Below are 72,089 nucleotides of genomic sequence, written 5' to 3' on the forward strand. Positions count from 1 at the left end.
GGTTCCTTGAGAATTTGGAATTAGCCTAGTAACCTATATACACAACACCAATCAGCTGTAGTTTAATGGCTTTATAAATTGAGATGAAGTGATGATATCAATCTATTGAGTACCCCACCACTAGAATTTGGGGCTTTACATTAAGCCCTTGATTCTTGTATCTGATGAGTCATTCCTCTTCCAGTGCTCTAACTTAATATAAACCACCAGCAACAGCATAATAATATGATCACATTTCATGTACTTCGTCTTCTTTTGCAGGCTGTTATAACCCAAACATATACCTTTCCCCTAGTAACTGGCAAGCCAAGAACATTTGCTTAGCCAAAGTAACTGTTTACAGATAATATCACAAAACTCAAGATCGTTGGAAGCGTGCCAAAGAATTTCTCCACGCTTACTGGGTCTGGTGCTTGGAGCACCTCAGATAGAGAACTTCTCAAAAGTGCCTTGAGATCATGCAGATGTTTCACAAAGTTTTCCCGTTTCAATGTGTGGGATAGCAATCAAACATTGGATTCGTAGTTAGAAGATAAAAAAACCGGTTTCTAAATGCTTTACTTAATATAGTAACTGTTGTTTTTAGGATTAAGTGATCAATATGACACGAACCATAGCTATGGTGATCGAGCAGCACCAACTAGAGTGGGTATAGAGGGAAACATAAACATTTTAGTGTTGGTCGCTTGGTGCACCCAATGACATTATTAAAAGTTTTTATCATTTCTTCACTTGTTCAGCCACTTTCAAAACCCTCCCATCTACTTTCTACTCTTCACCTAGGCTAATCATTTGCCTAAAATTAGAAAAGTTCACCATAACTTGTCAGAATTTTATTCATATGTCATTGGCTGCACAACCTATACACCCACATTTGTTGGTGTTGCTCCCTGCACTAAATCCATAGTTGTTCTATCGACAAATTTTTCCTTATAATGTAGATGCTTCAATTCAATTCATATCGTGACTGAAGATGCATCTTCATCACCACCAAGGGGTGAGGGATATAAGTGATAATGAGATTCATTGGCCAAACACATAAATTTGTTAGTGAAAATACATGACTGAGGAACTTAATTCACATGGACCATTTCATGTAATATTACAAACTTATTGTTGTCGCTTGATTTATAATCTAGTGCCAAGAAAGCATTAGGCATTATATGAACCTTTGATCTTGCACATGTTATTACAATCTGGAACAACCATACAACTGATCTAGGACCTTTTTGAGCTTTTGCACCAACTCCTGATGGAAGTCTAACACTTGCCCACTGATGGCACTTATGTAAGCAAAGAACAGGGTATTTTTGGACTTCTGTAGTAGTAAAGCTGCTTTTTCTTATATGATATTTTACGAATACATTTTGATATACGTAGCTCCAAGTGGGCAAGCACCGTGTTGGTGTAATTTAAGGAGATGCAAAGTATGCAAGCTATGAGAGTTCTCAAAATCTATAGAAGATGTCGATTTCCCGTGAACGACAGAACATATAACTCCTCTTTTGATGTAGCGCATACGTTGAGATTACTCTGCTTTTGCTTGATGTCTATTTAGATGTTTAAAACAAACAGTTATACTGTGAAATTAGTATCCAATTGAATTAGTAATCTGTGTCTGTTATGCAACGATTGCTCTACACAAAATTATTCAAACAATGGGTGCCACAGAGTGGAAGTTTAATGATGTTTCCTGTCAAGTTGAAAAGGTTGAGGTAACACCATATTTAGGATTCAATTATGAAAGCGACATTACATGTGATTGTCAGCATGAGAACGATACTTGCCATGTTATAAAAATGTATTCTTACTTCATCCCAATTTTAAAGGCTTGTTTTATTTCATCTTTTAGTTACGATATAAGTTAGTAAACAGATCTGTATGCATTGTAGAGTGCTCAAGGGTTTAAGTCTCCCTAGTGTGCTTTCACTTGAACTAGTGAAGCTTCCTTATCTTCGTGAAATGTAAGAACTAGACTTCTGTTTTTTCATCTAAATTCTAGTATAAATATTTCGTTGTAATGCTTGCAGTGATTTTGCCTATAACTATCTATCTAGTGAAATACTTGTGGAGTGGACTTCGATGCACTTAAACTCTATGTAAGAATGTAAATATCTCTGGCATTTTGAGTATCTTGGAAGTTCGAATTTCACGAAGTCATGCAGGTGAAACTCATGCAGCTCTCTACTTGTGAATCGGTTGTCTGGAGAAATCCCAAAGGAGCTGGGGAATATCGCCAATCTCTCTGCCCTATATGTCTCAATTCTTCTTTCATTTACAACCTTGTCGGCTATATAAGGAGAAACTACCTCAAAACTCCTATAAATTTTTGACACAGTTGAAAACTCCACCATTTGTGTCTTTAGCATTAGTTTTGCCTGGCTGATGCAGTTCTATGTGTTTCTAGGAGTAATCTGCTTGAAACTACCTTTTATGATGCCAGTTTGCCCAAAGCTTTCCTGCATATTCATATTTATTCAAGTACCAATATGTTAATTCTCTTAATAATCTACCATCCATGTTTACAATTCTATAAAAATACTCTGAATGAGTTGAAACTGCCCTTAGATAAACATACCTCTAAGCTAGTGGTAAGATTTTGACTTAAATAAAGAGCATTTTCTTTCATTAAAAGTTTTGGTGGGTTTTTTTAAAAAAGAATTTCAAAAACGAGGGATGCTGTTGTGCAGACTGATGTCAATATGGGCAATTTTTGGCAAAAACTCTATAAATTTTTTTATGGCTTACTGGTTTCTCCATGAATCTTCTATTGTAGAACAATCAACTGATCAAGGAGTCATTGTCTTCTTTTCTGAGTAAATTGCTTCTTGGATTTCTTATCGTGTTGTTTATTTTTTTTCTTTTACGGAATATCGGGGACAATCAATTTAATGGCAAAGTTCCTGATGAGCTTGGGAACTTAATGACCTTGAAGATGTTGTAAGTACATCATTTCTATAACAGAGAATTTTTTTTTTTGCGGACATTCTATTTTTAACCAATAAATATTCTTGATACATCTGTTTAGAATTTAGATCATGTACTTTCTCTCTTTTGGTATGCATTTTAGAGTGCTGTCATCAAACCATTTAAGTGGAACACTACCTCAAACACTTGTGCACCTGAAGAATTTGACGGGTTTGTAAGTTTGCAACAATTGTAAACCATCTCCTAAGTACAACATTTTCTGCCTCATTTAGATGTCCCATTTACTTCTAATGCAGTCGGATTAATCATAGTAACTTCGATGGAGTTATACCAGATTATACAAAAGATTGGGAGCATCTTAACATATTGTAAGATTCTCGCTCATTGACCAAAAACAGCTGCTTTGTGGTGTTCTACTTGGGTGCTAATGTACTCACTCTGCATCTTTTCAGGGAAATGCATGTAAGTGGGCTTCAGGGGCCTATTGCATCAGGAATATCCTCTTTGAATGGACTAACTGAATTGTGAGTATATGGTTTATACTATGGCATCTTAACGCTGTGTTTTCAGTTATGTAATACCTTGAAGAATTTCTTAATTCACATGAGAATAAGTGACATCTATGGATCCACACAAAAATTTCTAGATCTATGCAATATGCCTGGCCTAGTACGACTGTATGTTAACCCCTTAAACTATAAAACCAAATGTTTATATAAATATTTTCTCATTATATTGCTCATTTTTGGATTTATAGTGTGCCGAGGAATTGCAACATTGCTGGAGAGTTTCCTGCGTACTTATGGAAAATGAAGTATATAAAAATGTTGTAAGTTATTGTTGTTAAAAATGGGAACTTATACTATGAACTCAATACACTTACATGTAAGGCAAGTCTGCTAGTCTTTGTGGCAAATACAGGTAACATTTTATAACACAGGAATATGGTTATGACATGCTTTTAACATACGACTTACCCCAGGGGTGGCAAATGCTGACTGATTGCAGTCAGAGATTTTTAGGTTTGCAGTGGATTTTTAGCTCTACTATGTTCATATCAAAGTAATTGGCCTCATCTGGCATTATTAGTCAAAACTTACCGATTGATTCATCACAACATTCTATGAGTTATAAGGTTGAAGTAGTGATAACATATTTTTGAAATTACTTTGCAAGATTAAGATAATTTAGTAGTATTTTACCATAAAATAATCTGGTAAAAGAGGAGGGAGGCCTGTTTTGTATATATATTATCCCAAAGAAAAATCTAAACCATAAAGTCTTGTTTAGCTTAGGTAGTGAGTGGTTTCCCTTGTACTAGGAAACATTTGCTTTTTGAACATTAGGTGGAGTATGATCACATAGGGGAGTTATTAACACGTACCATCGAAAAGATATCAAGAAGATTAAAAAGAATCTGGAAATCAGATGCAATCAAATAGAGGTATCTGACTTTCAATTCATTATTTTGATGCACAAATATATTCTTCATTGTCTATATTAAAGTATTTGTGATTTCTTGTGTATAGTGCCCTCGCCAACCGCTTGGTACTCTAGATTGAGGATATTATGTGTGTTGCTACATGCTTGAGATGGTACAGTTGAGACGACTAGTTATTCCAGATAAGGTACTTGAATATTAGTTATAATTTGGCTTTTTTAATTTCTATATGATTACGAATCTTGCAGACTCTAGATTTGTATCTATATTATATTATAGAGATGAAGAGTAGTTTGGGTAACTTAGTTGAAAACACTTGATTATTACTTTATATATGAATGATCTTGCTACAACTATGATAAAAAGAGTTCTGAAAATTAAGCATTGTTTAAAGTATATTCCCTCAACAAAGCAAGCAACAAAAGCATTGCTAGATCATGTACTAAGAAAGAGGATGTTAGGCTTTGGGTTAGGCCATTGAGGCCATGAACAAGAGCTTTCTCGAGGTATTTGGTCAGTGTTTTTTTCTCAAGTCTCTTATGGTCGTATGACCTAAAACAATTGTGTGCACCAATTAGGACTTATCGTGCTTGCATACTATTATTTTAGTCTCAATAGTAAATAACTACTCCCACTTCAAATATTGGGAAAAAATAAACATTCATCTTCTTATTTGTTTCCTTTTAATTTGTGCATGAATCAATTATAAAGTTTAAATATTTTTCAAGTTTTTATATATGAATACTTATTTTGTAATTACCTTTACTGTAGTACTATCAAGACATTGGTTCAACCTATTCTCAGGAGAAAATGGATGAACTTAGGGAGTTGTATTACATATGTCGGAGATCAACAGGAAGCACAAATGATGAATGAGTTCTAACTTTCCGCCTAATTTTTTTTTTTACCTTAATCCACTTTTGGACATACATTTTATTTTTGGATTTGGATATTGATATCATGTGGATGTGGCTATAGGCTAGATTTGATATTGTTTATGATTTAGATTAATATTGATATGTATATATAGTAGTTCTTTTTAGAAGTTTAGAATTATAAATATTAGTTCAATTATTTTGTGATATAAAGAATTTTGGAAGTTTGGAATATCATATTCAATTTATTGGTTGTAAGATCTTATGGATTGAGTATTAATTATACAACAGATACAGCACCTCCACTGTCCTGTAAAAAAAGGAATTGTACTGTACAACATTGTTGTGCTGCGTGCTGCAAATCATACTTCCAATATATGTGTGAAATGATAATTTTATTATTTTTTAAAAAAACTATCATAGATAACATTTATAGTCACAAATCTTCAATAGTACCCAGCTAACCTAAGAAAACTCCTTATATCAAACACCGTCATTGGTGTTGGCCACTCACTTATTGTATGAATCTTAGCACGATCTATCGAAACTCTCTTTTTTTAGATAACATGTCCTAAAAAGGCAACCTCATCCAACCAAAACTTGCACTTAGAGAGGTTGAATACAAAAAAAACAGTCAAGCTCAATTAGTTTGGTGCCCTCGTGAAACACGAGATTTTTGGTAATGTGTATGCCGAACTGACTAACTATGACAAAACAGAAGAATAATCTTAGGATGTTTAAGACCCAAGCTCAATAGATTAACTTTTAACCATTTCAATCCAAAACTGATGGTAGCTGTGGATCGATACTCAACTTTGGAAGAAGCACGAGACATAGTAGGTTGCTCTTTTCTTTTTCAAGAAATAAGAGAATACCCTAGGAAAACCAACCAAACTGTAAGAGAATGATGAGTCAGAGGATAAGTTGCCAATATGAGCCACACCAACCCTGTAATGTTGAGTCACTATTAGCGCAAAGAAAGATCTAACATGGACTACCCTTTAGGTAACGCACAACACGTAGAGAAACCTCTATGAACTGAGAATGAAATGTTATGTCGGGTTAGGCAAACTGCGAGATAAATAAAACAACCAAAAAATCGTATATAAGTCTCGGCTTTGGTGAGCAAAGCATTACTTGCAAGACTTAGTCTATGATTACGTTGATTAGGAATGACAGCACTTGGCACCCAATAAGCCTACCTCGACAAAAAATAACTTGCTTTGACACAAGAATAAAACTCAAGAACTTTGAGCTACTTCAATGCCAAGAAAGTAGCGTAAAGGACCTCCAGTTTCAATTACTCAAATATGATTTGATAGCATGTAAAGGAGCAAAATAATTCCTAGCAACATAAAGGTCCTTAACATACACAACACATTAATTTAAATAGCAGTTCTAGTATATGTAAAAAGAGAATAATTAGAATGTGATTGGAGAAAACCATAAGAGCGCAAAGCTATAACAAGTTTAGAAAACAAACACCTAGAAATATTTTTCAGGCCATACAATGATTTGTGCAAACGACAGACGAGGTTGAAATCAAAAGAACCAAAAGTAGGAGAAAGCTTCAAATTGACCTCTTCCTCAAAATCACCATGTCAAACGGCATTTAGTACATTCATTTGATGAAGCTCTTATTTTGTAGAAGCAATAATGGTAAGAAAAGCCCGAATAATAACCATTTTTAGAACTGGAGCAAAGGTCTCAGTATAATCAATGCCTTTATGTTCATGATTTCTGAGAATCACAAACCTAGCTTTGTGTCTGTCAAGAAGTTTCTTTAAGTCATATTTGCTAAGATATCATAACACACCGGCATCTGTGACAAATATTGTCTTCTTTTTGTCTCTTAGAAATAACTTATTTTAGTGTAGCTTGAGTAGGCATCCATGAAGCTCAACATGGCATGTCGATTAGTCGAGTCCACAAGTTGATCAATCCTTGGCAAAAGATAACAATGTTTTGGACAAGCTTTCTCAAGATCCATAAAGCCAACACACATTCTTAAGTCTCCACTTGACTTCTTAATCATTGGGACATCGGCTAGCCATGACGGGTAATAACATGATCGATTCAATGAAATCAACTGCCAAAATAAGATTGTCGATTTCCTATTTAATGGCTCAGGTTTCTCCGTCGAGAAAGTTCTCTTCTTCTATTTCACTTGTCTGACTGATTCTTCAACATTTAAGTCATGCACAATCACACTTGGGTCTATGCCCGACAACTCGTAGGTTTAGAAAGCAAATACATCTGCATTTTTTTATGAGCGAAGTCATTAGATTGACTTTAACTTCCGAATTTATGTCGGCCGACATACTTCAACCAGTCTAGGTTACAACTATTCACTAGTTATATTCTCGTTGTCAGGGATTTGTCGACCGTGCCGGATCAAGGGGGAAGCAAAGGGGGTGTCACAGGGGGGATTTTATCCTTGTCCTTCTTCGTCAATATTTTATTATGATTTTATGTTATGGCTCGTACCCTTCATCGTGGTTTGATAGCAAGATAGCAAGATTGAGCTGACTCTTAGCTGCATTTTAATCTTACTAGATGTCCGACATTATGCATGTATACCATGGTCAAGTGGTATGTTGACACCACCGCGTGTGCATCATGAATTAGTGGACGCCCAAGGATAGCATTGAAAGCTGCTGGGACGTCAACTACCAAAAACTCTACTGTCAAGTCCCTTGCCTTCTCGTCATGACGAATCTTCACTGGCAACTTTATCGCTCCTCTTAGTATGATGGAGGCTCTAGTAAAACCCGTTGTAGAATAGTTTACTCCTTTTAAGTGTTTGAGGCTAATGTTCATCTTGTTGAAAGAAGTCATGCACAAGATGTTGGCAGAAATTTCGGCATCTACCGTACTCTATGAATGGCACAATTTGCGACATTCAAGGTAATAACAAGAGGGTTATCATGTAAAAAGATGATGACTTTTGAATCCTTCTTTGTAAATGTCATCATTGGCGGTTGTGGCCATTGATGTGTCCCATGCAGATTGACTCGATGATGGATCTCATTCAAGGATGTCTTGGCCCCACTAGTTGTCCCGCCATAAACATGTCCGCTAGCTATGACATGTATAACCGTCAACCTATCTCATAATTAGGTGTTTCGCTGGAGTTCTTCGACATGATTCTAGTCCTGGTCTTGCCGGCCTGAATCATGTCAACCAACCTCTTGCATTGACTTATATATGGTGAAATATCCTCTTCGCCTTAAGTCCTCGAAATTGTTTTTATAATATTCGGTGATGTGGCCATAATCTTTATGAAAGTCGCACCACTTGTTCCTGTCCCGACCTTTATGGAACATTTTGGGTGGCGCTTCCACTTGTCGTCAACCATATGCATCGCGAAAATATGTGCTCTAGGTTTGATTAAGGGTGTATAACTCTCAATTCTATTTCTTTTCTTTGCCCTTGGCGATATCGGTATGGGAAACTTCTTCTTAGCCTCCTTATTGCTTTAACCCTCTCATTTCTCCTTCTTAGTGATTTCAGAATCATCTCTCCTTATATTCGTGGATCGGTCAAACTCGTTACTCTTGATGAACTCATTTAACCAATAGTGTCGTCAGGGTCTTTAAAATCTTCCTTCCCAGATAGCTCGTGAAGTCGACATCGTTTAGACCCGATATAAGAGCCAGCACCTCCACTTCTTATTCCAAATTTGTATTGTAACCGCTTCTCTATTGAATCTCCCCAAGAAATCTCTAAGAATTTCACATTGTCCTTGCTTCAGAGCCATGAATTCTCCATTAGTTCTTTCCTGCCTTATGTTACTAACAAAATGTGTCTAGAACTTAGCTAACAACTGATAAAAGTCAGTGATAGATGTTGTTGCCAGGCTTCTTAGCCAAGTCTGGGCTATTCCCGACAAGGTGGCTAGAAAAACTTTGCACTAGATGGCGTCAAATTGGTTGTATAGGTGCATATGACCTTCATATGTCAACAAGTAATCCACTAGGTTTGTCGTGCCGTCATATGTGCCTGACGACATCTTAATGCGCTGCATGGGCTCCTGCAATATCTCTCTTATGAAGGGTGAGCCTCGAGGTGTGATGGGAGCACGTTGCTATCTTGAGTAGGTACTGAATTTCCTACCATATTGGCTACTGTTACCCCTTGACTCCCTTACGGTGCTCTCACTCTCATCATAAACAGGCTCAGTATACTTGTGGCTATCACCATCATCCTCTTTCTAGAATCTCTTCATCATAACCTTCTTTCGCCAACTCCCTTTCAAGAAGGCGTACGTCCTAAAGAAAAAAAAATTGTCATTCTTGTTGGAAGCGTGATGGACACACAAAATATTTTGGTAGAATAATATATAGAAAAAAAGACAAAATGCACTAAATAATAACTCTTATATTTCTTATATGTGTCTTACAAAAGAATTACATAATGCATTTATATAAGGGTAATGTAAACTAATTAATGAATGTTACATAATGCATTTATTGAAAGCCTCGCTTTGTATCTTTCAACATCACCATTGGCATTCCTCTTGATTTTGAATACCCATTTGACTCCTATCGCCTTCATTCCTTTTGGGAGTGGTGTCAATTCCCATGTTTCATTCTTTTGAATAGACCGTATCTCTTCATTCATTGCACGAATCGATTCCTTTTGTTTCTTTGCTTCATTGAAGCTCATTGGTTCAATATCAGAAAATAAGCAAAATAATGAAGTATTGTCTTGAAGCCTTTCGGTGACTTCATAAAGATCAGAAGACTTCTAAACCCCTTCGGTCCTTCACTTGAACTAGAATACTCTCAACTTGATTGCAATGTAGGTGATCTCCTATGAGAGATGTTGGTGAAGTAGTTGGTGTAGCCTCCGGAACATAATGTCTCGAATTTTCTTCACCAAAATAAGGAAGAAAGTTGTAAGATTCTTCCTCGCCGGTGATGTTCCAATCCCATATTGCCTCTTCATCAAATTCTACATCTCTACTGATCACTAACTTGCTAGTGCTTGGATTAAACAGCTTGTAACCCTTAGACTTTTCATCATATCCAATGAAAAGTAATTTCTCACTTTGATCATCAAGCTTGGACTTGAGTTGCTTGGGAACTTGTGCATAAGCAATGGAACCAAATATTCGAAGATGTGATACACATGACTTCCATCCAGTCCAAGCTTCTTGAGGCGTAACATTCTCTAAGCTCTTTGTAGGGGAACAATTTGACAAGTAAACTGCACATGAAACTGCTTATGCCCAAAATTCTTTAGGCATCTTCTTGTTTTTCAGCATAGATCTAGCCATGTTGAGAATAGTCCTATTCTTTCTTTCTGCTACACCATTTTGTTGTGGTGTTCTAGGAATAGTAAGTGGTCTGTGTATTCCATGGTCCTCACAGTATTTGTTGAATTCATTGGATGTGAACTCACCACCTCTATCTGTTCTCAATGCTTTAATCTCATAACCACTTTCTTTCTCAACCATTGCTTTGAACTTCTTGAAGGTGTCAAATGCTTCTGATTTATTTTTCAACAAATAAACCCATGTTTTGCTGCTATAATCATCAATGAAAAGAATAAAGTATGAACTTTTACCAAGTGATGGGGGTTTGATTGGTCCGCATATATCTGAATGCACCACTTCAAGTGGCTTCGTCGCTCTTGAAATAGATTCTTTTGGAAATGCCTTTCTTGGTTGCTTACCAAGTAAACAGGCTTCACAAAGTTGATTAGGATGGTCAATACAAGGCAATCCTCTTACCATTTTCTTGTGTCCCATCTCTTTAGCACAAGTCCTCAAACACATTGGACCTTATTTGTAGATTAATCAAGAACATTCTATTCTTCTTCATAGAAAGAGTAGTTATTAGATTAGAGTTTCTATCACGAAGCCATAACTTTTGTCCCTCCTTCATAATTTTGCATCCATTGACTTCTAAGAGCTGACCCACACTTAAGATATTACTTCTTAAATTTGGAATGTAGTAAACATCTGGAATTAATTTATGACTTGAATCTTTTAATTCAATCATAGTCGTACCTTTTCCCTCAATTTTTACTTTTGAGCCATCGCTAAAGGTAATGTTGCCTGTCACACTTGTGTCTAGATCAACAAATTTGTTCATGTCTCCTGTCATGTGGTTACTCGCTCCATTGTCAAGATACCACGTTAAATTATCATCCCTCTTATCTTCTATTTTAAGAGCTAACAACATAGTTGATTGATAAGAGGTTTTTAGTGTGTCGTTCAGGCACTAAGAACCGCTTTCCAAACAATATTTATAATCCTAACAAGCAACTACTAAGGGAATAGTAAGGGCAAGTCAAGGGTCGATCCATAGGGAAAATGGGATTGATTAGAATCTATCTAGTCTAGACTACCTAATTGAAAGGTATTTGGGGGTTTGAAAGGTGTTTGGTAGCAATTAAAACTATCTAACAACTAGAACAAGCAAATATCACGAGTTTAAATATCAAATAAAAGACATAGAGTTAAGGTTATAGTATGAATAAGAACGGATGATGATTGTTAATGCGATGCGAAGCAACAAAGACGATTATGCAAGGTTTAGTTTCCCTCTAAATTACTTGAGTCCTCTCTCGAATGTCCTCAAGAGTAATCACTCAATCAATCAACTAAATCCTCTCTCGAATGGTCTTTAGTTAATTATAAATGATTCAATAAGTTTGGAAAACCCCTAATGAAGGATCCCCTTAATTTCCATCCAATATCTTGGTATAGAAATTAAGTTGATTCTTGGGATGTATAAAAGAGTTCAAAATCCGTTTAAGAACGTTTGAAATCAAAATACCAAAGTATAGATGTGATCAATATCTATCCTAAGGTCTCAAAACACCAAGATCAATGCATAAACTTCTCCGTACATCACAATCACATCAACATCATAATTAAAACCCTAATTCATACTTTCACCCTAACCCAGATATGAAACTACTCACTAATCATGGAGTTTAAGCAATTAAACATAAAATCTATGACTAATCTAGGTTAAACATGATTAAGAAATTATTAAACAATAGAAATCACAATTATTAAACTAAGAGAATGAAGATCTTAATAATATAAGAACATAAACAAACACAAGAGAATGAAATAAAAACTGAAACTTTGAATTAATTGAAAAAAAGTACCTCGAATGTAAATCGAATCACAACTATGATCTCTAATCTCAATTACCAAGAAAACTAAAGTGTTTTCTCTCTAAACAAAACCCTAAAATATTGTGTGAAAGATAGAATAAAGCGTAAGTCCCCAACTCCTCTCGAAAAGAGGGTTTGATGATCGATTTTTTTTGTCCGGATCGTGAGGTGCGGGCGCACCAAAAGGAGGTGCGGGCGCACCTTTCTCAGGTGCGGGCGCACCTGAGTCTTCTGCCTCAAGGTGGAAATCTCTTCGTCAAATGGTGCGGGCGCACCAGATGAAGGTGCGGGCGCACCTAAGTCTCCTGCCTCAGCCTGAATTACTTCATAGAATGTGCGGGCGCACCACGGTTTGGTGCGGGCGCACCAGACATAGGTGCGGGCGCACCTTATGCAGTCTGTTTTGCTCCAGAATTGGTCGATGGTGCGGGCGCACCAGTGGCTTGTGCGGGCGCACCATCGTGTCGGGGCATACCAAGCGCACCTCAGGCTACCTTTCAGCCTCTAGCTCGTTCCCTTATGCCATGTCTCGCATTTCTCGACCCCGAAGAGGGCAATACCTGCAATAGAACACGAACAAACATGGTGAAAGCATATGTGCTAGAAATTCGATCGAAATAGATCGAAAATCTAGCAAAATGTCACTATGACCAAGTATGATCAAGTGAATGAAATAGAAGGGAAAAGTGAGGAGAAAGAAGGAAGAAAAGGAGGAAAAGGGAGCAAAACAAGCAAAAGAAGGTCATAAAGTGCGTTGGAAACGCACTTATCAAACTCCCCAAGCTTAGCGTTTTGCTGTCCTCAAGTAAACCAAGAATGAGAGTGAAGGAAAAGAAAGAAAAGGAGAATAAAAAGAAAAGGGAAACATGCAACAAACTAACCTATATGCTCAAATGCAAGGTTACAAAATGACATGCAAGCTAAATGAGTTCATATCAAGATTTAGGAGACCAACCAAACACAAGAGGGAAGATGATTAGGAAGCACAAGAGTGACTCTAAGGTCTCAATCCACCGATCAACCGAGTCTTTTTGAAAGAAAGCTTTCCAAGAATGATTTCTCACTCTTCTCCACTTCCAAGACCCAAGTTTGACTCCTCCCTAGGGATGCTCAACCATAATTGCTCGCCTCTACCATGTTTTGATGACCCTCATCATGATTGCACAAATCTCACCCGCCACTACTAAATAGATCAAGTCCAATCTAGAAGTCAAAAGGGACTTTGTTAAGGTTGTAACGGGGCTAGGTTAGGGGTGTGGATCATATTCTAGGAATGTGGTGCAAAAAGGGTAATTGGAGTACAAACTAGGGGTAAATACTCCCCCAAGCTAGTCCTAACACTATTCTCAATTAAAGAACTCTACACATATCCTTGAATTTCACTTGTTTCTTTTTCACTTTGTGAACTTTTTCCTTTTTCTCATCAATTTGATCTTTCTTTCTTTTCATTTTCAATAATAAACCAAATCAAACAATAAGAACTTTCTTTCTTTTATTTCTTTTGTCTTTCTTTTTCACAAAATTTTTCAACTTTTGCATCATACAAGCACATTAACTCTCTTTCAACCAAGACTTAATATCAAAACCACTTAACTCAACAAAAACTACACATGTACTCCACTTTGGGGAAAGTTTGGCCATGACTCATTATGTGGGTTAAGCAAAAATAGGATAGAAAGGCTCAGATGGGTTGAGAAGCGAATATTATGCAGGTATTCAAGCTTTTGGCTCTGTAGCTCCTATTACTAGCAAAAGAAACGCCCTAAATCATTCTCCTAGAGGCTCGTCTTATGTAATCTTGGGGACTAAAATGCAAGTCACAATTAGGCGATCAATGGTGAGGGTTGTGAGTGAGTCTTACGAGGTTCTTGGCCCTCCTTCGGGATTCATCGCACAAGGGGCAAGGCAATCCATTCATCCAACTCGCCTAATTTCAAAGAGACTCTACCAAAAGTCGGTTTCAAGAGACGCCTAAAGTCACAACAGGGCTTCCAAAATCATCAAGTCTAATATAAGGAAGGTCTTCCAATCAAGTCATGAACTCTTTAGCCACAAATCATGCATGCAACCAAGCTATCCTAAATGCAGAAAAAAAAAAAAAAAGAAAAAAAGAATAAAAGAGGAAAATGTTTTTTTTTTTTTTTTTTTTATTTTTTTATTTTTTTATTTATTTTTTTTTTATTAAAAAAAAATGCAAGCAAAAGAAATGACAAAAGAAACTACCAAAGCACACTGTACAGGTGAAGAGAAGTCAGCAGGGGTGAGGATGTCAATACCACAACAGAAACAATCACCAATAACAACCGAAACCAATGAGACCCCTAACTTCTAACCATCTATGACCCCGAAACTCCCTAAGATATAGACATACAACAAGTCCCCCAAACTAAGCAAACTCCGCGTCGGAGTTGCAAAAGGAGGGAGAGGGAGGGGGTTAGGAAAAGCTCCTAATAGTTCCCACCATCCCCCCCATCGGGAGAGGGGGTAAGGGGGGAAATACCCACCAGAGGACCCATCATAGTAGGATGGGTAGTGGGGGTAAGGACGGAATGAAGGCTCCTCAAACGGCCCTTCTCGAGGGTCGAAAGAAGGAGGATAGTGGGGATGGTTAGGGAAGGGAGGCTCATGTCCGGAGTGGACATTGGCGAGGTGAGTGCGCCAAGCCACCCTAGACACATGGTCCAGGTCGGTGCGGATATCGGCAAGAGTAGCCGTAACCGCACGGTGATTGGCCTCCTGAGAGGCCTGCATCTGCGCTATGGCTGCCATGACAGAGCCCATGTCGAAGGATTGAGAGGAGGAAGCTCCGGCCACCTCACTCTCAGGAATGCGGTGGTCGGGCCTCGGTCTTCTCGGAACGCGGGGATCGATCTCCATAGGCATGGGCTCAGGGATAGCCCGTGGGATGTCATGGGCAGGGGGAACCCGCCAACGGTTTAAGGTCGCCCCCCCACAAGCCAGATGCAGTTTTCCTTTTTATAATTGCGCAGAAATTTCATCTGCTGCAGGCTGGCACCATCCAATCTGTTGGACTGACCAACAGTAGGCATGCTGGCTTCCAAGCGAGCCAGGTCATCGGTCAAGTCAAGGTAGGATGCTAGCCGGGTGACCATGCCACCACAAAGGATCTCCCCAGTCACCGTTGTGCCCCCCCGAATTTCCTGCAGTCGGTTGAGGAGGAGAGCAGCAAAGTTAATGCGGGCTCTATGGTGGGCCCCGAGTGGCCAACCAGAGAACCAAAGCTCGTCCTTCCGCAACTGCCCGACTTCCTGTTTAGGGAAGATGGTTTAAACCAACATCCTATGGAAGTATCGGAGAGCAAGGTGGATGATCTCCGACGCTTTGGACGAGTTCGTTCGAAACGAAGTCGTACCATTGGTGATCTTTGCCCACCACTCTTGCTCATTATATCCCTGCCAGATGATGCCCAAAGGTGCATCGCAGGGGGCTCGAGGGTCCATCCCAAACGCCTCACAGAATTCGTCAAAAGACAGTGCTCTAGCTTGATTGAACATGCGAAATTGAATAGTTAGAGCACCTGTCACATTACTTACGTTCAACGTACTCAGGAATTCAAGAGTGAGTTGATCGTAAGTAGGTTCATGAATATCAAGGAAGTCCGATAACCCGACATTATCTGCCATCTCCCTTATCATCGACTCGATGTTAAGGTAGTTGCAGGTAGTGTGGTCATAGAACTTTGTGGGACGAAACGTGCGCTCAGAAAGTTGTTGGAAAATTTGTTTATGAGTAGCGTTGGGAAACTTTAGAGCATAAAGGGAGGGGGATGCGAGCTAGACGAAGGTCCTTGTGAAGAAGACCCCGTCTTTGCTCGCTTAGACCTGGATGAGCCTTCACCACCACTTCTTCCCATGGTGAAAAAGAATTTTTGTTTGGCAAAAAGGGAAGGAGAAGTGATGATCTGCTGCAAAGACACAACCACAAAGCGGACTCTCTACACAAAGAAACACGCAAAAAAGAAAAAAAAAACGAAACACACAAAAAGAAAAATCAAACCACACAAAAGGGAAAACACACAAAAAAGAAAAATAAAAAAATAAGCCTAAGATCTACCAGCTAGCCATCCACAATTAGTAGCAACAAAGTTGCTAGCAATCAAGAGTTTCACCACTCAAAGAGACTTTCAAGCCAATTTCACCAAACCAACCACAATTATGCACAAAAAAGAACAACACCTCACAATTTTGCAATGTAGTTCTCAAAAGTAAGAATATTATGAATTTATCACAAACCACAAAAATTGCATATGTTCACCACACACCAAACACAAAATATGACAAAGTTCATGAACAATCAAAAGAAATTAGGAAAACAAGCATGCAATCTAAAAGAAAACACACTAGAAGTCCAATTTAGTAGATTATTGATGAAAAAGCAAAGATTAGAAGGGAGTTACCAACATGGAGATGAAAATCCCCAATTTTGAAACCCTAGAAATCGAATCCTTGCAAAACCCCAATTTTTTGTGCTTTGAATGTTGTAGAGAAGATGGTGATGAAGATTCCGGTGATAAAAATCGTCGGAAGTGGCCGGAAAACAAGTAAGGTCGCCGGATCTAGAGAGGAGCAAGAGAGAGAAAGTGAGTGAGTGTGAGAGATAGTTCGAAATAATGAAGGATAAAGGGAGGGGGGCCGAAAAAACAAAGTGGCGTTCTGTTTTTTTTTTTCGCTCAGCCGGTTTGGTGCGGGCGCACCTCTCCCTGGTGCGGGCGCACCACCCGAAATTTTTTTCAAAACACACGTTTGGTGCGGGCGCACCAACAGGAGGTGCGGGCGCACCAACAGGAGGTGCGGGCGCACCTCTCCCTTCTGTTTTTTCCCAAAAAAAATTCGTAGGCTTTGGTGCGGGCGCACCAAAGTCGTCTGTTTTTTTCAAAATCAGTCGACAGAAGTGGTGCGGGCGCACCTTGTGTGGGTGCGGGCGCACCTCCTTTTTTTCCGAAATTTTTTTTTTTTGACAAGGTGTGGGCGCACATGGACTAGGTGCGGGCGCACCAAAGTCTTCTGTTTTTTCTGAAAATCGTGTGCAAAATTTGGTGCGGGCGCACCAAAGTTTTTTTCCGAAAATTTTTCTCATGTGCGGGCACACATTGAACAGGTGCGGGAGCACCTAACCCGTCTGATTTGTACATATTTCTTTTCCAAAACACCAATTCACTCAACTTCTCATAAAAATTCAGATGTTCCAATGTACCTCTCATGGCTAACTGATAAATCAAAAGCTAACTAACAACAAAGGAAAAATAAAAGAAATGAAAGAAAGGAAAGAAGAGAAACGGGTTGCCTCCCGTGTAGCGCTTGTTTTAAGTCATTAGCTTGACTAAAAAGGATACATCCATCATGAGAGTCGCTCAGGTGAGCGAAGAATCAAGCAACCAATGGAGCCAACAGCATGCGAATCATGGTAGAGCTTTAATCTTTGACCGTTCACCCAGAATGGACCGTTCTCACCCATAACCTCATAAGCCCCATAAGGAGTAGTCTTCAACACGAGAAGGGACCCGACCACTTGGACTTTAACTTTCCGGGGAAAAGCTTTAGTCTTGAGTTGAACAACAAGACTTTGTCCCCAACCCGGAAATCTCGTTGTTGAATCCGGTTGTCGTGCCATTTCTTCGTTTGCTCTTTGTACAGTCTAGAACTCTCATAAGCGTCAAAACGAAATTCCTCCAGTTCTACTAGCCTTTCTTTTCGAGCTTCTCCCGCCAAGTGTAGATCCATGTTGAGCTCCTTAACTGCCCACCAAGCCTTGTGCTCAAGCTCAACCGGCAAATGACATGCCTTGCCATACACAAGGCGATAGGGAGTGGTGCCTATGGGCGTCTTGAAAGCCGTGCGAAGAGCCCAAAGAGCGTCATCAAGCTTCAAAGACCAATCCTTTCGTGTCCTATTGACCACTCTCTCAAGAACATTTTTAACCTCTCGATTCGAAACCTCAACTTGGCCTTGTGTTTGGGGGTGATAAGGAAGACCTACTTTGTGATTCACCCCGTATTTTTCAATATGCTTCTAATTGCTTTTTGGCGAAGTGTGAACCGCCATCACTGATCAATACACGGGGCACCCCAAATCGAGGGAAGATGATCTTCTTCAGAAGCTTGGTGACTACCTTATGGTCATTGGGGAGAGGCAATGGCTTCCACCCATTTGGTCACGTAGTCGACCGCAACAAGAATATATACATTCCCACAGGAAGGAACGAATGGGCCCAAAGTCGACCCCCAGACATCAAACGGCTCAACCTCAAGAATGTTCTGTTGAGGCATCTCGTGTCGCTTTGTGATGCCACCACTCCGTTGACATCTATCACAAGCCACCACAAATGTTCGGGCATCCTTATGCAATGTTGGCCAGAACATACCACATTGGAGCACCTTAGCAACAGTTTTGCTTGCTCCACCATGTCCTCCACATGCCAAAGTATGGCAATGATGCAAAACCGAGGCCATCTCATGATTAGGAACACACCTCCTAAACACGCCATCAGCACACTTCTTAAAAAGGAGCGGGTCATCCCAGTAGAACCTCGAAACTTCTTTAAAGAACCGCTTCCTTTGTTGGGAAGTAAAACCATGAGGTTCAATCCCACAAGCCAGATAATTTGCATAATCAGCGAACCATGGAACCTCATTGTTCAGAATGGCGAACAAGGCTTCTTCTCTCAAATCGTCCTCGATAGGAATCTCCTCCAGATTGTCAGGAGGGAGGCGTGAAAGATGGTCAGCTACCACATTCTCCGTCCCCTTCTTCTCTTTCATCTCAAAATCAAACTCCTGAAGAAGCAACACCCACCTAATGAGCCTAGGCTTAGCATCCTTCTTACTCATCAAATACCGGACCGCAGAATGATCCGTATACACCACCGCCTTATTACATGTCAAGTAGGAACGGAACTTGTCAAAAGCAAATACCACGGCCAACATTTCCTTTCCCGTAGTTGCATAGTTCCGTTGAGCATCATCCAGAGTCCTACTTGCATAGGCTATCACATGTAGCCTCCCTTCCTTGCGTTGCCCAAGAACAACTCCCACTGAAAAGTCACTAGCATCGCACATTAGTTCAAAAGGCAAGCTCCAATCCGGAGCTTGCACAATGGGGGCAGAAGTAAGGGCTTTCTTAAGAGTTTCAAAAGCCTTAGTACAAGACTCATCAAACCAAAATCAACATCTTTCTGAAGTAGATTCGTCAATGGTTTGGCTATTTGAGAGAAATCCTTGATGAAACGTCGGTAAAAACCAGCATGTCCAAGGAAAGCGCAACTCCCGTCACCGAGTTCGGTGGCGGAAGCTTCTCAATAACCGAAACCTTTGCCGGATCTACTTCAATACCCTTTTTCGACACTTTATGCCCAAGTACAATGCCTTCCTCGACCATAAAGTGACACTTTCCCAATTCAGTACAAGGTTCGTCTCTTGACACCTTTTTAACACACTTCAAGATTAACCAGACATGTGTCAAAAGACGAACCACACACACTAAAGTCGTCCATGAAGACTTCAATGGAATCTTCTAGCATGTCAGAGAAGATTGCTGTCATACACCTTGAAAAGTGGATGGGGCATTACACAAACCAAAGGGCATCCTTCGATATGCAAATGTCCCATACGGACAAGTAAAGGTGGTTTTCTCTTGGTCATCCGGATGAATGGGGATTTGAAAGAATCCGGAATAACCATCGAGAAAACAGAAGTGTGAATGACGAGCAAGCCTCTCCAACATTTGGTCAATGAAGGGAAGGGGGAAATGATCTTTCCGGGTGGATTTGTTCAGTTTTCTGTAATCAATACAGACTCTCCACCCAGTGACAGTCCTAGTTGAGATTGTTTCTCCTTTCTCATTCTCAACTATAGTCATGCCCTTTTTTTGGAACCACGTGAATCGGGCTCACCCACTTGCTATCTGAGATAGCATAGATGATTCCCGCGTCACGTAGTTTCAAGATCTCCTTTTTCACAACCTCTTTGAGGTTGGGATTGAGCCTTCTCTGATGCTCGATGGAGGAGGCATTACTATCGATGAGATGGATACGATGCATAGCAAGAGAAGGGCTTATCCCCTTAAGGTCATCAATCGAATACCCAATGACATCTTTATATTTTTGCAAAATTCCAACATTTTGATATAGAAATGTCATCAAGACTCGAATTGACAATAACAGGATAAGTACATGCATCATCAAGAAAAACATATCTAAGAGAGGAGGGAAGGGGTTTGAACTCTACCTTGGGAGGAGGCTTAGAACACTCCTCTTTATCAGTGGATGATGCAGCTAGAACCTCAAACGCCTCATCTTGCGTTTCCTCTTCCATGTCCAAGTAAGGGTGTCGGTAAGTGCAGCATACAAATCGTCCCCAGAATTATCCACACTCATGGTGTCCTCTACCTCATCTTCCACTAGGCTTACCCGGCAAATTTTCTCCATCATAGGCTCTTCAGTGTCTTAGAGAACTCAAACACCACCCGCTCATTAGCTACCTCAACCGTGATTGTGTCTTTTTGCAGTTTATCACGGCACCCAAAGTCTTTAGAGCTTCTCTTCCCAGAATAAGAGGAGTCTCAGGATCTTCCTCCATATCCATCACCACAAAGTCGCATGGTACAAACACATGCCCAACTTGAATCGGTATATCCTCCAACTCACCACAAGGGACTCTCACAGTGCGGTCCGCCAATTGAATCGTTTTGCGCGTAGGATGAAGAGGAAATTTCAGGTGTTTTCAATAGAAAGGGGCATCAAATTGACACTGCTCCCAGATCGGCCAGTGCACCCTTAGGCTCTAAGTCACCTATCTTACCGGCAAGGTGAAACTCCCGGGATCTCTTTGCTTCTTGGGCATAGTTCGTTGCACAAGAGCACTCACTTGGTAAGGTAGGGAGATAAGCTCATCTTCAAGTTTTCGCTTATTGGAGAGGATCTCTTTCAAGAACTTAGCATAAGCTGGCATTTGAGACATAGCCTCAAGGAATGGAATGTTGATTTGCAGGCTCTTCATCACATTAGAAATTTAGTGAACTTGTCACTCAACTTTCTCTCTACCAACCTATGAGGATAGGGAACCGGAGGCACATAGGATTTGGTTGGTGGAGGTGATGGCAATGTGTTTTGTCACCAACTTGAACATGTGACTCATCTTCTCCTCAACTCCTCTTTCTCAGTTTCCTCAGCTCCATCCTCCTTCTCAACAACTTCTACTTCTCCATCCTGCTCTAACTCCCCATTCGGCATCTTAGGACTTGTTCCCGACCTCAAATGAATGGCTTTGGCTTGATGGAGGTTGGGGTTAGGATGGGTTGGCCGGAAGTTGATTTGTGGGGGTGGGGGGTTCTTCTCAGCTACTTGGGCAATTTGGGTTTCAAGCATTTTGTTGTGGGCTTGTAGCTCTTGAAACCTTTGCTCATGGTTTTGGAGAATTTGGTTCATGGATTGGAGTTGTTGGAGAATTTGGAGAGAGGTTGGATCGGAAGATGGTGTAGGTTCGGGATTTTGTTTGTGGGAAATGGAAGTTGGAGGGAGGTTTTGGGTTGTTGGTCCTTTGATGTGGAGCTTGGTAGTGTTGGACCCTTGTGAGGAGGAACCACCTTGGTTATAGTTTTGGTTTTGGTTATACCCTTGCGCAAACCCTTGGTTGTGAGCTTGGTTGTACCCTTGTTGAGGTTGATTCCATCCTTGTTGAGGTTGGTTGAATCCTTGGGTGTAGTTTTGTTGAGGTTGTCTCCAACCTCCTTGTTGATTGTTCCTATCCCTTGATTCCCCTGATATCCATCTCCTCTTGAATTAATTGCCGCCACATGCTCCGAATGGGTACCTCCACAATAAGAAGTATCATGGTTAGTACCACCACAAATATCACAAGAAAAAGAGTTTACCTGTGAAGGAGTAGACGATGCAAGATTGATCTTGGAGAGCTTCTTATCGAGTTGGTCCATCTTAGCTTGAATTTGATCCATGGGGTCAATTTCAAACTTTCCGCTCTTCTTAGGTTGAGCACCTCTTCGTCTTCCACCCCATGAGTAGTTCTTGATCACCTCCTCAATTGTGGACTCAAGTTGTTCTTGCGGGATCTTAGATAGTTGACCTCCCGCTCCAGCATCAAGATTGGCCCGTGAAATCGGATCAAGACCATCATAGAAGAATCGCATGAGTAGATTCTTGTTGAACTCATGGTGTGGGCATGAACGGATCATCTCCTTGAACCGCTCCCAAGCTTCGGCAAGTGTCTCATCGTTCTCTTGCTCAAATGAGGAGATCTTCCTCCTTATGTCCGCAGTCTTCCACTCCGGGAAGTATTTCTTCAAGAATGCCATCGTGACTTCTTCCCATGTAGTGAGGGAATTAGCAGGCAAGCTCTTGAGCCATGACTTTGCTTTTCCGGTAAGAGAGGACCGGAACAGGTGCATCTTGATGTAGTCAGGAGAGACATCATTAGTTGTTATCATGGCACAGATCTCAAGAAACCTGTCGAGATGGTCTAGAGGATCTTCATCTGACCCCCACAAAACTGCTCTGCTTTCACCATCCGAGTATACTGAGGGTGAATGCTGAAATTTGTAGTGGTGGTAGGGAGTCGAATTCCACCTTGAAGAACATAGGAACCCGGATTTCCGAAATCCCTAAACAGTTGTGGATTTTCTTCACCCATTTCTGATTCAACTTCACTTGATGTACTTGAGATTGGTGAAGAAGGCTCGGAACCCAAAGTCAGATTTCCCAAATTCTTCCGAAGCTTTCGCAACGTACGGTCGATTTCAGATCTAGAGGCAATGTGGGTGAACCGTGAGTTCTTCTTCTCATGTAACACAACAAAGCTAAGCAGAGGATTAGCAAATAACAACCACAGTTAAAAAGAAAATAAAAGAAAAATCAACTAAGCAAACTAAACTAAAATATACTTCAATCAATAGCACAGTTTCCCCGGCAACGGCGCCATTTTGATAAGAGGTTTTTAGTGTGTCGTTAGGGCACTAAGAACCGCTTTCCAAACAATATTTATAATCCTAACAAGCAATACTAAGGAATAGTAAGGGCAAGTCAAGGGTCGATCCACAGGGAAAATGGGATTGATTAAAGTCTATCTAGTCAACTACCTAATTGAAAGGTATTTGGGGTTTGAAAGGTTTTGGTACAATTAAACTATCTAACAACTAGAACAAGCAAATATCACGAGTTTAAATATCAAATAAAAGACACTAGAGTTAAGGTTACTAGTATGAATAAGAACGGATGATGATTGTTAATGCGATTGCGAAGCAACAAAGACGATTATGCAAGGTTTAGTTTCCCTCTAAATTACTTGAGTCCTCTCTCGAATGGTCCTCAAGAGTAATCACTCAATCAATCAACTAAATCCTCTCTCGAATGGTCTTTAGTTAATTGATTAAATGATTCAATAAGTTTGGAAAACCCCTAATGAAGGACCCCTTAATTTCCATCCAATATCTTGGTATAGAAATTAAGTTGATTCTTGGGGATGATAAAAGAGTTCAAAATCCGATTTAAGAACTTTGAAATCAAAATACCAAAGTATAAATGTGATCAATATCTATCCTAAGGTCTCAAAACACCAAGATCAATGCATAAACTTCTCCATTCATCACAATCACATCAACATCATAATTAAAACCCTAATTCATACTTTCACCCTAACCCTAGATATGAAACTACTCACTAATCATGGAGTTTAAGCAATTAAACATAAAATCTATGACTAATCTAAGGTTAAACATGATTAAGAAATTATTAAACTAATAAAATCACAATTATTAAACTAAGAGAATGAATGATCTTAAATAATATAAGAACATAAACAAACACCAAGAGAATGAAATAAAAACTGAAACTTTGAATTGAATTGAATGAAAAGTACCTGAATGTAAATCGAATCACAAACTATGATCTCTAATCTCAATTACCAAGAAACAAAGTGTTTTCTCTCTAATACAAAACCCTAAAATATTGTGTGAAAACTAGAATAAAGCGTAAGTCTCAACTCCTCTCGAAAAGAGGGTTTAATGATCGATTTTTTTTTGTCCGGATCGTGAGGTGCGGGCGCACCAAAAGGAGGTGCGGGCGCACCTTTCTCAGGTGCGGGCGCAGCGGACCTCAGGTGCGGGCGCACCTGAGTCTTCTGCCTCAAGGTGGAAATCTCTTCGTCAAATGGTGCAGGCGCACCAGATGAAGGTGCGGGCGCACCAGATGAAGGTGCGGGCGCACCACATGTAAGGTGCGGGCGCACCTAAGTCTCCTGCCTCAGCCTGAATTACTTCGTAGAATGTGCGGGCGCACCAGCCATAAGTGCGGGTGCACCTTATGCAGTCTGTTTTGCTCCAGAATTGGTCGATGGTGCGGGCGCACCAGTGGCTTGTGCGGGCGCACCATCGTGTGCGGGGCATACCAAGCGCACCTCAGGCTACCTTTCAGCCTCTAGCTCGTTCCCTTATGCCATGTCTCGCATTTCTCGACCCCGAAGAGGGCAATACCTGCAATAGAAACACGAACAAACATGGTGAAAGCATATGTGCTAGAAATTCGATCGAAATAGATCGAAAATCTAGCAAATTGTCACTATGACCAAGTATGATCAAGTGAATGAAATAGAAGGGAAAAGTGAGGAGAAAGAAGGAAGAAAAGGAGGAAAAGGGAGCTAAAACAAGCCAAAAGAAGGTCATAAAGTGCGTTGGAAACGCACTTATCATTGATTCTTCTGTATCATCCTTATTTTCAATAAGATTTGTTTCTTCCTGCAACTTTTTTTGATAGCATTCCCATGTAAAATGGCCATATTTGTTACAATTATAACATTGAATATTAGCCTTATCATTACTTCTATCTCTGGTATTGATTCATTCCTCTACCTCGTCCATGACCTTTGGTAGAGGTTTCAGCTCTATAATAATTTTGGGAGTTTCGATCATCACCCCCTCTTCCTTGACCACGACCATTGCCACGACCACGTCCTCGTTGGCCGCCTCTACCACGTGATTGATAATGTTGCTTATCACGTGTAAATCCTTTATTGTTAAAGGATGTCCTGGCTTGCAGCACCTGCTCATCTTCCTTCTTTCCTTTCTTAACCATTCGCTGTTCATGGGCTCAAAGTGACCCATTCGATTCATCGATTGTCATTGAATCCGAGTCCTTATTTGACTCTTCGATAGCAACCACTACGTGGTTGAAATCAGAATTGAGCGAACGCAATGTTTTTTCTACTACTCGAGAATCTTCCATTGATTCTCCAAGCCTCTTCATTTGATTCACAATGTTTAGAACTTTTGTGAAATAATCTGAGATGGATTCTTTCTCCATCATCTCAAGTTTTTCAAACTCTCCTCTTAGAGTTTGAAGTCGAACCTTCTTTACTCGACTTACACCTTCAAAGGAATTTTGAAGGATATACCATGCTTCTTTTGAACTTGTTGCATTAGCAACTTTTTCAAACATGTCATCATCCAAACCTTGATGGATGATTGTAAGTGCATTCTGATCCTTTTTCCTCTCATTATCCAAAGCTTCTTTGCTTAACTTCCGGTTGTGTATAACCTTTCTCAACAATCTCCCAAACACCTTAGGCTCCAAGAATTGTTCTCATACGTAGAGACCACTTATCATATTTTTTTTTTTGTAAGTTTGGGATATTGGAAAGCTACAACATTAGTTTTTGACGCCATAATATAAGCACCAGCTCTGGATACCACTTTGTTGGAAGCGTGATGGACACACACAATATTTTGGTAGAATAATATATGGAAAAGAAGACAAAATGCACTAAATAATAACTCTTATATTTCTTATATGTGTCTTACAAAAGAATTACACAATGCATTTATATAAGGGTAATGTAAACTAATTAATCAATGTTACTCCTTATTCTTCTCTCGTCACTCTAACATATCACTAGTAGAAAAACGTTGATTTGCGTCGGACCTGGGACCCCTATTTAAGTCTAACTTGGGTCCGACGGCACAGGTCTCGACGCAGATGACCTCTTAACGATCTGCGTCGTATGTGGGAACGACGTAGATATTTTAGCTATTTGCGCCGCACGTTGTATACGGTGCGACACAAATTGCTCTTCACAGTCCACAAACTACACACTACAAGCGGAATTGGCGTCGCCCATTGCACAGGGTGCGACGCAAATTAGGTAATTTTATTTAAAAAAAATAGAACCTGCGTCGCACAGTGTTGAATGTGCGATGCAAATTGGTAATTTTATTTTAAAAAAAATACACGAATGGATGCATTAATCTGAATCATGAATACAAGAAACACAAGAACAAAATGATGCATTAATCTGAATCAGGTAGTTTTATTACAAAAAAAATACACGCACAATAATTTTACATACAAACAAGAAATACAAGAGCAAAACCATGAATGCATTAATCTGAATCGAAACAACGAAAGAAGTACAAGAATGAAATGAGCGAGGAACGCAAATTTGAATAGAAATTACAAGAAAATACAAGAAATGAGTCTGTTTTCTAATAGTGCTCGTTGCTCTATTTCATGAACCACCAAACCTCATCGGTTCGTGGCTGCTGCCGCTACTGTTGTTATGGGCGTTGCTACTTCCGCTCTATTTCAGTCTTCCTCCTCATGCTGCTTAACGAAAAAAATGAAAAAAATGAAAAAGAAACGAAAGGTCATCAGTAGAAAGTGTTTAGTTTTTAGATCTAAAAAGGAAAAAACGAATTTTCAGATCTGAAAATTAAAATCGAAAATCAAATCTAAAAAATGAATAAGAAAATGAAACCCTAAACAAATCAGCAAACGAATGGCGATTTCTATTACAAAACCCTAAAAAGTAGTCGCCGAAAAATAAAGCCAAATCGAGTAGTTGGAATCAATTTCTTCAATGGTGATTTCGAGTGTTTACCGGAAAAATCGAGTAGTTGTGCTCCATCATTTACCTTGGTCGTGTTCTTCAATAGCGATTTTAATGGCACCGTCATCTTGTTGGGAGAGAGAAAATTGCGTGCGAGAATCTCAATGGTGATTTTAGGGTTTAGAGGAGAGGATGAGAGGTGCTGAGTTGAGAGAGAGAGAGAGAGAGAGACGAGAGGGAGAGGCGTTGAGTTGAGAGAGAGAGAGAGGCGCTGCGTTGAGAGGGAGAGGCGCTGAGTTCATGAGAGAAGAGAAGGAGGCGCTGAGACAGTGGGAATGTGAGGGAGAGTCACTAGTGGAAAAATGAAGAAGGGCTGCGCTAAAAAAGGCCTGTAGGGCTGCGCTTTTTGACAGCAGCCCTTTCAGTAGCAGCCCTTCACTTTTGTAAGTAGGGCTGCGCTAGAAAAGCGCAGCCCTTCTATGCTAGAAGGGCTGCGCTTTTACCTAAAAAGCGCAGCCCTTCCTACCAAAAAAAAAAAAAAAAATTTTTTTTTTTTTGACATTTTTTATATAGAGAAATATTACCTAAAACAACATAAAATTAACCATTAAACGTCGAATACAAACGAAATGAAGTTGCTGCCAAATTGACATTCACCAACGAGATAACAAAAAAAATGACATTCACCATTTGCACAAAAATTGACCAAATTGAAATGAATACATCTGAATACAATTTTTCTTTTTGCATTTTTTATATAGAGAAATATTACTAAAAACAACCAAATTGACATTCACCATTTGCGCAAAAATTTACCAACTACATCAGAATACAAAAGATTACACAGTAACTACACAAAAAGAATACAAACCAAAAAACAGAAATTAATATCCTGAAAAGAAAAACCGAAAAGGAACAAAAATGAAAAAAATGAACAAAAAATAAACGAAAATGAAAAAAAAGAAAAAAATACCCTAAAATTGTAGATCTGAAGTTGCTGTCTATGAACGAACATATAGAAAAAAAAAAAGAACGAAAATAGAAAAAAAAAATGAAGAAAATGAACAAAAAATGAGAAAAATAAACAAAAATGAAAACAAAAAACCTAAAATTATAGATCTTAAGACCAACGGCAGAACGGCGAACGAAAGAAGTTGCGCGCGACGGTGGTGAAGAGACGAACGGCGAGAGAGGAGAGAGACGAACGGCGAGGCGACGGTGGTCTGATTTTTGCGCGCGACGGTTGAAGGTGCGCGACGGTTGAAGGCGGGCGACGGTCTGATTTTCGTCGGGGATCTGAAGAATCAAACATATATAGACCTTCTTGTTGTTGTAGCTCGCAATTACTGACTGTAGAAGAGAGGGTTGAGGAGAAAGAAAGGTGCGTCGCTTCTTTGAATGGAGGTTGAGAGAGAAGAGAGAGAAGGGAGGTGCGTGTGAGAGAGAAGAGAGAGAAGAGGGAGGGTGAGAGAGAAGAGGGAGGCATGAGAGAGGGGGGGGGACGTGTGAGAGAGTAATTATTAAAAAAAAAAGCCCATAGAAGGGCTGCGCTTTTTAAAAAAGCGCAGCCCTTCTGTAACAGTAGGGCTGCGCTTTTTAAATAAGCGCAGCCCTTCTGTAACAGTAGGGCTGCGCTTTTTTAAAAAGCGCAGCCCTTCACAAAACAGGGCTGCGCTTTTCTATTAAAATGCAGCCCTACTTTAACGAAGGGCTGCGTTTTATTTAAATGCGCAGCCTACTGTATAGAAGGGCTGCGTAATGAAGAAAGCGCAGCCCTTCCTTTTTTTCCCCTAGTGAGTTTAAAAATTTTAGGGTTAGGGGCCCGAGTAATTTGCGTCGGATGGGCCTAGAGGTCCGACACGATTTTGTCTTTTGCAACACATCTTAAAGACGTGCGACGCATATTGGCCTCCGTTTCTCCACACTACAACGCAATAATATGCGTCGCACCACAACAATATTCCACACTACACTACATTGTGTGGCGTACGACGCAAATAGGGTTTCTGCGTCATTTCCGTTTTAGTGCGACGCACATCAGGGGACGCAAATCATCGTTTCTCTACTAGTGTATTAATGACATTCCTTGATTTTCTCCCTATCAAGCATTGTATTGTCAAGTTTAATTGCTAATTTTACCACTCCTTTGGGATTGCAGTCTCTATCCCGACCAATGACTCTTCTAAGACGCTTGGTCAGAGAACTTTTGAACTTGTTGCCAGAGGCCATGCCATCAAATATTGCTTTAGTGGCTTGGATTTGTTCTAGGGTGAATTGTTCCATGCCGGATGACGGTGTTCTTGGGTTCAGACTCGTGCGGGATATAAGATTGGGAGTTCACTATCCGGGATCTTCATCTTTTGCATAAACAGGAACGTGGTTCTGAAAGCACCACAATACTAAGACGAGGCAGGGTTGTCGTCGGTCCCGACGTTGCTGGCAGGTTGGGGGTCCATCCCTTCCTTCTAGCGCCAATTCTTTTGGGTGTGAGACAGTGGACGTCAAGGGTTGACGACCGTCGTCGAAGGGATGACATGGCTTGGCGTCGTTAGGTATGTCAGTTTAAGGTTTCCGGTGTACTTGCACAATGAATTAGGATGTCTGACCTTCGGGGGTTGCCGAGGAAACCCACTATGATGGCTAAGTAATATAAGGTTTGACAAGGTAATGTGCAGATAAGGAAGGGTTAGAATTAATATACCTTGGCAACAGTGTAGGTGGACTATTTATAGTAAATAAACAGTAGGTTGGTTTCTCTATATGGAATCTTGTGTGTACATTTGTGCATCGTAATCTCTGTGAATAGACGTAATCGCTTTGTGCACGACCAATGTTATTATAATGACGTCAAATAAGACAATAACAGTCCCTTTCGATCTACAACGATATTGGAATTAATCCAACATTTCGAAATGCAGACTTTTATACATATACAAGAGACAAAAACGAATTAATAAAATTACCGATAGAATAACAAGCATCTTCGATATTTTCATAAGTTTGCCAAAACAGTTAGGATTAATAATCCAAAATTTGAATTAATATGCCGAGATAAGTTAATGTTGAAAGTTACATTTAATCACTTCAAGTTTTCCAGCTTTGACTAATCTATCAAAGTGACAAGTCTATTAGCACTTTGAGTCCTTATCATACTAAGTAACAAGTAGATTTATATATAGATATGTGATAATATTATTATCTGAATGGAAACTTGGGAATTTTTAAAGCAAAAAACAAAGCATAATTTCAATAAGATTAGCTTGCTGATCATGCACACCTGCAGAAACAATGTAATTAGTAGAGCCTTTTTAGTCCACTTAGAGTTGCACTTTTCAATCTGAAAAGACTACCCACAATAGGTAGAGAGTATTGAAACATTTCTTATAATAATGGAGATGTAAAGGGAGAATAATTGCTTTTGCCCCCACCACTAAACCATTATCAACAGCTTACAAAAAATTAAAGATTTAAGTATTAAAAAGCCATCAATTTCTTATTGAGTGCAGCTTTGAGGGTTCAAGAGAATATGCATGGTTCTTACCTTTAAGCTCTATTTTTCCAACAATTATCCAGCAAACTTTTCATGCTCCCTAATTAACTAATTTAAGCATTCATAATACCACATTCTTTTTCTTCGCTTCAAAATTTCCGTAAATCTTTACAAAATATCTTTTTCCTTTTCTCTTCCTTTCTTCACCCTAAAGAAACTTTAAACATAATTGTCCTCCTCAACCATCTCTCAGGATTCAAATCCAACCGTTAATGGACGACGGCCGGCATACGGGTTGTGAACCAACGCCGAGGAAATCTCGAGTTTGGCCTCTGCCGCCACCAACACCTGCTTGAGTACTTGGAGAGCTCATCCTCTGACGCTTGGCGGGGTTAACATTGTACATTGTTGTCATGGTAGAGAGATCATCAACCGAACCCTCGACATCACTTCCGACATTGGTGGTTGTTGAGTTTGAAGTACCAAATATTGAACCACCATTGTAGTTGCTAGTATTATTACGATCAATATTATCATTATCTTCTTTCATAACTAACCCAAAGTTTCCTAGGAAAAATGCATCATTTCTATTGGTAGAAGTAGAACCCATTTGAGCAGCTTTTTGTAGTAAGGCTGTGGCTGACATAAAGTGAGAACAATTACTAGAGGCTGTTTGAGGATGGTGTTGGGTGCTATACAAAGAAGGTAGTGGTGTAGTAGTAGTAGTGGTAGTTGAAGCAATATTATTCGTTAGTACACCTAATTCTTCACCATTATTGTGGTTGTTTAAGGGATTATTATTAGCGATTTTACTTCCAAAAACCCAATTCAAGTTATTGTAATTATCGTCGGTATGAGGATTCGAGCTTGGGACCATAAGAGGGCTATTATGGGAATTTATTGAGTTGATGGTGGAGCTAAGTTGATGCTGTATGTCATGGGATTGGATGGAAACATTAGGAGAGTTTTGCATTGTGTCGTGATACACTCCAGGTTGAGTTAATTGGGTGCCTAACCATAAAGGAAATATTCCTCCCCTTTGTTGTTGAGGGTGGTCAAGGGTTTCATCTTTAGTTGGTGGCCTAAATATGGAGGAAAAATGTTGTGCCATGGCGACTGCAGGTCCAAGATTAGACCCCATAATATGATGATAGTTGAGGTTGTTTGTTGCGGCGGCACTAATATTGAATTGCGCACTTGCTGCGTTCATTCTTGCTGTTTCTTCTGCTAAGGCGTCACAAAATGCCCTATGGGTTATGAAGCTATCACGCCTGCGCAAAAAAAAAAAAAAAAAAAAAAAAAAAAAAATTGCAAGGCATTAAGTTATCAAGTGTTGGAAAATTGTATTATTATATATTTGCACAGTTTTGTGTGATATAATAGAATATGGACCACCCTATATTATAGTAGGAATAATATATTTTAAGAAAAGGCAAGGCCTCCATTTGTGTACCATAGTAATTATATAGTCACATAGCATGAAAAACTTGGATACATCACTCATGCTTTTCTTATATCTATGAGAATGTATAGGCTTACATTAAGATGCGCTTACTAAATTAGGTGTGTAGCTTCGTTTTGAACAAATCTATTTCTAGTATTATTAGGTCAAATTACATTTAGATATAATGATGACAGAGAAAAGACTGGTATATGTATCGAATACTTCACTCTTTTGTTCTTGATTGTAAGGTTTTAATTTATAAGTTTTTCAACGCACAACTTTGACTTTTAGTATCTTTTAAAGTTGCAATTTTGAAAGAAAATAGAACATAGATTTAATCCGATATTTCATACCCATATTTGTTATAAAAAAAGTATAGTTAAGGTGCACAAATAAATAGTATAACAGTCAAAGTTTAACAGTACAATTATAACTAAAACGGTAAATGGTAGTCCACCAAAAATATTGCACATAGCTAAATTATTGTAGAGGGGCCATACTAACTTTTGCATATTTCTATTATTGGCCCAAGCTGTATAGGCAAATGATGAACAAGGGATGAAATCATTCTAGCTTAGTTGCTGTTGAAACATATAAAAGACAAGCCGAGGGATGGACAACAAGTTTTGGTTTACTGAAATCTGCATGTGATGAAGATATCTCAAAACAATTATGCGACCATCTGAATATACATGGTACTAATAATCTAACAATTTCTTTGTCCTTATCTGCTTATATCTACCCCCCACCTTCTTACCCCACTCTCATACATATAGAAAGATGTTACTGTCTCTCAAACTGGACAAAGGTAAGATGCCACAACCACAAAAACAAAATCACTATCATTTATCACTTTCCTACACCTCCTAAAACACCTCCACCTTAACACTTTCTTGTTTAGATCACCCCTACCTTGTCGATCATACCCTACTATATGTACTCCTTTCTTACCATGAAAAGCTATCATATATGAATATATATTATGCATAATCTACTGTAAAACAATTGTTGCGTGCTGAAAAGAGATACACCCAAATAAATTTATATAACAAGTACTAGTCAAAATAGCTGCGTCCTCGACAACAGTTTTACTTTTAGGTGAAGAATTGTATGAGATTATTATTTAATTATTTATTGTGAAGTATACTAGTAGAGTGAGTATTATATCAAAGGTGAAATCTTTCAATCGCAAAGCTAACTGTTAATATCTTATAACAAACTAATGTAAGACAGTCTCATCTGAAACTTACTACTATTTAGGAGTGTAATTATTTTCCTCGGATACTATATCCGAAATATTAGTTAGATGCATGGACAGTGCTATTGTATGAACTGGCAATCTTGTCAATTGTCATGATGTCCTATGATCTAACAGCAAAAAGTTAAAACAAATTAATGCAATAAATTACAAAGAAATAATAATAACCTTGAAAAATTATACCTTGAGAATATAGTTCCACAATCACACTTGTATTCCCTAGTTCCACATGTTTTGGAATGAGCCTTCCAATCTGACTGAACAGCATACTTCTTGTTGCATTTCTCACACTTCCACTTTTTCTCACCATGCTTTCTGCAAAAGTGCTTCTTAATCCCGGTGAGATCGCCGAGAGCTCTTGAAGGATGATTATGAACACATGTCTTTTCAGGGCAAACATAAACGCGCTTTCGCGGCTCTTTGCTAGTTCTTTGCTTCAGCTTCCATGGTAGGTTATGACCTCTGCGGTGGAGTTGAAGATTTTGATCCCTTTGAAACCCTTTCCCACATATTTCACATAAAAATCTGTTGGTTGCCATTAGGGTTTTTGGTGATAAAGCTATGACCTCTGCTTCTGGATCTAAAACACCAAAAAAAAAAAACTATTATTGTGTTATTATTAGGTTATTGTATATGTGTATATTTCTGAATATACCTAGCTAGACGACTTCATCATTATACCATAAAGCTAGAGCAAAAGTTAAGAAGAAAAGATGTTGATTTATCAACACTTTATACAAAAAAAAAAAAGATTCCAAGTAAAAGTAAAACTAGCTTGAAAGAAAACTTGCCTGGATTGCCTGGGAGGTTTCTCTTCTTCTTAGGAGGCAGCGTGTCATTAGATCCAACAACTGGGTCTTGTAGAAAATTACCATTTGAAATTACTTCTTGATCAGCCATTAATTTCGCAAGATTTTGCTATCTAAAATGAATTATTTATAGCTTCTTCAAGATAATGAGGCTTCTCTAAATAGCAAAGTTCCACAACAGTTTTCTCGAACTAGGTATTTTGTCAACTGTTGCGCAAAAATAACAAGGAATTGAAAACCTTAGCTAAGAAACAAAGTGAAATAAATTTGGAGCAAAAGAAGAATATAAGTTGGGTGATTTAAATTTCAAATTCTAGAGATTATGAAATGGAAGGAGTCTCTCTCTCATAAACATATAACAAAAGATTATAGATGTGATTTAGAGAAAACAGGAGGGGAGAAGCTCAAGCCTTGCTATATATGCTCAAAGATCCTAATGTAAGAAAGGATTATTAAAATAATAGTGTAATAATAAAATAACATAATATGAAGGGTTTGATAGTTGCTTGCCTATTTCTTACATGAATTTCTTAGTCTAATGAAATAAACACACACTTCAAAACATAGAGTGTGGTGGTTTTACCTTTGCTTTTGGTCGGACATCGAGTATAATATTTTTAGTGTGGATGGCGGTGAAAAGTTAAAGTTGGGGGAGTCTGAGAGTGGGAAGAGAGAGGAATGGGCAAAGCACAAAGGTGTGTATGATGACACATATGATGAGGCTAGGAGAAAGCTAATCCTCATCCTTTTTCATTTGGAATGATTACCCCATAATTTGACTGCCTTTTCTTATTTTATCGTTACTATTTGTGTTTATTATCACACCATTTTGTTTTAGGTAACATCAAACAAGTCTGTCATCCCAAGTCTACTATCAGACGCGCTCAAGTATCCGGCATGAAACTCTTGAGGACGCGAACTCATTAGAGTGCGCAAAACCATTCCTGGTAATGGACCGGGATGGCACTCACGACAACGAAAAAGGACAAAATAAGGGAATCTTCCCTCTAGTCAGACTCATTTCAGTCATATATGTTTCAAAGGATTACACATCCTATCAGATAAACAGTACTCCTATAAATAGCCAAATGGTAATATTTTGCAGGTACATTCTCTCACATACTAAAAAAAAGCTTATCTCTCACTCTCTAGTTTTCTCTCGCTCAATCATTCGCGGACACTTACTGACTTGAGCGCCAGAGCGGGTTTCCTCAGCCCCCCCCCCCAACGAGTTTAGCTCACGTTTGTTCTCTTGCAACTCACCAGTCTCGGGCAACCCCTAATCAGTGATGGACATCCCAAAGGACCACCACCGTTTCAACACCGAAACAACTTGGTGCTAGAAGGAGGGGATTTCCATCTTTTGTGACAACAGTCATGGGTGACGCAAATAACACTAGTCATGAACCACAAGTATTTGAAACCGGACAAGGGTATTCCCAACCCCTTATTACCGGACTTATGTGAGCACCTGAGTTCCACTTCATGACGCTAGGGGGTGATGAACAAGTTTCCAATAACAATGTTCAGTTCAATTTTGCTCAGTTAAGTCAATTCTCCCCAGAGCAACTAAAAACCGTAGCATCTTTCATACAAATGCTAATGGGCACTCCTCAGCCTAACAACATTTTCCCATATTGCGTATGTCGGAAACCGTAAGCAACCACTAGTTTTGACTGGTAGGAACGCTGACAGGAGTCCGATAAGGAAAATGCGTACCCTCAATAAAGAGGGATGTCGGCTCGAGACGCAACTCGACTAATCTTGGTACGAGGAACCCCTGCTAGACACTAAAGAACTTTATCATTCGAAGGATGAAGAAAACAAAGGTCACTCCCGTATGTCCCGAGTACAACACCAACGGTGCTAGTAACTATTCGGTTGGTGAACACCTACGGATAAAACCAAAACTCTCTCCCTTTGTTCCAGAGATCTTGAATCACCCTATGCCCAGGATCAAGATGCTATCCTGCAAATATGACGGCACCTTTGACCCACATGATCATGGCGCAGCATCTGAAGGCCACATGTTGCCATTTGGTGCAAGGTGTTTCCGTCGACTCTAACCGGGATGGCTCGGACTTGGTTCAAGACTCTAAAATTGGGTATTATTTCGGGTTACTCTCAATGCTCATCCACTTTCTGTACTCATTTTGTAAGTAATAGGCGCCATGAATGCACTGTTGGAGAGTTTCTTTCCATCAATTAAGGTGAAACATAGAGTATGCGAGATTTGATCGGTCGTTTTAATGTCGAAGCGGACTCAATTCTACGTCTTCAGTAAGATGTGGATGTCTTTGCCCTAATAACTGGACTGAAAGAGGGGTCCGCGTTCATGAGTTATCTGCGTCGTAAGACCTTTACATCTCTCGGGCCCGTTTTGGGGAAAGTAAATGATTTCATCAGGGGTGAAGAATTCGATAAGCCCGCGAGCAGTCAGCACTGCGAGCCTGAGAGAAGGAAAGAAGAGAAGCAAAGGAAGGATAAGGGATGCGATAATGATCGTGGCCAAGAGGAAACAAATTAATAATCCAACATGGTGAAGAGGGGGAGTGACCGCGAGAAAGGGAAACGTAAATAATGTTCGACGCGTATACCCAGCCCACGACCTCTAGGGCGCAGATATACACTATGAACAAAGACAATGATAAGTGGCAACGTCCAAAGCAAATGTTTAATAAGAACTGGGACAAGAACAAGTCGTGTGATTTTCATGGTGATCACGGACACTTGACTCAGGACTGTAGACATTTAAAGGACAATCTGAAGGATTTGATAAGAAGACGTTACTTTACTCAGTACAAGGCTGAGACTAGAGATGAAGATCTGAAAAAGCCAACCAACCAGAATGTTCAGTCACAGATTGGTGAAATACATGTCATCAATGGCGGCCTTGTTCATGGGGGTAGCGTAAATGGAGCTAAGGCGAGCTTAAAAGAGTTCCGACACCAAGTAAACTTCAACGAGAGTATGTAGTGGAGGAAGCCACCAGTAATGCCGGCCATTTCTTTCACCTTGGAATATATCAAGCATGTCATTTACCCCCATGACGATCCTCTGGTGGTCACTTGAAGGTGTCAAAATGTGTGTTCATATGACCCTTGTAGATGGAGGAAGCTCTTCAGACATACTTTATTTTTCAACTTTGGAAAAATTGATGATTGGCCATGAACACTTGAAGCATGTTTGCTACCAGGTGATAGGATTCCCGGGAGCGTTAGTGGTTACTGAAGGTCTCATAACATTACCAGTCAGAGTAGGGGAAAACGAGGAGGCTAGGAGATGGCAATGATATAGTAGGACGCCCTTTCATTCATGACGTCCAAGGAGTTGTATCTAATTATCAGTTGACAATGTTGTACGTCTCTAATCTTGGGGCGACAACAAAGTTAAGAGGAAATCAGGAGATGGCCAAATCATGCTATCTTACAACCTCAAAGCAGCCCGCAAGACGAATTTCGGTAGAATATTTAAATTTGCCAACGCGGAAATACAGAAGAGCCCAGCAAAAATATATGGCAAAGGAAGCAGATCCTGAGAAAGGAGAAGAAGAAATGATGGAAATATCCACGGAGGATTTGGATTATAGGCCTCATGATATGCCAAGACCCAAGCCTGACGGAGAAACAGGGCAGGAGATGCTTGCTGAAGATCCGACAAGGATGGTCGCTGTCGGGACTGACATAGACCTAAAAGTATGAGTCAACTTAGTGACTCTCCTTCCAGGCCCGGCTGTGATGGTACATCGTCTGAACGTTGACAGTGCAGCCCGTTTTCTCAAATAGAAGAAAAGAAATTTTTCCATTGAGAAAAACAAGGCCATCAAGGAATAAGTGGATAAATTGTTGGAGGTTGATTTCATTGAACCATGTGATTACCCAGAATGGCTAGCCAAAGTGGTTATGGAAAATAAAAGTTAATGTCCAGTGGAGAATGTGCGTAGATTTCACAAACTTAAATAGAGCCTGTCCAAAAGACTGTTATCCTCTCCCGAGAATAGATTAGTTAGTGGATTCCCCTATAGTTCATGCATTGTTAAGCTTTATGGATGCGTTTTCAAGTTATCATCACATCAGCATACTGGAGGCTGATAGGAAGAAAGCAGCATTCATCACGGATTTTGGGGTATACAATTACAAAGTACTGTCGTTTGGGCTCCGCAATGCAGGGGCAACATATATAAGAAGTTAGTTGATAAAGTGCGTGCAGACCAGAAGGGGCGGAACATAGTGGTATATGTGGATAATTGAGTTGTAAAGAGAAAAACTAAGCGCGAACATTTGAGTGACCTCGAAGAAACTTTCAATAATTTGAGAAAATACAAGACGAAGCTCAACCCGAAGAAATGTGTCTTTGGAGTAAGACCCGAAAAGTTCTTAGGTTTTATGGTAAGCAAGAGAATAATCAACGCAGACCCTGATAAAGTTTGTGCAATCGTGGACTTTCTGGAACCAAAGACTGTGAAGGATATCTAAAGGCTGACAGGGAGAATGGAAGCCCTCACTCGGTTCATCTCGAAGTCGACAAACAAAGCCCTACCTTAGCTTTTTCGCGTCATTGAGGGGAAATAAGAAGTTTTAATGGGGAGAAGAGTAAAGCAAAGCCTTCTTGGCAGTCAAGGAGCATTTCAAAAGCCTACCCACTATCACAAGACCCGAGACGGGAGATACATTGCAGTTTTACAACTCGGCTATCCTAAAACGGTTGCGGCCGTCTTATCGGTGGAAAAAGCAAAAAAGCAGCAACCTATCTACTTCATCAGTCACATATTTAATGGCCAGAATATCGCTATCAGTTAGTCGAAAGAAGGCATTGGCAATCGTTATAGCCGCCAGGAAACTTAGGCCTTACTTCGATTGTCATCCCATCTAAGTCCTGACAAACCAGTTGTTGGAAATTTTTTTTACAGAAAATTGATAGCTCAGGCCGCTTGCTGAAATGGGTCGTTGAGTTATCAGAGTATAACATACAGTACAAACCCTAGACCATTATTAAGCACAAGCCCTAGGGCCGGGATTGTAATGACGAGGAAGAGGTGAAAGAAAAAGAAACATGGTTACTCAAAGTGGACGGCTCCTTCGAAGTTAACGGATCTGGGGCCGGGATTGTAATGACGAGCCGAGAAGGGAATACTTATGAGTACGCCGTAAAATTCGCATTCCTGACATCGAACAATGAAGCTGAGTATGAAGTAGCTATTGTCGGTCTCAAAATGTGCTTGGCAGCAAGAGCGAAAAATGTATCCCTGAAAATGGATTCACGATTGGTACACGGCCAACTCAGAGGAGAGTTTGAAGCTAGAGAGGCCAACATGCAGAGATATGTCGAGAAAGCCAAAGAAATGATTGCCTAGTTGGACTAGTTTGAAATACAAGCGATTCCTAGGGCCGAGAACATGAAAGCGGACGCACTATCCAAGCTAAACAGCTCAGACTCATGCAACATTAATAGAATCGTCACAATAGATATATTGAAAGAAAAAAGCATCACAGAAAAAATTGTGATCGTCAACAGCACCAATCAACAAGGAGAATGGTTTAGTGAGTTAGTGGCGTACAAGTTAACAGGGACGCTCCCTAAAGATCAATTGTGCGTCAAAAAGCTAAAACGACAGACAAGCTGATATGTAACATATCAGGATGAATTGTACAAAACACATTTAGCCTACTACTACTGAATTAAATGTGCAACGATCGGGCAATCCGCTAAGATCATAAAAAAGATACATGAAGGCATTTGTGGTAATCATGTAGGGGGGAAATCTTTAGCATTGAAGGCATTACAATCAGGTTTTTATTTGCCAAGCATGTTGGCAGTGCTCAGAATTATGTGAAGGAGTGCGATAAATGCGAAAGATCACCCTTGTAATTAACAGGCCCGCTAACAATTTACAACCTTATATCCGATACCGTTCGCTCAATGGGGGATGGATATATTGGGGACATTCACAACAAGAACGGGAGGCAGAAGATTTTTGATAGTGGGGATTGACTACTTTACAAAATGGATAGAGGCAGGGCCGACGGCAAAAATCAAGGCAAACCAGGTCAGAAAATTTATTTGGCAAAACATCATGACAAGAATCAGAATTCCAATGGCTATTGTTTTCGACCATGGCGTCCAGTATGACTGTCATCCAATATAAACCTTCCTAACGGGCTTGAGGGTAAAATTTCCCTACTAAGCAATCTGCCACCATCAGAGCAATGGGCAAGCAGAAGCCGCCAACAAACAAATCTTGAACGCCTTGAAGAAAAAGGTAGTTGAATTCAAGGGAGGATGGGACGAGATGGTGCCGACTGTGTTATAGGCAAACATGACGACTGAAAAAGAGACGACAGGTGAAATCCCGATTAAACTGGCTTTTGGTGCAGAAGTAGTGTTATCGATAGAGGTGGGCCTTCCCTCATATTGGATCAATCATCAAGACCTTGAACAAAATGATCAGGCACTTAGAGAAAACCTGGATTTCCTACCAGAATTAAGACTTAGCAAAATTAAAAGCAGCATCTTACAAGGATATAATGAGCATGGCTTATAATAGAAGGGTGTTGGAAAGGCCATTAGATGTTGGCAACCTAGTCCTACGTAGGACAGCAGCCACTGGCAAGGCACACACAGAGGGAAAGTTGACTGCTAATTGGGAGGGCGCCTACACCGTACCATAGCCAAAAAGCTTGCTCATGGCTTGTTCATTTTGAAGGGAATAGACGACAGAGAACTTAAGAATTTTTGGAATGCTAGCGTCCTAAAAAAGTATTATATTTGATTGTTAGATGTAATAGGCCGAGAGCCACCTTTGTCATATAAATAATACAAACTTTTACGGGACTCACATTAATCATTTTGTTTTTGGTAAAATGTAAGTATATACCAAAAAGCATTAAAGCACCTTCTTACAACCAAAGCTATCAAACATCAACAACCTACATCAACAAATACACTGCACTAATTACTCAATACTAGTTATAAGTTGATTAAACCACCTATTATCATCCACATTCCACTGCAATTCAACTGTGCTTTTAATACGACTGCATACATCAAGTTTGATTGCTCTACTGACTCCTTCAATTCTGGTACAGCATCATTCCAGTAGCTATAGTTCCTCATTCTCCACACATGATAAACCAGTGCTGCTATCACTGAGTAACATACTCTCTGACGTTTCTTGCTTTTAAAACTTCTGCTCCATCTCTTCCATGCTGTGTACAAATTCTCCTGATTCCTTGTTCGAATCCCAATCCAAACCATTACATTCTGCACACCTTAGCACTGCAAGCACATTGGAAGAAAAGATGTTGACAGGAATCTTCCCCCATACTGCATAGTAGGCAGCGCACATCTGAGCACAAACCTGCTTTGGCTAAAACACTTCTAGTTCTCAGCTTCCCTAATGCTGCTAACCATGCTATAAATGAGTGCTTAGGTTGGTTTAATGGACACCAAACCCATTACTGCCATGGCACTTTCTCCTGTGGCGCCTGTAACCATTTATAACCCTCTTTTGCTGAGTAGCTGGCTGTATTGTTCATCCACAAGTTCCCAGTATAGGCACTTCTAAACACATTCTTTACTTTACACAAAGCCTTCCATATCCAGCTTGCATTTTAGGAGCTTCATACTCCCACCAGTCACCATCATGCAGATATACACTATGGATCCATTTAATCCATAGAAGGTCTTGCTTCTGTGCAATTTGCCAGAAAATTTCCCAAGTGCAGCTGTATTCCAGTAGGCAATTAATAACACCTAGACCTCCATTCTTTTTGGCTTACAAACCCTTCCCAGGCAACTAGTGGAGTCTTCTGTAGAAACGATCTTCCTTCCCACAAGAATGCTCTACAGACTTGAGTGATCCTTTTTAACACACTTTTAGGCAACAAGAATACTTGAGCCCAGTAGGTATGCAGGCTCAGTAGCACTGAATTAACCAATGTTGTCCTACCAGCATAGGACAAATGCCTCGAGCTCCAGCACATTATTCTTTTCATGATTTTCTCCACTAAGATATCACAGTCAGCTCTAGAGATTCTTTTAGATGTGATGGGAACACCCAAATATCTGAAAGGAAAACTTCCTTTCTTATAGCCAGTGAGTAGCATGATTCTATTTTGGATCTCCTGCTGAACATTGCCAAAATAGATTGCTGTCTTCTCTTTACTTGCTTCCAGGCCTGAAACATTTTCAAAGGCTTTCAGAGCTCTCACCACCAGATACTACAGAGTGTACATCACCTTTACTAAAGATCATAAGATCATCAGCAAATATCAGGTGATTGAGCTTCATCTGTTCACATCTATGATGGAATTTAAATGCATCTTTTCTTGCCCATCTTCTTCATTATCCGAGTGAAATACTCCATTGCAAGTACAAAAATCAAAGGGAGATGGGATCTCCCTGTCTAATCCCTCTTTTTCCTTGAAAGAAACCACTTAAACCCCATTTATACTCAATGAGTAAGTAGTAGTGGTGATACACTTCATTATCCACTCTACAAACTGCTAGGAAACTTCAAAGCAAGAAGAAGGTCTTTAATAAACCCCAATCCAGAGAGTCATAAGCTTTCTTCAAATCCACTTTAACAGTACATCTAGCAGGCATAGATTTCCTGTTATAACTCTTCATCATATCTTGACATATGAAGATATTATGCAATATTACTCGATTAGCCACAAAAGCACTTTGTACTTGATCAATAAGATGTGGAAGAACATCTTTCAGTCTACTACACAGCATTTTAGATATTATCTTATAGATAACATTGCAACAAGCAATGGGTCTAAACTGTGTCACATCAACAGGTTGAGCTACTTTAGGAATTAGACAAAGAATAGTGGAGTTTATTTGTCTAAGAATTTTACCAGTATGAAAGAAATTGAGCACTGCATCAGTAATCTCCCCTCCAACATACTCCCAAGCTTCTTTGAAAAAGTGGCTAGTATATCCATCAGGCCCAGGTGCCTTTGTGTCTTCAATACTAAACAAGCAGTTTTAACCTCCTCTCTAGTAAACTGAACACACAGCTCATGTTGGTGTCTCTCCTCCAATATTGCACCCTCCCTGATAATTGTAGGGCTTACACTAGCTGTTGTTGGCTTCCTAGTACCCAGAAGTTGCTGATAGAACCCCAAGAAAGCTTGTTCAATATCCTCACTTTTCTCTTGCCAAACACCTTCCTCATTCTTCACCCTGCATATTTTGTTCTGGCATCTTCTTTTTTAAGGCAAGCATGGAAGAACCCAGTATTAGCATCCCCTTTCTTTATCCACTCTTGTTTTGCTTTCTGATGCAGAAAACTTAATCGAGCTTTATTCAACTCTACATAACGTTTCCTAGCCTCTTCTTCCAACTTATGCAACTCAGCATTTGTAGGCTCCTTATGCACCTCCTCCTGTGTCTTAACAGGTGTTGATAAGCTACATCAGCTTGCTGTTCAATATCAGAAAACTTATCCTTATTAAGCTCCTTCATAGACTTCTTCAAAATCTTCAACTTGACACAACTCTATACATTGGGACACCTTGTATAGATTGTTGCCAGACAGCTTGAACCCTTGGCAAAAACCCATCAGCTTGTGTCCACATATTAAAGAACCTAAAAGGTTTAGGTTTGGACACTTTCAGCCCACTCATTCTCACTAAGCAGGGACAGTGATCTGAGATGCTCTCTGGGAAAAAAATAGTCTCAGCTTCTTGCAATTCTTCCATCCAACATTCATTCACCACAACCCTACTATTCTTGAAAATACTCTAGCCTCTCCCTCCTGTTTATTTGACCATGTATAGAACGGTCCAGAGGTAGTTTGCTCCTGTAGTTGAGCCCTTCTTAAACACATTCTAAACTCTGCAACCTCCTCAAGAGTTACAGTTGATCCCACTCTTTCATTGAGCTGCAATACATTGTTAAAATCACCACAAACCACCCAAGCTCCAGTGACACTGCCACTTATTCTCTCAATGTCTTCCCATAATTTTCCCCTCTCCTTAGCTTCATTGAATCCATACACCATGGTTACCCAGCACCTTTGACCAGTACTTAATGGATAACTTCACTGTGAATAAACTGAGCTGAAACTTCAATTAAATTCACAGTAAATTTGGAAGGGATCCATAGTAACCAGATTCTCCCTCCTTTATGACTTGCATAGTTTGTAGCTATACTCCAATCACCACCAAACCTAGCAAACACCTTTGGAAAATTCCCACTTCTCACTCTCGTTTCTAGGAGCCCAAACAATCCTATAGAGTGATGAGTTAAGAAATTCTTAACATCACCAAATTTATTAGGACTATTGAACCCTCTTATATTCCAAAATCCCAGATTATCCATTTGGAATCACATCAACTCCTCCCTGTACTCCATCACCAGTTCTTTCATTCAGGTTTCCCTCATCCCTCTCCCTAGCTTCTTTTCAGGCTGTATCACACAGGAAGAACCCTGATTCTCCTCATTCGCACCCACCTTCCTACCTATTGTTCCCTGTTGTATCTCAGAAACAGTACCCTGTCACCATTAGCCTTATGCTTCTGCCCCTGCTCATTCTCATTCCTCTCTTCTTCAATAGGCTCCAACCTTCTCGCTTCTGGAATGATCTGCCTGTTACTTTGAACCACTCTTTCTGTTCTTTTATCACCTTCTACTGGCACTTGTTGCTTCTTTGGAACCCATTGTTTCTTAGGTTTCAATTTCCTAAGAGCAATTTCATATTTCTTCTGGCGACATTCCTCCTTCGTGTGTCCTATACCCTTACAATCAGCACAAACAATCGGTTTACATTCATACTGTATAAGCTGTGTCTGGATTAATCCTTTCTCATCCTTAAACTCAATCTCCATAGGAAATTCCTGATCCATTCGCACCTCCACAAGTACTCTAGCATATTCTAAGATGTCTTTCTGTGCTGTTGCTCTATCAGTCCGAATAGGCTTACCCACTTGACCAGCTAACTTATGCAAGGTAGATTGTCCCCAATATTTCAGTGGTAAATTAGGAAATCTGATCCAAGTAGGCACCAATTTCACATCTACATTTAAAATGTCCAAATCAGGTGTCCAATGTTTGATGATCACAGGTTTCCGATCAAACATAATGGGACCAGCACTAACAGCTTTCATTTTCTCATCCTTCGATCTAAATCGCACCACAAAACTTCCATTTACCAGCATCGCTACCTTCTCAACTCCAAACTCTCTCCATATCCTCCTAATAAATCCATCAATAATCCTAAAAGGAGGTTTAACCCCTAATATGTAACAAACTAGTGCTGATTGCCAGTACTCTATTTCAGGGTTAACATCATCCTCAGTAATTTCAAGAATACCAGTATTCTAGATTCCCCTTTATCTCCATTATGCGTTAAATCTATCCCTTCATCCCGCAAATGACCAAATAATGACTTACTCCAAGCATTACCTGTTGTACTATTCAACTGTTGCATTGGATGAGGAGATGGATTCACTGGCATTACCCCGAATGCCTCTGAGGTGTACGCACCGAAGCCACCCATCCGATAGTCTAGTTCTCGCAGCCTCAAAGTTAGCATGATCCTGATGTGATGCCTCCATGTCCAGTGATGCTTGAGAAACATCGTCCTCCTCGTCCGTCGTCCAGCTTAAAGCCTGGAGTTCTTGCAGTTCATTGATATTCTTACATTTCCTCGCATCTTCCGATTGTGGTTTCCTTAACATCTTGCCACCCTTTCCTTTTTTCGAGCCTTTTGCCATTGCGCCAGCTATCGCCGAGGTTCAAATCCAGAAAAACGATGACAAAAACCGGGAAATGTTCCTAGAGAGAAGGAAGAGGTTCTCTCTCTAGACTCTCATTTTTCGTCAAGTTTACAAATTTTTCCACATTAATCATTTTGTTATGAATAATCATTTTGTTATTTCTATACAACAATCATTTTTGCCATTTCTATGCGATAGGAATAAGTACGCTAACGGCCATACAACAGATTTAGTACAAACAAAGGTCATATGATAGTACTAACTACGCTAATGGCCATATAACAGGCCTAGTACAAACAAAGGCCATATAGCAGGCCAAATTAAAATCGGCCATATTACAAGCTAAGTATAAAAATGGCCATATGCATATGACAGGCGTAGTTAGCCAAAAGTTAAAAAGGCTATTTGCGGCCTACTATTGCAGACGTTGGCAAAAATGTGAACAATCAGACAAAAAGCAAAAAAGAAACAAAGATTTAAGATGCAACATTGCATTATGAATTACTGGCATGGCGGCCAACTACATGCAAATATGTGGGCAGCCATCAAAAAGTGCGCTTGAATTCGTAACAATAAATTGCAGTTTTAGAATATTAAAGGTACATGCCATAGTGCGTTGAACTTAGGGGTATAAGATATTCAAAATTAACAATTGTTGGAAGCAACAGAGGAGCCCGGATATTATCGCCCAAAACTTCAAGAGGGAGGCACTTCTTCGTCCGCGACGACAGGCAAGATGTTGGCAATCACGTCCTCAGCACAAATGAAGGATTCGCCTTCAAGAGGACGTGTATGGGTGCCATCAGCAAAGGCAACCTTCATCTATTCCCAGTCGAAGGATGGGTGGGTAGGCAAATGCATCTTGCAATAAAGTTGAAGTTCAGTCTACGTTTCTAATTTTGTCGCATTTGTGGATCGTCAATTTAATCATAATATTAAACTTGTTAGGAGTGACAATGACACAAAATTTAATTTTTTGCACCCTTATTTTGGAAACATGGTATGATATTTGAAACTTCATGTGTTAAAACTCCCCAACAGAATGGTCATGTTGAACATAAACACCAACATATTCTTAATGTTACTTGTGCTTTAAGATTCCAAGCAAACTTGCCTTTACAGTTTTGGGGAGTTTGTGTCTTGGCCACTTGTCACCTTATTAATGGAACCCCTTCCGTTGTGCTAAATTATAAAACTCCTTTTAATGCTTATTTAACAAACCCTCTCCTTTGACCCATATTCGTGTGTTTGGATGTTTGGCTTATGTTCATAATATTAAACATGGTGGTGATAAGTTTGCTAGTAGGAGTCGGAAGTGTGTATTTATAGTCTACCCCTTTACTAAGATAGGTTGGAAACCGTATGATATGGAGACCCGTCTGTTTCCCGCGATGTGAAGTTTTTCTAACATCTTTTCCCCTATCATCTGTATCTAGGTTTGGACAGTCCTGTGATGATTAAAGGGGACCATGTTGCTCACGTGGGTGACATTGTTGATGATGATGCCGATGACACAGGAATTGTCATGCCTAGTGTTGCTAGTGTAGTCGAACCACATGTTGGGTGCCTCGAGTCGCGCCGGTTGTGGATGCAATGCAGGTGATGGATACAGGTCCTGCGAGCCATTAGGAGTGGGATGATACTGAGTTGGCACGAGGTATGCACACAAAAGTTACATATACTAGGATTCGGGATTTCATTATTCAAGTTGTGGTGAAAATAAAAGTCTATTTGCGCCTCTATCCCCTTAATAATCGTCCTTAGGTACTCCTTATTCTATTACACATTATGTTAATTGTGATAAATTTTATGAAAAACATAGCAGATTTCTAGTAGCGATCCCTGCAGGGAATCCTCCGAAACATTTTAAGGAGGCTATGAAACAGGAAGGATGGGGAAAAGCCACGAGTGATGAAATCAAAGCTCTTGAAGATCAAGGGACATGGGTGTTACAACCTCTTCCTCCTGGCAAAAAGGCCTTAGGAAGTAAGAGGGTATATATACAGAGAAATATGATGAGCAAGAAAATCTTCAGCGATTGAATGCTTGTTTGGTTATTTTGGCCAGCATCAGGAAGAAAGTATTGATTATAATGAAACATTTGCTCACGTTGCGAAAATGACTATTGTTCGCACTTTCCTAGTTATTCCATTATTGTAATAGTGGGAGGTTCATCAGATTGATGTCCATAATTATGTTTTCCTTTATAGTGATTTACAACAAGAAGTCTATATGAAAATTCCTCCTGGATTTCAGAAATCGAGTCAAAATTTGGTGTGCAGGTTGAAAAAAATCATTTTATAGTTTGAAGCAGGCACCACGGTATTGGTTTACAAAATTGGCAACAGCGCTTAAAACCTGTGGATTTAAGCAGATCTACTCTGATTATTCATTATTTACATTCATTAGGTAGAAGGTTCAGCTAAACGCTCTTATATATGTTGATGATATGATTATTGCAGGGAACAATCAGAAAGCCTTACTGAACATCAATTTTATCTAGGCACATGTTTTAAAAAAAAAGGAAGATTTGGGGATTTTGAAATATTTCCTTGGCTTGGAGGTAGCTCGTAGTCCCCAGGGAATATTTATGAGTGAAGGTAAATATGCCTTGGATATTATTTCTGAGACAGGTTTATTGGGAGCTAAACCTGTAGATTTTCCTATGGACCAGAATCATCAGCTTGCCAAAGCTGATGGGCCATTATTTGATGATCTTGAGCATTAGCATCACCTTATGGGATGTTTGATATATTTGGTGGTGACTCGCCCAGACTTGGCATATGTTGTACGTCATAGTTCATGCATGCACCAGAAGTGGTGCATTTGGAAATTGCACTTCGTGTAGTTCGTTATTTGAAGAAAACTTCGGGAAAAGGTATCTTGTTCCACTCTAATAGTGGACTCCGTCTTGAGGGATGGTCTGATACTGATCGGGTTAGTTGTCCTATTACTCGGCGATCTCTGATTGGGTGGTTTGTTCTGCTTGGGTATTCTCCGATTTCCTAGAAGACTCAAAAGTAACCTATAGTGTCTCGTTCTTCTTCAGAGGCAGAGGGTCGTTTTATGAATGCTATAGTTTGTGAATTAAAATGGCTCAAGCAATTACTTGGCGGTCTTGGAGTTCAGCATCCTGCAGGGATGAAATTATATTGGAATAGTCAATCTGCGTTGTGTATTCCAAAGAATCTTGTGTTTCATGAGCATACTAATCATATTGAAGCAGATTGTCATTTTGTTCGAGATGTTGTGACTGATAGGCTTATCTCACCCTCCTATTTGCCTACGAAGTTTCAATTGGCAGATATATTCACCAAGGCTTTGGGCAGATTCAATTTGAATTTTTGTTACGCAACTTAGGCGTACGTGATTTCCACACTCCAACTTCAGGGGGGGTGTTAGGAGATAGGAAACCAGTAGGACTTGTGTTTGGATATTATTTATGTTCCTAGATTGAGTAGTATTATGCTCCTTCAATCGCTGTACATCCATGTGCTACAATTACCAAGTCATCTTATGACGAGCCCAACCTTGTACCGCTGTACAAGGTCTTCCAGCCAAACTCCCATCATATTAGACCGATATGGTATTGGCCACGAGTGTCGGGAACATGGTTTCCTCTCTACACATGCGGGTGGCTATTAGCATGCTCTATTGAACTTCGCTAATTTTCAGTGGGCCTCTAGGAGGAACTCCACCTATAATGAAGCGAGAACTACTATCATTGTGACAAACTGCAAATACTTTTAGCGAATACTCGGACAATGAACAAGCTGAAGCCCGAAGCCCAATTAGATGCATCATATATACAAGGTCATACTTACACAATCTGGATTAATAAAAGAAAGACCTAGAGCCCATGAAGGACTCTAGGGCTGGTAGGCCAATGAGAAAGAAAAGGAGTGGATTCCTAATCTAATTTGTTCCTATAATTAGATGGAGAAATTAGAAAATAAAGTACTCAATCTCGATCTCATTATTTTCACTCTTCTCTTTTCTCTCTCTTCAAAAGCTACGTAATACTGCTCCAAAAAATAGAAGAGTCCCTCTTCCTTTCCAACTAGCATTGTTGGAGCGTTGCTCTGTATTCGTGGACCTAGTTGAGGAATCTCAATTGCATTTCTATTTCCGGATCTCGAAGAGCTTTGTGGAAATCACGCATCAAAGGTTAATTATTAACTATTATGTGAACGTTGAATGTATATGCATGAGATTCTGTTTTAAGTACTTATGAATGTGATTCATGAAATTCTGCTTATACTATTTATAATCCTATAGTGGTATCAGTTTTAGCCTCTTGCATATAGTTTTTCGTCATAATAATTAGATTTATTTTGTTGTGTTTATGGCTAATTTTAATTTGACTAAGAGGAGGAATTGAATTATGGATTGAATAATTAAAGGGAGTTGATTGAATGGAGTTTTAATTGCTTACTTTTAAATATAGCGTGGGCGAAAATTTTTAACCTTCAACCCTAATTTTTGAAATTTAAAATCTGATTTTAGATCTCAAAATTTCGAATAGTGAATTCATATTATTAATCTGGTTTTCATGTGAAAAGCGCTTTATGTGAATTAAAGATTAAACTATGTGAATAACCTTAAAATTTATTTTAATTAAGATCACTAAATTAAAGTTGCAAATTAAAAGGTTATAATTTTAATTTTCTTCAAATAAAACAAAATAAAAAATTGAAGGAGGGATTAAGAGGAGCAACCATGACTCGTGGTAGAGCCACAGAGAGGTGGGCATGGCTCCTCCGGTCGTCTGCCTACTAGAAGTCAACGAAGGGGGATGGTGGCAGCAGCCACGCATGCGACGCACATTTGAAGTGGAGGCGACCTAAATGGGGTTGCCGGAGTTCTGGCTGTTCGTGCTTCTGGGAACGGCTGGCGTGCAAGGAAGCCTTTGTGATGCTTTTATGGTTCCACAGGTTTCAACAAAAACAAAAAAAATTCCTTTTAATTTTTTTTTTTGAAAACCAGCGTGTTACTTGCATATCTCAACAGTTCTAGCTTTTTTGGAAATTTTGTAAACCTTCTTGTTGAGAAGATTAAGTAAATTTCAATTATGTTAATTATGTTAATTTTGACTGGGTCATAAATTAATTCCATAATTTGCTTTTTTAATCTAATTAAAATTAGTAGGCTAGATTTTATTGGGTAGAATCTTTAGGTGGTTTAATTTTATCCTCTTGCTTTAATTGAGAATATTTGATATTTTGATTGTTGGCAAGTATAATATGTGATATCATTATGTGGCTTTTTATATTTGATATTATTGCTATGGATGACTAGTATGGCCCAATTTTAATTAGAAAATATGATCTGCGTATCGTGATGCATGTATTATTGTATTTTAAATACGGTATGCATATCGTAATTTTTTTTTTTGTAATTTATCTAATTTAGGTATTATATAAATTATTTTGATACTTATGTAATCCAAAGACGAACCCATTAAGAGAAGGCCCATGGCTAAGATGGATGGAGATCCATGAAGAGTCCAAGAAGGAGCCAATGATGCTCAATTCTTAGGATTAGGTGCCATACTACATCACATTTGTTTTGCATTTTATTACTATTCAAAATGCTTATAAGTTTATTGTATGTTGGTTATCAATGCGCTAGAGTTCACTAATTCATAACAACATAATAAACTTAGGTCCTGCAAATATTAAGGTTAGGTTTTCCAAACATAAAGCACTTATTAAACCACTAATTAGTATAATAGGTCATGCCTTCGCATGGTATTATCATTAATTTTGGGAGATAAGGTGAAATTGTGAATTTTACACCTTAGTTTTGTTATCCTTAACAAAATCATCAAAAGCGTTTTGCATTTTGAAGCAAGAGATTGTTAAGCATGCGATGTTTACCAATCTCAACAAGAATATAAAGTGTTGTAATTAGTAAAAGAGTTTACTTACCTTGAGAATGTAACATTAAAATAAGGCCTCTGTCTGCTTAGTGTTGCATGTTGGATCTTGTATTCACTTATTCAAATGGGACATTAAAATTGAATAGGTGATCAACCTAGAAACCTTTTACATATTTTAGGTTGTTTTATAAACATAAAATTGAGCTTTGCTTTTGTTTTCTATCTATTGATACTATGTCTAATAATAACAAGAACAACAACTCAGTTTTCAACATTTGTCCCTTTTCACGAAAACTTCAGAAACTGCAAAAGGATCCTAATACTCGTACTAACGTCTGAGGGTCGAGCGGCTGTCTTAGAAACCCCACTTCCTGTCATAACTGATGAATCGACTAAAGTAGACAAACGTCGTGCTAAGCATGCTAGTGATAGGTATATACCAATCACATGCCTGATGATAGCAGCCATGGAGCCGGACCTCCAAATGAGGTTCAAAACCAAGGATGCCTATACATCATTCAAGAGTTGCAGGCCATGTTCCAAACTCAGGCCCGAGTTGAGCGGTGTGAGACTAATGAAGAGATACCGGAATGTCACATGAAGCAAAGGTTAAGCTGTTGGCCCCCATGTTTTTGCTATGATAGTTCTTTTCGAAAATATAGAACGACTTGGATTCCCTTATAGGGTTGAGTTGGCTACTGAATCATTCTCCATTCATTGCCTGACAATTTCAATAAGTGTAGGATGACCTTCAACATGAATGTATCTAAAAATTGCAAGAGTTGTATGGGTTGTTGGTCAATGCTGAGAGGAACATCACTAAGAAACCAAAGAAAGAGGTTTTGATGGTTCAGAAGGGAAAGGGTTTAAGCAAGAAATGGGCAGGAAAAAAGGACAATGGCAAGCAAGTTCCCGTTGTTGTTGAAAAACATAAGCCAAGCGCCAAGCCAAAGTTTGTCGCGGAAAGCCAGTGCTTCCACTGTCATAAGATAGAAAACTGGAAGAGGAACTACCCTCTATACTTGGAGGAAAAGAAGTATTGGGCTTCCAATTCAGGTATATTTGTTATAGAAATCAATTTGACTTGTGCTTCTTTATGGGTATTGGATTTGGGTTGTGGTTCTCACATAGTTATGATGTGCAAGGACAAAAAAGAAGTAGGAGGCTGGCAAAGGGTGAGGTAGAGCTGTGCGTTGCAAAAAGAGCACGGGTTGCTGCACTTGCCATAGGAAGATATAGTCTACATTTGTCATTTGGCTTTCTCATAGAACTCAATAATTGTTATTTTATTCCTTCAATAACTAAGAACATAATTTATGTTTATGTTTTAAATTATGAAGGGTTTTGTTTTGAAATGAAGAACAAGTGTTGTTCCATTTTCTACAATAATATGCTATATGCCAATGCTAAATTGATAAAATGGCTTATATGTGCTTGCTAGGTCTGTACAAGTCTATAACATAGATCACAAGAAACTAAAATCAAATGATCCAAACCTAACCTACATTTGAAATTGTCGAATGGGTCATATAAACCAAAAGCGTATCCAGAAGTTGCAACAGAATAGTATTATTCCATCATTTGATGTATATGAATCATGCTTAATGGGTAAGATGACAAAGTCACCGTTTACTGGAAAGGGTGAAAAGGCCAGCGATCTCTTAGGCCTCATACATACAGATGTTTGTGGTCCTATGAGCACAAAGACAAGGGGAGGGTTTAATTACTTCATTACCTTCACTGACTATTTGAGTAGATATAGATATGTCTACTTAATGAAATATTAGTCGGAACCTTTTGACAAATCAAAGAGTTCCAAAATGAAGTACAAAATCAACTTGGTAAGATGATAAAAGCATTGCGATCTGATCGTTGTGGCGAGTTGTAATAGCCCTGTTTTTAAGAACCTTTATTAAAATGCTAATTATAATTATTAAGTTAATTATGTTTCGAAAATTCTTATTTTAATTGAGAGGTGGAATGTGAATTATATTGTCGTGTTTGCAATATATTTATTTATTTAATTATATGAGATTATTTTTATTATTAATATTATTAATTAAATTATTTTGGGTCTTATGTGCGACTAAGTTGAGTGGTATTTGCCCAAACAGGAAACCAAAGTCGATTTTCCTTCCATTTTTTTTTAGCCGGCTAAAGGGTTTAATAAACCCACCTTCCTTCTTTCTCTCGTCATTTCTCTCAAAAGATCCCAAACCCCAATTGATGAAAACCCGAAAACCCAAACCCCAGTGAAACCCCAACCCCATTCGTGCCTCTCTCCTCTGTTCGCCTGTTCTGTTCGCCGGCGTCTTATGCTCACCGGAGCCGCGCCCCTCCTCGCCAATCTTCTTGCCGTGCGTGTGGTGCTGCTCGCAAGCCACCACACCGCTCTCTCTCTCCTCCCAGTGAACCTTCGGGTTCTCTCGCTCAGCTGCACCACGCCTCGTCGGCGTTTTCTGAGGCTGCCGGAGATCCCGCGACACTTCTCCCTTCTCTGTTTTCCCTGCTTGTAGTTCTCTCCTTCCTCTTGGTTTTCGGTGTTGCCGTTGATACTTGCGGTTGGTCGGTGCCGCTACCGCGAGCAAAGTGTCGTCATCGTCGCTGCTGCTGTGTTGTTGTTGTCCTTTGCCGCGACGAACCGCCGGAGCTCAGCTCCCCTCTTGTGCTTTATTTTCGTCCCTGCTCTACTTGAGCAGAGGTACACACCTCTTGTCTATTTTTCTTTAAATTTCAGAATTCTTGATTAGTGATTCAAGTTCAAGTTGTTATTTGTTGTTGTTGCTATTGTTTGTGTTACTCCTAGTGGTTATAAGTGTTGTCTTGGTTGTTGTTGTGGTTGTTGATGATGATGAGGAAGATATGTTGTTGTTGTTTTAATGCTTGGTGGTGTACTGTTGTTGTGCTGTTGTTGTTGTCAATTCTAAGAGTACTTAAGTACTAATTTGATTCTTTGGAGTATAAAATCAGTTTATGGTATCATTGGGTTTTGTTGCCTTAGTGTTAGATCAATTTTGCCTACAAATAATTCTTTTAATTCAATTCCTCTTGAAATGAGTAAAGAGAAGCCATGTTAGGTGGGTGTTGCATTTACGTATGTGGTTTGTAGTTGAGTTTATTAGAATTGAAATCTAGGAAATGACGTTATAAGTTCCAAGCTACTTTTGTTAAATCATTTTTACCACTAATCTTTATCACCGTTATATTGGAGAGTACTAAATGAGTAAGTTAGTTTGATTGACTCTTTATAACCTCAACTTAATCCGACTAATGGAATTTGCTAGTTTAGTTGAATATATTAGTGTTATTGTCTCCTTATCAAAGAAGTGTAATTAAACTCGTGAAATAGTCTTAGTTAGGAAAGTTGATTGAGTTAATTTAATTTGTTTTCTCCTATTAAGTTAGAAAGAGAATTAACTAGTCCTTATTAGTAATGTGAAGAGTACTTGAGTTAGTTTTATTAACTATGGATTCGATTAATGAAGATGTGGTTAATAAAGTATTTTAGTTTGATAACTTTAAACGGAATAAGATAATAAAGTTGGTTTATTTGACTAGTAATTCACTAAAGTGTATTAGTGTGTGTGTTTGATTATATAATCAAAGTAAGTTAAGATTTACTTTGAAGAAGTCCCACTTAGATAATGAAATTGTTTTAATGAGATAAACTCGCTATGTATGACCATGAGTATGATCTGTACTTGTTTTTATTACTGATTATGTTAATAAGAACTCAGCTAATGGTATAACTTGGATTATATTTTGTTACTTATAATCAACCTATGATCGATGAAACTTGAGTTGTGTGTTTTTGGTTAATCTCGTTAGTTAATTCTAACTAGAGACTTAGTAATATTGTTGTGGGATTTGTTGACATGATTAATTACTACCAGTTGTGTTTATGTTGATAATTGGAATTTGAAAAGCATATATGTACCGATTTCAAATATGTATTTATAAGAGTTAGACGATTATGGTTATCTACGGGGGAAATCACTAGGTTGGATACAAGTTGCTAATTACTTTAATAGTCTTATTGTTGGAGGATGATTTTGGAATGGAGTATCATTCGGAATTATGAAGGAGATTGTAATGTTAGAATTGTTATACGATTGGTTAAGGATTTGAGTGCAAGATAGAAATCAGTTTATTGAGGTTTATTTACGAGTCGAGCTAGCTTTATATTCTCAATATAATTGTTGGTAGCAACAATTAGGTGCTTGATTTAGGTACGGTTGTGAGTTATGTTTAGTTTGTTTAGTTATATAATTTGGAATTGTGATTATGAATTGGGATGCAAGTCGATGTAGCTAATATCATCGAAGTTATAGATATTAATTAAGGATTAAGGAAATTAGAATGTTAAAGGTTGATCATTTGTGAATTGGGAATAAGTTACGATTACGTTTTATAGTTTAAATTAGTCTAATTTTGGTTATTGATTATCAATGTTATTTTGAGGTGATTGATGGAGGATGGCTATGTGACGTATATAATTCAAGATGACATGGGAAATCAAGTCATCATGCTTTGAGGTTTCGCATAATTGTTATAGAGTGGATGTAACCTTTAGTTCAGCAATATATATTTAAATGCTCCTGTGTGCGTTATATGAATATTAGATATCATATATCGTTTATAGTAATGCCCATGATTATAGATGCATCTCTATGAGTTAGTTGTGAATTGCTATTGGATTATTATAAAAGTATTCTTTTTGTTCACATTGGAGTTTTTCGAAAATACTATGTTTCTGAAAATATGATTTGGTATGATAATGAGGAAATGATTCAGATATGAGTTAAGACCAGATAAGGTCGAATATGGTGTTATGTTATGAGTATTGAGGATTAAAGTAAATCATTAAATATCTTATTTTATAAATATGAAAGTGAGGCATGAATAGGCACCCCGAGTTAGGGCGGGTAGAGTCCCTACTGTTGCCTTCCAGGAGGGCGATTCCTGGCGTTATAGGACATGTCCGGGTAAGTCTTGCAAGCATAACAATAAAAGGCTGGGTGACGACCCTCAAGTTTGGAGACAGCTGGTACTGCGTGGTACCCCTCTCCACTCGCGTTCATGCCAAAGATCTGATTTTGTGAAAATATAGTAACTGAGTTGAAAGGTTGATTAAATGAGAATATAAAAACGTGTCATTGTTGAGAGTCATATTATTGAATTTTGTTACTATATGATTGATGAAGTATTATGGAACGTGGAATTTGGAAATGTAATATGTTTGTTCAACAAGAATATTGCTGCTAAGTATACTATGATTGGTGTGATTGTTGAACTTATGTTGATTGTGTGAGAGTCGTTTTCAAGTAAAAACCACCAAAGCATGTGTTACTCTTGTTTACGGGTTAGTACTCAGCTTTGCTGATTGTATATGTTGTTTTTGTCATTTCTGTGGCCTGTCACTGGTGGGTGGCAGTTTTCCTAAATTTTCAGGTTGAAGCCGTGAGTTATTCTATTTGCAAGTTGAAGCTAATACAAGCTGGAGCAGTATTATAGTTACTATCGAAGTGAGGACGCTTGACTTTGTAATAGTTAATTGTTTATAATCTATAATTTATTTCTACATTTAAGAGTCGCTAGTTAGTGTTCCTGATTCTCTATTGGTTGCTGCTCCGCGAAAGCGTTGAGGTTGTTGAGCTTTGGGATTTGGATGTATTATAAATTGAATTTGCAAACAGGTTTAAATCATTTTTCGCTTTAGCGTTGTCCTATTTTCAAAGGAAACTCTGCCGGATTTTCTGTAGAAATTTATGGGAATAGAGTCTGAGAATCAGAGCGTAGTTATAATAGTTAATTTATTTGAATAGAGTTGGGAATTGAGTTCCACACTCTCCGATATAGTTCGGTGAGTGTGATGGTAATAGTCCGAGTTACCTCGACTAGAGTCTCTTTCGCTGTGCTTAATCCTTTGTAAGCTGGTCGGGAAATTCGGGCTGTTACACGAGTATTTGAGCTAAGAATTTGATGGTCAATTAAAGGGTTGTGGAATTCTTTAACAATTAACTCCACTCGGAACACCGTAGTTAAATGGTGTATGTGAAAGGAGGAATCGAACCTTGCTGGATATTGGTTCGGTCAACGATGAGTCTTGCTGATCTTCCTATTTCTCTTTAGGGATATGCTCTCGAAACAGCTAAAGGCTATGTAAAGAGGTTATTGTCAAAGGCTGTAGAGAAGACTCCATATGAATAAGAGCCTGTCAAAGGTTGTAGAGAAGACTCCATATGAGTTATGGAATGGAAAAATTCCAAACTTATCTTTTCTTAAGATCTGGGGAAGTGAGGTCCATGTAAAGCAGTTACTATCGGACAAACTTGCACCTAACTGAGATAGATGTCACTGTGTGGGATACCCAAAGGAGACAAGGGGTTATTACTTCTATAACCGTCAAGAGAACAAAGTGTTTGTCACACATGATGATGTCTGTCTTGAAAAGGAATTTATTTCTAGAAAGACAAGTGGGATTAAAATAATACTCTAAGAAATTCGAGATGAGCAATAACTGGACACGGTTCACACCATGTTAGAGACGGCGAAAGAATACGAAAGTCATGTTCAGGAGATGACGTATTCAACACGTGAACCTCATACTGTCCCACTTAAATCCAATTCAAGCAAAAATCGTCAAGAAGTTGAAGAAAACATTTCTCTTGATGCTCATTCCCCGCGTAAGTTTAGTAGACCAAGGATTATAAACAAGAGGTTGGTTGATTTCTTGTTAACTGAAAACTCTAAAATTATGATTTTGGAGAATTCAGAACCTACTACCTACAAACAAGATTTGACGAGCCCAGACTATGAGAAATTGTTGTGGCCATGAAGTCTGAGTTAGACTCCATGTCTGAGAATAAAGTTTGGCCCCTGGTCTACATGCCTTATGGGGTTTACCCTATTTTTTTTTTGGAAGTTAAGTAATATTAAAGCTCCACAAAACATACAAACTAAGATTGCCTAAGCAACCACCATCCTATCTGAACATGCCTAGAAATTTACAGACTTTCCACCCAATTTTTATCTCTATCACTAACTTTACTGCTAAGTATTTGCAAACATATATGTTTAACACTATATTTAACTTGTTGTACTACATGCTCTATCATATTAACAGTGTGCTCCCAATAAGCTTGATTCCTATTTCTCCATATAAAGTAAGTAGCAGCAGCAATAGTAGCTAATACTACTTATCTTTGAACTCTGGTGCTCTTGTACCTGTCTGTCACCCATCTGCATAAGCGGTTCAGGTCCCTTCCTCTCCAGGGCACATTGAGCCATTCCATCAGACTGTTCATACATTGCTTACTGAAATGACAAGCAAACATCAGATGCTCAACACTTTCTGTCATGGTTCCACAGACAGCACATATATCATCCTAGCTAATCTGCATCTGCTTTAGCCTAGCTTTAGTTTTGAGCCTGTTTTGCATTGCTAGCCATTGAATAAACCTGTGCTTAGGCTGATAATATCTATTCCAGATACTCCTACACCATTTCATTCTTTCTCCATTGCTTCGGAGCTTCAGGTAGTGCTTTCTGATGCTAAAGCTAGCATCTCTCATCCAGTGGTCACCTTGTAATCTTGCACTCAGCTCATTTTTTGCATTAGTGATATACTTCCATGCCCAACTAGCTGTATTTGGAGCTACATATCTACTCCATGATTGAACCTTTACATAAATCTCACTGACCCACTTAACCCAAAGGTTATATTTCTTTTGTGCCACAGACCAAGCTAATTTGTCAACTGCAATTAAATTCCACAAATTAGTATCTCTGAAGCCAAGGCCCCATGTTGCTTTGGTTCGACACAGCTTCTCCCACTTCACTGCCCCAGCTTTTACGTGATTTTGAACCCCAGTCCACAAAAAAATCCTACAGATGCTATTAATCTCCTTCAATACACTCTTAGGGAGAATGAATAGCTGACCCCAATACACATGCATACTCATTAATACACTATTAATGATGAGTTAGCTTCTTGCTGCCAAAGACAAATGTCTAGTACTCCAGAGCCTTATTCTACCTGTCATCTTTTCAATCATGACCTGGCAATCTTTAGCTTTCAACTTAGTGGTGGATATGGGAACCCCTAAGTATCTGAAAGGTAGCTTACCCACTTGGAAACCACTGACATCAGTGACCCTATGGATCTCATTGTTGCTCATCCCTGCATAGTATACTTCTGACTTAGTCTTATTGACCTCCAGTCCAGAAGCATGAGAAAACATCTCAAATCCTTGTACAATTGTATAAATGGACCTAAACTCTCCTTTACAAAAGAGTAACAGGTCATCTGCAAAGCATAAGTGAGACATTTTCATGTCTTTGCATTTCACATGGAATTTAAAACCTTCCTGATCCCCCACAAACTTCAAAACTCTGTCAAGGTAATCCATTCCTAGTGCAAATGATAGGGGAGACATTGGATCTCCTTGTCTCAAACCACGTTGAGCCCCAAAAAATCCAACAAGAGACCCATTAACCATGATGGAAAACTTGGGAGTCGTGATGCAGGTCATAATCTGCTGTCTAAACCAATTAGGAAATCCCACACCTTCTAGCATCTGCTGGATAAACTGCCAGTTGATGGTGTCATATGTTTTTTTCAGGTCTAGCTTCATCATACAGCAAGCTCTAGATGATTTCCTATTATACATTTGCATTAAATCCTAACATATCATCACATTATGCAGTATGCTCCTACCTGCTACAAATGCTCCTTGACTAGGGGATACTATATCAGGTAGGATTCTATTCAGTTTTTCACTAATTAACTTAGTGATGCACTTATACAAAATGGAACAACATGTTATGGGCCGGTATTCAGTTACATTTGCAGGGTAAGTAACTTTAGGAACTAATGTAAGAGTGGTTACATTAATTACCTTGAGTAATTTTCCTGTCTTGAAAAAGTCAAGTATGGCTTCAGTTACCTCCTCTCCTATCACATCCCAGATGAACTTGAAGAAACAGCTATTAAAACCATCAGCCCCTGGGGCTTTCTCATCAGGTATGCTGAAGATAACCCTCCTAACATCCTCTCTGGTGTATTGAGCATTCACGATTCTCAAATGATGCTCACTTAACATCTTGCCCCTCTCCATCAGAGTGTTTAGTGTTGGTTGTTGTTGCTTCTTTTCAGCAAAGAGACTCTGGTAGAAGTTTGAAAAAGCTCTATTCACCCCTTCTACAATGTTAACCCATTCCCCATCTTGTTTATGCACAGCATGGATCCTGTTTTGCATTCTCCTGGCTTTTATGGCTTGATAAAATGTCTTGGTGTTTTCATCCCCACATTTTAACCACTTCAATTTTTCCTTCTGTTGCAACATAGAATAAACATTCTTTTTTGCATTTGTATATCTCTCTCTAGCCAATTTATCCTTGTTCTTCAATTCATCATTACTTGGATCTGAGTGTAGCTCATTTTGAGCGTCAACTAATCCTTCTCTAGCTGTTATTTCCTCCTTTTCTGTATCCCCAAACATTGACTTCTTCAATCTCTGCAGTCTAACTCTTATATTCTTCAGCTTCGCCACTACTCTGTACATTGGATAGCCATGAATCACTTTACTCCATTCCATTCTCACCACATCTAACAGCTCAGGGTAAGAGCACCAAGCATTACAGAATTTGAATGGTTTTTTCGTTTGAACATCAGGGTACACATAAAGGAGTGCTGGTGTATGGTCAAAGTTGCCTTCTAGAAGGAAAGTAGCTTCAGCTAACTCAAAGTTATCCATCCATAAGCTATTACCCAGGACCCTATCAATCCTTGAGAACACTCTAGAATCCCCCTACTGCTTGTTGGTCCAAGTATAGAACCTACCATTGGCCTTAATATCCATTAGTTCACACACACTCATACACTCTACCATAGGGCCTATTTCAGACAGCCTTACAGGGCTTCCCAGCCTATCATCAACACTGGATATGGCATTAAAGTCCCCTAGAACCACCCATGGCCCCTGACATTTCCCAGCAATATCTTTTAGTCCTGCCCACAGCTCAATCCTACTTTGGCTATCATTAAAGCCATACACAAAAGTACACCAGAAGTTGCTTTGACCTTGATTAGGTGTAACAATATAATGAACATATTGGCTTGTCATACTTACAATGTTCACTTGAAAAGATCCAGGCCACCACCCTACCATAATTCTGCCATTTCCATGGTGATCATTATTATGAGTGAAGCACCACCCTGGGCCTAAGTTTAGATATACTTTGCCCATATTGTGAGACTTCACTCTTGTTTCAAGAAGGCTGAATAGTTTGATGTTGTGAGAAGATATAAACTGCCTCACTTCCTTCTGCTTCCCCAGACTATTCAACCCTCTTGTGTTCCAAGCTAATATGTTATCCATTTGGCAAAGGGGTTGCCACCCCCTGCCCCTCCCCTCTGTCATTCCCCACCTCATTATCATTGCTCTTCCCATTATCAGCATCTAGCAACATAGCTTCCTCTTCATGCTCCTCCTGACTCTTGTTTGTCTCCTCTTCTGCTTCTAGCAATGCACTGAAGTGGATATGCACTGGCAAAACAACCTTCTCCTGAGGCTTCTCCACTCTCCTATCTCCCACTTGCTGAAACCCATCTTGATCCACTGCCCTTTTCTGTTTAGGCACCCATATTTTCCTCCCTTACCGTCTCCTGCAGTCATCCTCCTTATGACCAATCCCAGAACACTTCTTACACACTATCGGCCTCCATTCATACTCAATCTTCTGCTCCACCTCAGCTCCATGTTCATTACAAAAAACTATCATCTCTGGCAACTCCTGTTTCATCTGAACTTCCACCATCACCCTGGCATAATTCAGCTTATCTCGAGCTTTTGTAGCACCATCTACCTTCACAGGTTTCCCCATAATACTTGCAATCTTGAATAAACTCCTTTCTCCCCATACTTGATTGCTAGCCCAGGCAGTTTAATCCATATAGGTACTATTTCAACATTTATTTTTTCCATTGGCATATCAGGGTCCCAAAGCCTAGTAATGAGGGGTTTTTGATCAAAAAATTGCACACCATCATTAACTACCTTCAAACTCGCCTCTACATTATTAAAACGAATTAAAAATATACCTCTCCCAACCATAGCTATCTTATCAATTCCCAGTTTTCCCCAGATCCGTCGAAAATATCCTTCCATAACACTCAATGGTGGGTTTGCCCCTAAGACATAACTAATAACAGCCGATGACCAATATTCAACTTCTTCTTGTATATCATCAGCTTCAATGGTGATTACAGAGGTTTTAGTGTTTACCTGGACCTGTTTAACTTCATCCGCCCAGGACATCCTTCTTGCTGCGATTGGGTCTTTGGAACCACTATTCATCACATTCAACCACTCAGAGAAAACTGCTTTTTCAGCATTGTGCTGCACCTTCTCTTCTAATGTCGCTGGTTGAGAAACCGTCGTCATCCTCTCCATTTCCTCCTATAGTTCCACCACCTTTTCCTTTGGAAAAACTATCGGTTCTACTCCCGTAACCTCATTTATCGTTTTCATTTTCTTCCCCGGGGACGATGATGAAGGACCATTGTTCTTACCTTTCCCTTTCTGAGCACTCTTTTTTGCTCTCCCTCTTGCCATGGCGTGAGCGCATATTATAGCTTATCGTGCGCCGAGAGAGAAAATGCAAAAAACGTGCGCCGTCATTTTTTAACTGTCTCGGTGTTTACCCTATTGGATGCAAGTAAATGTTCAAATTACAAACAGACAAAGATGGAAATTTTTATGTCTACAAAAAAAAGACTTGTTGCAAAAGGATTTAGGCAAATTCATGGTATAAACTATGATGAGACCTTTTCTCTAGTAGCAATACTTAAGTCAATTCTGATACTTTCAGCGATTGTTGCATATTACAATTACGAAATTTGGCAGATGGATGTCAAAACTGCATTCTTGAATGAGAATGTGTACATGACACAACCTAAGGGTTTTGAGGATCCAGAAAATCCTAAAAGGTTTTGCAAGCTTTAGAGATCCATTTATTGATTGAAGCAGGCATCTCAGAGTTTTAATCTTAAACTTGATGAGGCAATCAAACAATTCGGTTTCCTCAAAAGCGAAGAAGATTCTTGTGTTTACAAGAAGTTTAGTGGGAGCAGCCTAGTCTTCTTGGTTTTGTATGTGGATGACATACTACTCGTGGAAAATGGCATACCAATGCTTGAATCAATCAAGGAATGGTTGAAAAGTTCTTTCTCTACGAAAGACCTTGGAGAAGCTAATTACATACTTGGAAATAAAATCCATCGAGATAGGTCTCGAAGGATGATTGGGCTAAGTCAAAAAGCTTAAATTGATATAGTTCTTGCATGGTTCAAATGGAAAACTCTAAGAGAGGAGTTGTTCCCATGCCGCATGGCATATCACTTTGGAAGAGTTAGTGCCCGACTAAGGCTGATGAGTTAAAGAGAATGAGTAACATCCCTTATGCTTCAGCTATACGATCTATCATGTATGCCATGATAAGCACTCGACTAGAGGCTTGTTCTTAGTCTATGGAAAATAAAGTGAGTTGGTTGTTGAAGGTTATACTGATGCGGGATTCCAATCCGATAGAGATGATTACCGCTCTCAGTCATGGTATATCTTTCGTCTAAATGGAGGGACAATGGGATGGAAGAGCTCAAAGCAAAGCACTGTAGCAGACTCTACGACAAAATCAGAATATTTAGCAGCGATTAAAGCAGCAAAGGAAGCAGTTTGGATAAGAAGTTCTTGATAGAGCTGGATATAATACCTAGTGATCTGGAGGGATTGAGTTATTCTGTGACAATAATGGTGCTATTGCGCAAGCAAAAGAGCCAAGATCACATAACAAGTCCAAATATATAATGAGGAAGTTTCACCTCATTCGAGATATAGTTGATAGGAAGGATGTCAGGATTTGCAAAGTTCACACGGATGTGAATGTGGTTGATCCGCTAACTAAACCACTACCTCAACCCAAGCATGAGTGCACGCTAGGGCTATAGGGTTGAAGCAAATGATGGAGTGGCTATAGATTGTACCAGTTTTAGAGAAACTTATTACAATGTAGCGACATGGTTTTGCTATTTTATGTTTATGACAAATAACTTTCTTATCTTATTTAATTCAAGTTTGGTGTTAAATAAAATGTACAAAATATATCTTGAATTTAATGGTTTTGTCAAATGTGTGATTTGATGAATGAAACACCATAAGTGAACATAATTCATAGAATATTTGAGTTCTTAATATAAGTCATTAAATTGGGCAAAAATGACTTATTAAAGGATTAGTATATAAGATTGATTGATAGCATCGTTTCATGGGCTATAGGAACATGCAGATGTTAATCAATCATATGGATATGTATATTTGATACATGATCGAACAAGACCTACTTAAAAGTTTTATAACTTCATAATATATCAGTGGATTCTTAAGACATGAGTGGAACAACTTAGCCTAATGATTGGTATAACTTTGATGATGTCAAATGCCATGTCATAAAAGGGACTATAAAGGCAGGATTCGGGTTGTGTTAAAAGTTGGGTGTGAATTTTGGTTGCCACAATATTGAAAAGTCTGTATGAGATGGGATGGGTGAAATACAAACAATGTGCTTTATCACGCAATATTTTTCTTCTTTGGGGTTTCTTTTAAAAGTCTTGAAAGTTTGAATTTTGTTCGAAGTATCATAGAAATCACGAGATATGTTTGGGATATTTGATCTGGACTGTCTATATTGACACCCTATGAAGTCTTGACCTTTCTATAGGGAAAAGCTATGTAATATGTGATCAATAACGGAGATCATGTTATTTTAGAGGAATCGTAGGTGTGGCATGCAATATATGCTTGTTTGTCGAAATGGGTCAGGAGCAACACTTTCGACTCCATTTTCTTTGTTCTGGTTATTACAAATTGTTAATTTTGTAGTTAGTGATTCCATGGATTATAGAAAACTCCGCTATGTTTGAGGTGATAATGAATTTTTTTGGTTAGGTGATTATATGCTTCCTTCATTTGTCACACTTCTGTTGGAATTTTGAATTCTTCGATATGAATTTTATGATTATGATTGTTTCCTAAGGAATATCATACAGGAGTATTGGATTAATTGGTTGTGTTTTGGATGGATGCTAGTTTCATGGATGAGAGATTTCTAGCAATACCTAGACCTTAAGTCCAAGGATTACGGAATTTGCTAGGCATGATTATTTTATTCATGTCTTAGTGTGCTTGAATTTATTTTTTATTGTTGAAACTGGAGAAGTGTGTGGCATAATAGCTTAGTTACCTTGATTGCTAAAACTTAATTCTTGTAGAATTTCCTCTTATCATTCTTGTAAAAGTTATGTGAATTCAAAATTTGTGGAGCTCCAAAATATTACTCTCAATCGATTAAGCTGAAATGATACTGTAATTTTCTTGCTATTTTGTCTAACTTGAAATATATTCTTGTTTGTTTCAGTAGTTATTTATTATTAGTGATTTCGCATGGAATTAGTGGTGGAGATATTAAAAAAAAGCTTCAAGATGCTGGTTTTTATACTTGTAATGGCTTGATAATGCAAACAAAGAAGGTATCCAACAATTCAGCTTCAATTGATTTTTCAGGAGTTTCCTTTTTTCATAATTTGACATTGATTTTTCTTTGAAGAATTTGACTGGAACTAAAGGATTGAGCCAGGCCAAAGTAGATAAGATATGTGAAGTTGTTGAGAATATTGTGGTAAGCTTGATGCGATCTAATTTCTCAATTATAGAGTCTTAATTTGAAAATAATGAACTATGCGAGTTTGCACTCCCTGATCATTTTTCCAGAATTTTGGCTGCTTAACTGGAAGTGATGTTGTTCCAATGTAATATTGGTTAATTATTATTGAAAAAATTCGCATTTTCTCGATCATCTCTTGTGTCACTATATTTTTTTTAAAATCATCAGATTGTAAGATATATGGTGGTGTATTTTGTGCTGCCTACTCATGGAAGTAGCCTTCTTCTTCTTTGATATCAAATGGAGGAAAATGGAGGGAAAGGAAGGGAAGGGAAATAGAGAGATGGATTTTCGTCCATTTGGATATCAAATGAGGAGGGAAGGGAATTGATGGGGAAGGATATATTCTTTCATATTTTTTGTGAAACAAAGCACCCCAACCACTCCATATTTGCAGAGCATAGTGAGAGATGAGGAGCAACGAGGTAAATAACTTGCATTTCTTGTAAGGCGTTGTTTTGTCATCGAGTGATGATATATGTCTTTCTTCTTATTTCCACTCTCTTTTTCATAAATTTTTAGAATTTTGGCTATATACCCAAATAATAAATTGAAGTAGAAATTAGAGATATATACGGAAGATAGGATATAATGATTGTAATTTTTCCCATTACAATACTCAAATAGTCATGTGATTATATTATTTGTTGTCTTAAGAATATCCAAAAAGGTTTCTTTTTTGCTTTCCCTTTATTTTTGTTTTTCTCTCTTATCCCCTCGAATTTGTGATATTTTTAATTATATTGTGATTTTCCCGATATTTATTGATATTTCATTCTAAAAATCACGCCGAGAAATTATATTGTTGTGTGGGTTTATATTTTATTGCACATTCGTTTCATCTAACTACTTTGTAAATTCAGGAGATTAGTTAATGTGATCACTTTTGAAAGTTTTGGAAATAAAAGTTATTGGATCTCAACAGTAGTGCGGTACAATTTGCTAAATCCTATTGAATTAGAGGAACAAAATGTCATAGTTTTACCTAGGTTTGTTGTTAGATTTGTTGTGAATCTATAGAAATTGACATTTTGTCAATAGAACCCTACAGGAATCAATCATTGCATTAATTTTTAAAATTAGGCCACTATTAAGTTAATAAAAATAGAATTCAATATTTCTTGTATTGACTATAATTAATTATACAATTAGCCAAAACTTTAGAGGGTGAAGGACCCTAAGATGATCATTTGATCGTAGTTATGATTTTGCAGTCTGATAATTACCTAGAACTTTAGAGGGTAAAGGACCCGAATAGTTAGCAAGACTTTCATCAAAAATATGAATTAATTGATATCATGTTCATGCTTTAAAAAATATACGATTAGGGTTCAATAAGTCAATGTTAAGTCCTAATACAAATCAGCACCACAATCTTTTGTTATTCTCTTTTCTCTATTTGCTTTCCTCAATTTGATACTTCACTATGTGATTACAAATGCTTACAAAGATTGCTTAATCATAATAGTAAGAGTTATTTTAGCCTAATGTACAAAGACATGTTATCAATACAATTTTTAAAACCTATAAATATTGATAATGCTGTCTATGAATCTTATAAAGCTATACAATTACATTGCAGGCAACTCTGGATTTTGAAACCATTAATAATGACTTAGCGCTAAACATATCGTGATGCAAGTAGGCCTTGTATCTTCACTCTCAAGAAGCCAAGTTCTAAGGTGGATTTTGATTCATCTTGTGGGATTAATCGGCTTGTGATTAGTTCTTGTGTCAATCAACGTGTTGCTGATAGGAACACCAATCTGCTTGACAAAAATTGTTGTGCATTTTATTTAGACTTTGTGCTTGTACTTGTATTCATATACCTTACTTATTGAACCGTAAACAAGTAGTCTTTTTTGTCCTTATACAATCAATAGAAACTATTTGTTCGAATTTGAAGCATGAACATGGGCATAAATGCACATTGAAATTCTCCTCCACAACAATTTGTTTAACACGTTGTTCAAACAAAAGATTATAAAGGCACATAATTGTAATCAATATGACATTTTGAAGTAACGCACGCATCTTCCTATATAAATCATTATGCCGAGTGCTAAAATTGAAATATTCAAACATCACAAATTAAGCTTTGTTAAAGCATTTTTGTACAATATGTGTACTTACATGGAACTTGTTTGATATGTCTTTATTTTAATATGCTATTTTGTTAAAATTTGGTATTATATATACAGAGATTGAAGCTTTTTTCTAAATATAATTAGTTTTCATCTTGATAGTCTTAGGAAGATTCACTAGCAAAAAAGAGGAAAAACATGGGTGAATATAGCCATATGCCTATAGGGAGTGAAAAATGTGAAGGGGAAATGAAATTTTCTTGGCTGAAAATAAAAGTAGTAATATATAGGAAAAATTGACAATGGAGGTCCGAACTTTGGGTGATAATTTATAAAAGGTCTGAACTATTGATTAACCTGTGTAGGTCCCAACTTTAGGGGGTCTTAACTTTTAGCGGGGCTCGACGACTTAAAACTGAAGATTTTTTTTAAAATCTCACCTAAATCCTACATCTCTCCCTCAATTAACCCTTCTGATGTTACCCAAGTTTTACAAGTGATGACCTATTAAGCCAATTTTAAGTCACCAAGGCCCGCTAAAAGTTAAGACCCCCTAAAGCTGGGACCTACACAGGTTAATCAATAGTTCAGACCTTTTAAAAATTATCACCCAAAGTTCAGACCTCTATTGTCAATTTTTCCTAATATATATTACTATATGAAAAAATTGCGATTACGTGAAGAACAAAATGTGCTTCTCGTAATAATTATTCGACAAATTGATAACAACGATAAATAATTGTAGGCCATTTGACCGACATTAGTGTCAATCTAGTTGATACAAGCCATGGAAGCTAATTTTATCTTTAAAAAAATCAATATAAGTGAATAACATTTGGATAATATATATAAAATAATACTTGTCAAATTTTTCATTATCTTAGCGTGATGTTTTATTTTAATTTTAAGAAAGATGAACTACATATTAGAAGATAAATATAAGCATAATAAGCAATGACTAATGATTTAGTAGGTTTATGCATGTGTGATGCACGGTTTTAGTTAATGTGATAGTCTTAGAGTTAATGAGACAAATATGGGGTAATTAACAAATAAATAAACTTAAAATAAATCAAATAATACATAAATCTATAACGGAAAGGTCATTAGCATCATTATAATATCTCAAACAAATAAGTAAACTAATACTACATATAAATTTATATTATAGAATCTTTTCATATGTGAATTATGACAGAGTATATGCCTGCACATTTTGTTTTTAAAATTATGAAATACATAACGTCTAAAATATATAGTAAAAATTTTCATACCTATACATAGTTAATCAAACTTAATAGATAAAGATATGTAACATAATAGTCATATATCTTCAAATAAGTCAATCCCCTCAAAAGAATAATGTTTTAAAAATAAATTAACAATAAAAATCTTTATTTCTTTTTCTTATCTTTTTTTTTAAGAGAATTATGTATTGAATATTCTACATATCGCTTAAGTATTTTCATCCATTTATAATCATTCATTTGATCATTCGTCAATTTAATAATTTCTGACATAATGATAATAAAATCAAAGTAAAGAGCAGCATTAATCTTTATGATAAGTTGATATTAGTCTATCATTTAGATACAATTTAAGTCTCATTTGCTTAGTTTTTAGACCATTTAGATTGCCTTTGTGTGCATTATTTAGGTCCTTTTATAAGTTATCTTACTTTTATGGGTTGTTTGGTCTTTTGATGTAAGTTCAGGTACTCTATGCCCAAAATAGTAAATGGAAGGTTATAATCATTCATTAGTTTTTAGACCATGGAAGGACATAAATAGTAAGACACTTGTATAATTATTGTAACGATATATCATGTGTCCAAAATGGATTCAAATTGGAGAAGATACAAACCACTTTTCACACTTGTGTGAAATATGATACTTGTTTACTAATTTGATCATAACTTTTGACATAGAAATGATAATAAGATAATTCTAACTGAGTTGGAATATAGACTTCAAGAGCTTTCCAATGGTAAAGTACATGAATAAAATGAAGCTCTGGATCAAAATTTATAAATATTCAAAGTTGTGATGTTTGCGTCTACTATACCAACACGACTGTGTCACCTATTTTTCCGGAAGGCCGAATACTTCTTGTTTACAAACTTCCAGGTCAATACACTTTGTCATTTGTGACTGTTACGTGTTGAACTGATTCTTTTCTCGGATGCAATAGCTGCTTCTTCATGCGACTGTTACGTAACATTAGGTCAACACGCCCGTGTCATTTCTCACATGTCCGTGTTGAGCTGCTTTCTGACGGGATTTTATACGTTGTTCTATATATTTAGTAAACTATAAATACCCTTTTAGAAGTATTATAATTACGACACTTAGGTTTGATTATTTATGTTTTAGAGAGCTTTGGGAGCAAACTCTCCATTGTTAAACTTCTAGATCTACAATTTGGCTATCTTGAAGTATTTTCATTGAAGTAAAAGATTAAGTTTACTAATTCTCTCTCTTTATTTATTATCATGATTATTTATATATTACTCAATTGTTTTGTTGTTGCAACCATGAGTGAGTAGTTCCATAATATAGGGTTAAGTTGAACCCTAGCAATGTTTGATGCATGATTAATTCCAATTTAATGTGATTAATTCTCCTTATTTGATTGAATTGTGTTATTTTCATTATCATACTAGGGATAAGTGATATTGAATTGATTTCTTATGTCTCGTTTTCAATGGGAACTGAATCTAGATGGATTCGTTGATCCAATCAAGAGTATGAATGTCTCTATGGTAATAAGTAGATAGGATTACTAGGAACTTAATTATAATGTCTTGTTTAATGTCTATTTTATTGAATGATTTCCTGGGAATAGGTATTATTGCTTGATTAGAATAGTCATTGGTACTTGGGAAGAATCTTTGTTATTTTTAGGGTGCATTATATTACTTATTTTCGACTACTGATTTTGTTATTTATGATGGTAATAACTATTCATGTATTGCTCGTGCTACTATGGATACTTAGTTCTAAATGTTTTATTGATTGAGTTTATCTCATATGTTATTATTATTTGCAATAGTTTAGTATTAGTATTAATTTAGCATCCATTTTAATCATAGTTGTTTGTTACATGTCTAGTTAGATGGAGTCAAGATATCTAATATTTGATACGGTTTGTTTATGTGGATTTAACCTTAGCTTGCGCCCTGCTACATAGTTAGGAGGATTAGTTAGAAATTATTTTTGTTGGTTGGGCATCATGCCTATTACTTTGATAAAAATTCAAAACTTTAAGTAGCATCTACATTACATTTTGTTGGAATATTACTAGATTTGTTGAGTAAAGATGTAGGCAATTTGCTTACACTTTGCAAGTGCATAGAGAGTAAGGACGTTAAATTGGCATGAATTCTAA

General features: G+C 38.3%; 4 protein-coding genes and 1 non-coding gene across 20 annotated transcripts in view; 2 read left to right on the forward strand and 3 right to left on the reverse strand.

The window, feature by feature from the left end:
- Nucleotides 1-5,502, forward strand: part of LOC104903443 (probable LRR receptor-like serine/threonine-protein kinase RFK1) — a 6,947-nt gene extending 1,445 nt beyond the window's left edge. Inside the window, exons 2-8 of one of the 16 annotated variants that reach the window (XR_007270097.2) lie at nucleotides 1-2,940; nucleotides 3,071-3,142; nucleotides 3,225-3,296; nucleotides 3,381-3,452; nucleotides 3,686-4,372; nucleotides 4,458-4,556; nucleotides 5,174-5,502. The exon at nucleotides 1-2,940 is cut by the window's left edge and continues 772 nt beyond it. Coding sequence is in view for 6 of the 16 variants with exons in the window: in XM_048636888.2 (XP_048492845.1) it covers nucleotides 3,039-3,142; nucleotides 3,225-3,296; nucleotides 3,381-3,452; nucleotides 3,686-3,757; nucleotides 5,141-5,252 (432 nt within the window). In the remaining 10 variants the exon portion in view is untranslated. Of the gene's footprint in view, nucleotides 3,143-3,224; nucleotides 3,297-3,380; nucleotides 3,453-3,685; nucleotides 4,557-5,140 lie in introns of all 16 variants that reach the window. The other 15 variants (XR_007270096.2, XR_007270095.2, XR_007270092.2 and 12 more) reach the window with 15 other exon arrangements.
- A 17,055-nt stretch (nucleotides 5,503-22,557) lies between these two features.
- Nucleotides 22,558-22,664, forward strand: LOC130590254 (small nucleolar RNA R71). Its single transcript, XR_008967845.1, has one exon. It is a non-coding gene; the product is annotated as a small nucleolar RNA R71 (small nucleolar RNA).
- A 7,922-nt stretch (nucleotides 22,665-30,586) lies between these two features.
- Nucleotides 30,587-34,907, reverse strand: LOC104903442 (zinc finger protein MAGPIE). Its single transcript, XM_010691477.4, has 4 exons — nucleotides 34,811-34,907; nucleotides 34,210-34,434; nucleotides 33,602-33,998; nucleotides 30,587-31,987 (listed from the first exon to the last, which is right to left on the reverse strand). Exons 2-4 carry the CDS (start codon nucleotides 34,316-34,318, stop codon nucleotides 30,973-30,975), a joined length of 1,521 nt encoding a protein of 506 aa, XP_010689779.2. The 5' UTR covers nucleotides 34,319-34,434; nucleotides 34,811-34,907; the 3' UTR covers nucleotides 30,587-30,972.
- Nucleotides 34,908-41,110: 6,203 nt separating this feature from the next.
- Nucleotides 41,111-44,239, reverse strand: LOC130590186 (uncharacterized). Its single transcript, XM_057392216.1, has 9 exons — nucleotides 43,953-44,239; nucleotides 43,741-43,824; nucleotides 43,470-43,646; nucleotides 43,252-43,419; nucleotides 42,892-43,078; nucleotides 42,010-42,446; nucleotides 41,810-41,951; nucleotides 41,270-41,487; nucleotides 41,111-41,153 (listed from the first exon to the last, which is right to left on the reverse strand). The coding sequence occupies exons 1-9, from the start codon at nucleotides 44,237-44,239 to the stop codon at nucleotides 41,111-41,113; spliced, it is 1,743 nt and encodes a 580-aa protein (XP_057248199.1).
- Nucleotides 44,240-59,822: 15,583 nt separating this feature from the next.
- LOC104891364 (uncharacterized) lies at nucleotides 59,823-61,964 on the reverse strand. Its single transcript, XM_048637013.1, has 3 exons — nucleotides 61,682-61,964; nucleotides 60,738-61,576; nucleotides 59,823-60,521 (listed from the first exon to the last, which is right to left on the reverse strand). The coding sequence occupies exons 1-3, from the start codon at nucleotides 61,962-61,964 to the stop codon at nucleotides 59,823-59,825; spliced, it is 1,821 nt and encodes a 606-aa protein (XP_048492970.1).
- Nucleotides 61,965-72,089: the final 10,125 nt, after the last annotated feature.

The sequence above is a fragment of the Beta vulgaris genome, chromosome 9, assembly GCF_026745355.1.
Source record: "Beta vulgaris subsp. vulgaris cultivar EL10 chromosome 9, EL10.2, whole genome shotgun sequence".
In the NCBI taxonomy this organism is placed as follows: Eukaryota; Viridiplantae; Streptophyta; class Magnoliopsida; order Caryophyllales; family Amaranthaceae; genus Beta; species Beta vulgaris.

Coding starts and splice junctions, on each gene's coding strand:
- LOC104903442 (XM_010691477.4), bottom strand. CDS start 34,318: ATGGCTGATCAAGAAGTAATTTCAAATGGTAATTTTCTACAAGACCCA. Junction 33,999..34,209: donor AAACCTCCCAGGCAATCCAG/GCAAGTTTTCTT, acceptor TTGGTGTTTTAG/ATCCAGAAGCAGAGGTCATA. Junction 31,988..33,601: donor TGTGGAACTATATTCTCAAG/GTATAATTTTTC, acceptor TTTTTTGCGCAG/GCGTGATAGCTTCATAACCC.
- LOC130590186 (XM_057392216.1), bottom strand. CDS start 44,239: ATGGTGTATGGATTCAATGAAGCTAAGGAGAGGGGAAAATTATGGGAA. Junction 43,420..43,469: donor AAAGGGGATGCTAATACTGG/GTTCTTCCATGC, acceptor CAAAATATGCAG/GGTGAAGAATGAGGAAGGTG. Junction 41,952..42,009: donor CCACTAGTTGCCTGGGAAGG/GTTTGTAAGCCA, acceptor ACTGGAATACAG/CTGCACTTGGGAAATTTTCT.
- LOC104891364 (XM_048637013.1), bottom strand. CDS start 61,964: ATGACAAGCCAATATGTTCATTATATTGTTACACCTAATCAAGGTCAA. Junction 61,577..61,681: donor AATGGATATTAAGGCCAATG/GTAGGTTCTATA, acceptor ACTTTGAGTTAG/CTGAAGCTACTTTCCTTCTA. Junction 60,522..60,737: donor AGACAGGAAAATTACTCAAG/GTAATTAATGTA, acceptor ATGATATGTTAG/GATTTAATGCAAATGTATAA.